General features: G+C 48.3%; 2 protein-coding genes across 2 annotated transcripts; one reads left to right on the top strand and one right to left on the bottom strand.

Annotated features, from left to right (window-relative positions):
- Positions 1 to 41859: 41859 nt before the first annotated feature.
- LOC109740197 (glutamate receptor 3.5) lies at positions 41860 to 46097 on the top strand. Its single transcript, XM_020299235.4, has 4 exons — positions 41860 to 42537; positions 43092 to 44753; positions 44855 to 45258; positions 45352 to 46097. The coding sequence occupies exons 1-4, from the start codon at positions 42291 to 42293 to the stop codon at positions 45817 to 45819; spliced, it is 2781 nt and encodes a 926-aa protein (XP_020154824.1). The 5' UTR covers positions 41860 to 42290; the 3' UTR covers positions 45820 to 46097.
- A 2125-nt stretch (positions 46098 to 48222) lies between these two features.
- Positions 48223 to 50147, bottom strand: LOC141040990 (uncharacterized). The gene is made up of 7 exons (XM_073507100.1): positions 50130 to 50147; positions 50007 to 50039; positions 49084 to 49332; positions 48937 to 49004; positions 48651 to 48704; positions 48393 to 48537; positions 48223 to 48312 (listed from the first exon to the last, which is right to left on the bottom strand). The coding sequence occupies exons 1-7, from the start codon at positions 50145 to 50147 to the stop codon at positions 48223 to 48225; spliced, it is 657 nt and encodes a 218-aa protein (XP_073363201.1).
- Between the last annotated feature and the right edge of the window lie 21942 nt (positions 50148 to 72089).

Below are 72089 nucleotides of genomic sequence, written 5' to 3'. Positions count from 1 at the left end.
CTCGCCAGGCTGGCTCCCGAGGAGCGGAGATATCTATGCAAGGGGCACCTCGCGAGGTTCACATGACGTGAGCCATGACGACCAAGGCCAGGCGGGCGCCAGCGGGCGCAGTATACCAGTTTCCTCTTTGGTGCTTGTTGGAAATATGCCCTAGAGGCAATAATAAATGGTTATTATTATATTTCTTTGTTCATGATAATTGTCTATTGTTCATGCTATAATTGTATTGTCCGGAAATCGTAATACATGTGTGAATACATGGACCACAACGTGTCCCTAGTAAGCCTCTAGTTGACTAGCTCGTTGATCAACAGATAGTCATGGTTTCCTGACTATGGACATGGGATGTCGTTGATAACGGGATCACATCATTAGGAGAATGATGTGATGGACAAGACCCAATCCTAAGCATAGCATAAAAGATCGTGTAGTTTCGTTTGCTAGAGCTTTTCCAATGTCAAGTATCTTTTCCTTAGACCATGAGATCGTGCAACTCCCGGATACCGTAGGAGTGCTTTGGGTGTGCCAAACGTCACAACGTAACTGGGTGACTATAAAGGTGCACTACGGGTATCTCCGAAAGTGTCTGTTGGGTTGGCACGGATCGAGACTGGGATTTGTCACTCCGTGTGAAGGAGAGGTATCTCTGGGCCCACTCGGTGACGCATCATCATAATGAGCTCAATGTGACTAAGGCGTTAGTCACGGGATCATGCATTGCGGTACGAGTAAAGAGACTTGCCAGTAACGAGATTGAACAAGGTATTGGGATACCGACGATCGAATCTCGGGCAAGTAACATACCGATTGACAAAGGGAATTGCATACGGGATTGATTGAATCCTCGACATCGTGGTTCATCCGATGAGATCATCGTGGAACATGTGGGAGCCAACATGGGTATCCAGATCCCGCTGTTGGTTATTGACCGGAGAGGCGTCTCGGTCATGTCTGCATGTCTCCCGAACCCGTAGGGTCTACACACTTAAGGTTCGGTGACGCTAGGGTTGTAGAGATATGTGTATGCGGAAACCCGAAAGTTGTTCGGAGTCCCGGATGAGATCCCGGACGTCACGAGGAGTTCCGTAATGGTTTGGAGGTGAAGAATTATATATAGGAAGTCAAGTTTCGGCCACCGGGAAAGTTTCGGGGGTTACCGGTATTGTACCGGGACCACCGGAAGGGTCCCGGGGGTCCACCGGGTGGGGCCACCTATCCCGGAGGGCCCCATGGGCTGAAGTGGGAGGGTAACCAGCCTCTAGTGGGCTGGGGCGCCCCCATGGGCCTCCCCCTGCGCCTAGGGTTGGAAACCCTAGGGTGGGGGGCGCCCCACTTGCCTTGGGGGGCAAGTCCCCCCCCTTGGCCGCCACCCCTTGCCCTAGATGGGTTGTGGCCGGCGCCCCCCCTCCCAGGGGGCCTATATAAAGGGGGGGAAGGGAGGGCAAGAGGAACACAGCCTTGGGCGCCTCCCTCCTCCCCTGCAACATCTCTCTCTCTCGTATAAGCTCGGCGAAGCCCTGCCGACATCCCGCTGCATCCACCACCACGCCGTCGTGCTGCTGGATCTCCATCAACCTCTCCTTCCCCTTGCTGGATCAAGAAGGAGGAGACGTCGCTGCACCGTACGTGTGTTGAACGCGGAGGTGCCGTCCGTTCGGCACTCGGTCATCGGTGATTTGAATCACGGCGAGTACGACTCCGTCATCCACGTTCATTGGAACGCTTCCGCTCGCGATCTACAAGGGTATGTAGATGCACTCCTTTCCCCTCGTTGCTAGTATACTCCATAGATGCATCTTGGTGAGCGTAGGAAAATTTTAAAATTATGCTACGATTCCCAACAGTGGCATCATGAGCCAGGCCTATGCGTAGTTACTATGCACGAGTAGAACACAAAGAAGTTGTGGGCGTTGATGTTGCCAATTCTTCTTGCCGCTACTAGTCGTTTCTTGTTTCGGCGGCATTGTAGGATGAAGCGGCCCGGACCGACCTTACACGTACGCTTACGTGAGACAGGTTCCACCGATTGACATGCACTAGTTGCATAAGGTGGCTAGCGGGTGTCTGTCTCTCCTACTTTAGTCGGAACGGATTCGATGAAAAGGGTCCTTATGAAGGGTAAATAGAAATTGGCAAATCACGTTGTGGTCATACGTAGGTAAGAAAACGTTCTTGCTAGAAACCTACAAACCACGTAAAAACTTGCAACAACTATTAGAGGACGTCTAACTTGTTTTTGCAGCAAGTGCTATGTGATGTGATATGGCCAGAAGATGTGATGAATGATATATGTGATGTATGAGATTGATCATATTCTTGTAATAGGAATCACGACTTGCATGTCGATGAGTATGACAACCGGCAGGAGCCATAGGAGTTGTCTTTATTACTTTGTATGACATGCGTGTCATTGAATAACGCCATGTAATTTACTTTACTTTGTTGCTAAACGCGTTAGCCATAGAAGTAGAAGTAATCGTTGGCGTGACGACTTCATGAAGACACAATGATGGAGATCATGATGATGGAGATCATGGTGTCATGCCGGTGACGAAGATGATCATGGTGCCCCGAAGATGGAGATCAAAGGAGCATAATGATATTGGCCATATCATGTCACTATTTGATTGCATGTGATGTTTATCATGTTTTTGCATCTTATTTGCTTAGAACGACGGTAGTAAGTAAGATGATCCCTTATAATAATTTCAAGAAAGTGTTCACCCTAACTGTGCACCGTTGCGAAGGTTCGTTGTTTCGAAGCACCACGTGATGATCGGGTGTGATAGATTCTAACGTTCGAATACAACGGGTGTTGACGAGCCTAGCATGTACAGACATGGCCTCGGAACACACGCAATACACTTAGGTTGACTTGACGAGCCTAGCATGTACAGACATGGCCTCGGAACACGGAGGACCGAAAGGTCGAGCATGAGTCGTATAGAAGATACGATCAACATGGAGATGTTCACCGATCTTGACTAGTCCGTCTCACGTGATGATCGGACACGGCCTAGTTAAACTCGGATCATGTTTTCACTTAGATGACTAGAGGGATGTCTATCTGAGTGGGAGTTCATTAAATAATTTGATTAGATGAACTTAATTATCATGAACTTAGTCTAAAATCTTTACACTATGTCTTGTAGATCAAATGGCCAACGTTGTCTCAATTTCAACGCGTTCCTAGAGAAAACCAAGCTGAAAGATGATGGCAGCAACTATACGGACTGGGTCCGGAACCTGAGGATCATCCTCATAGTAGCCAAGAAAGATTATGTCTTAGAAGCACTGCTAGGTGAAGCACCAATCCCAGAGAACCAAGACGTTATGAACGCTTGGCAGCAGCGTGCTGATGATTACTCCCTCGTTCAGTGCGGCATGCTTTACAGCCTAGAACCGGGTCTCCAAAAGCGTTTTGAGAAACATGGAGCATATGAGATGTTCGAGGAGGTGAAACTGGTTTTTCAAGCTCATGCCCGGGTCGAGAGATATGAAGTCTCCGACAAGTTCTTCAGCTGTAAAATGGAGGAGAATAGTTCTGTTAGTGAGCACATACTCAGAATGTCTGGGTTGCATAACCGCTTGTCTCAGCTGGGAGTTAATCTCCCGGATGACGCGGTCATTGACAGAATCCTCCAGTCGCTTCCACCAAGCTACAAGAGCTTTGTGATGAACTTCAATATGCAGGGGATGGAAAAGACCATTCCTGAGGTATATTCAATGCTGAAATCAGCGGAGGTGGAGATCAGAAAAGAACATCAAGTGTTGATGGTGAATAAAACCACTAAGTTCAAGAAGGGCAAGGGTAAGAAGAACTTCAAGAAGGACGGCAAGGGAGTTGCCGCGCCCGGTAAGCCAGTTACTGGGAAGAAGTCAAAGAATGGACCCAAGCCTGAAACTGAGTGCTTTTATTACAAGGGAAGTGGTCACTGGAAGCGGAATTGCCCCAAATACTTAGCGGACAAGAAGGCCGGCAACACCAAAGGTATATGTGATATACATGTAATTGATGTGTACCTTACCAGTACTCGTAGTAGCTCCTGGGTATTTGATACCGGTGCGGTTGCTCATATTTCTAACTCAAAACAGGAACTACGGAATAAACGGAGACTGGCGAAGGATGAGGTGACGATGCACGTCGGGAATGGTTCCAAGGTCGATGTGATCGTCGTCAGCACGCTACCTCTGCATCTACCTACGGGATTAGTTTTAAACCTCAATAATTGTTATTTAGTGCCAGCTTTGAGCATGAACATTGTATCTGGATCTCGTTTAATTCGAGATGGCTACTCATTTAAATCCGAGAATAATGGTTGTTCTATTTATTTGAGAGATATGTTTTATGGTCATGCCCCGCTGGTCAATGGTTTGTTTTTGATGAATCTCGAACGTGATGTTACACATGTTCATAGTGTGAATACCAAAAGATGTAAAGTTGATAACGATAGTCCCACATACTTGTGGCACTGCCGCCTTGGTCACATTGGTGCCAAGCGCATGAAGAAGCTCCATGCAGATGGACTTTTGGAGTCTCTTGATTACGAATCATTTGACACGTGCGAACCATGCCTCATGGGTAAGATGACCAAGACTCCGTTCTCCGGAACAATGGAGCGAGCAACCAACTTATTGGAAATCATACATACCGATGTGTGCGGTCCAATGAGTGTTGAGGCTCGCGGAGGATATCGTTATGTTCTCACTCTCACTGATGACTTAAGTAGATATGGGTATGTCTACCTAATGAAACACAAGTCTGAAACCTTTGAAAAGTTCAAGGAATTTCAGAGTGAGGTTGAGAATCAACGTGACAGAAAAATAAAATTCTTACGATCAGATCGTGGTGGAGAATATTTAAGTCACGAGTTTGGTGCACACTTAAGGAAATGTGGAATAGTTTCACAACTCACGCCGCCTGGAACACCTCAGAGAAACTGTGTGTCCGAACGTCGTAATCGCACTCTATTAGATATGGTGCGATCTATGATGTCTTACCGATTTATCGCTCTCATTTTGGGGCTATGCTTTAGAGACTGCCGCATTCACTTTAAATAGGGCTCCGTCGAAATCCGTTGAGACGACACCGTATGAATTATGGTTTGGGAAGAAACCTAAGCTGTCGTTTCTAAAAGTTTGGGGATGCGATGCTTATGTCAAGAAACTTCAACCTGAAAAGCTCGAACCCAAGTCGGAAAAATGCGTCTTCATAGGATACCCTAAGGAAACAATTTGGTATACCTTCTACCTCAGATCCGAAGGCAAGATCTTCGTTGCCAAGAACGGGTCCTTTCTGGAGAAGGAGTTTCTCTCGAAAGAATTGAGTGGGAGGAAAGTGGAACTTGATGAGGTGATAGTCACCCCTTCCAAACCGGAAAGTAGCGCAGCGCGGGAAAATGTTCCTGTGGTGCCTACACCGACTAGGGAGGAAGTCAATGATGATGATCATGAAGCTTCGGATCAAGTTACTACTGAACTTCGTAGGTCCACAAAGACACGTTCCGCACCAGAGTGGTACGGCAACCCTGTCCTGGAAATCATGTTGTTAGACAACGGTGAACCTTCAAACTATGAAGAAGCGATGGCGGGCCCGGATTCCGACAAATGGCTAGAAGCCATGAAATCCGAGATAGGATCCATGTATGAAAACGAAGTATGGACTTTGACTGACTTGCCCGATGATCGGCGAGCCATAGAAAACAAATGGATCTTTAAGAAGAAGACAGACGCGGATGGTAATGTGACCATCTATAAGGCTCGACTTGTCGCTAAGGGTTATTGACAAGTTCAAGGGGTTGACTACGATGAGACTTTCTCACCCGTAGCAAAGCTGAAGTCCGTCCGAATCATGTTAGCAATTGCCGCATACTATGATTATGAGATATGGCAGATGGACGTCAAAACAGCATTCCTTAATGGCTTCCTTAAGGAAGAGTTGTATATGATGTAGCCGGAAGGTTTTGTCGATCCTAAGAATGCTAACAAAGTATGCAAGCTCCAGCGCTCAATCTATGGGCCGGTGCAAGCATCTCGGAGTTGGAACATTCGCTTTGATGAGATGATCAAAGCGTTTGGGTTTACACAGACTTATGGAGAAGCCTGTGTTTACAAGAAAGTGAGTGGGAGCTCTGTAGCATTTCTCATATTATATGAGGATGACATATTATTGATGGGAAATGATATAGAATTCTTGGAAAGAATAAAGGCCTATTTGAATAAGTGTTTTTCAATGAAGGACCTTGGAGAAGCTGCTTATATATTAGGCATCAAGATCTATAGAGATAGATCGAGACGCCTCATTGGTCTTTCACAGAGTACATACCTTGACAATATATTGAAGAAGTTCAATATGGATCCGTCCAAGAAGGGGTTCTTGCCTGTATTGCAAGGTGTGCAATTGAGCATGGCTCAATGCCCGACCACGGCAGAAGATAGAGAAAAGATGAGTGTCATCCCCTATGCCTCGGCCATAGGGTCTATTATGTATGCCATGCTGTGTACCAGACCTGATGTAAACCTTGCCGTAAGTTTGGTAGGAAGGTACCAAAGTAATCCCAGCATGGAACACTGGACAGCGGTCAAGAATATCCTGAAGTACCTGAAGAGGACTAAGGACATGTTTCTCGTTTATGGAGGTGACGAAGAGCTCGTCGTAAAAGGTTACGTCGATGCTAGCTTCGACACAGATCTGGATGACTCGAAGTCACAAACCGGATACGTGTATATTTTGAATGGAGGAGCAGTAAGCTGGTGCAGTTGCAAACAAAGCGTCGTGGCGGGATCTACATGTGAAGCAAAGTACATGGCAGCCTCGGAGGCAGCACAGGAAGCAGTCTGGATGAAGGAGTTCATTACCGACCTAGGGGTGATTCCCAATGCGTCGGGCCCGATGACTCTCTTCTGTGACAACACTGGAGCTACTGCCCTTGCGAAGGAGCCCAGATTTCACAGGAAGACCAGGCATATCAAGCGTCGCTTCAACTCCATTCATGAAAGTGTTCAAAATGGAGACATAGATATTTGTAAAGTACATACGGACCTGAATGTAGCAGATCCGTTGACTAAACCTCTCCCTAGGGCAAAACATGATCAACACCAGGACGCAATGGGTGTTCGATTCATCACAATGTAACTAGATTATTGACTCTAGTGCAAGTGGGAGACTGTTGGAAATATGCCCTAGAGGCAATAATAAATGGTTATTATTATATTTCTTTGTTCATGATAATTGTCTATTGTTCATGCTATAATTGTATTGTCCGGAAATCGTAATACATGTGTGAATACATAGACCACAACGTGTCCCTAGTAAGCCTCTAGTTGACTAGCTCGTTGATCAACAGATAGTCATGGTTTCCTGACTATGGACATGGGATGTCGTTGATAACGGGATCACATCATTAGGAGAATGATGTGATGGACAAGACCCAATCCTAAGCATAGCATAAAAGATCGTGTAGTTTCGTTTGCTAGAGCTTTTCCAATGTCAAGTATCTTTTCCTTAGACCATGAGATCGTGCAACTCCCGGATACCGTAGGAGTGCTTTAGGTGTGCCAAACGTCACAACGTAACTGGGTGACTATAAAGGTGCACTACGGGTATCTCCGAAAGTGTCTGTTGGGTTGGCACGGATCGAGACTGGGATTTGTCACTCCGTGTGAAGGAGAGGTATCTCTGGGCCCACTCGGTGATGCATCATCATAATGAGCTCAATGTGACTAAGGAGTTAGTCACGGGATCATGCATTGCGGTACGAGTAAAGAGACTTGCCGGTAACGAGATTGAACAAGGTATTGGGATACCGACGATCGAATCTCGGGCAAGTAACATATCGATTGACAAAGGGAATTGCATACGGGATTGATTGAATCCTCGACATCGTGGTTCATCCGATGAGATCATCGTGGAACATGTGGGAGCCAACATGGGTATCCAGATCCCGCTGTTGGTTATTGACCGGAGAGGCGTCTCGGTCATGTCTGCATGTCTCCCGAACCCGTAGGGTCTACACACTTAAGGTTCGGTGACGCTAGGGTTGTAGAGATATGTGTATGCGGAAACCCGAAAGTTGTTCGGAGTCCCGGATGAGATCCCGGACGTCACGAGGAGTTCCGTAATGGTCCGGAGGTGAAGAATTATATATAGGAAGTCAAGTTTCGGCCACCGGGAAAGTTTCGGGGGTTACCGGTATTGTACCGGGACCACCGGAAGGGTCCCGGGGGTCCACCGGGTGGGGCCACCTATCCCGGAGGGCCCCATGGGCTGAAGTGGGAGGGTAACCAGCCTCTAGTGGGCTGGGGCGCCCCCCATGGGCCTCCCCCCTGCGCCTAGGGTTGGAAACCCTAGGGTGGGGGGGCGCCCCACTTGCCTTGGGGGGCAAGTCCCCCCCTGGCCGCCGCCCCTTGCCCTAGATGGGTTGTGGCCGGCGCCCCCCCCCCTCCCAGGGGGCCTATATAAAGGCGGGGGGAAGGGAGGGCAGGAGGAACACAGCCTTGGGCGCCTCCCTCCTCCCCTGCAACATCTCTCTCTCGTATAAGCTCGGCGAAGCCCTGCCGACATCCCGCTGCATCCACCACCACGCCGTCGTGCTGCTGGATCTCCATCAACCTCTCCTTCCCCTTGCTGGATCAAGAAGGAGGAGACGTCGCTGCACCGTACGTGTGTTGAACGCGGAGGTGCCGTCCGTTCGGCACTCGGTCATCGGTGATTTGAATCACGGCGAGTACGACTCCGTCATCCACGTTCATTGGAATGGTTCCGCTCGCGATCTACAAGGGTATGTAGATGCACTCCTTTCCCCTCGTTGCTAGTATACTCCATAGATGCATCTTGGTGAGCGTAGGAAAATTTTAAAATTATGCTACGATTCCCAACAGTGCTAAAGAGGAAAGCGTAGGCGAGGAGCCCCGAGGCATCAGGCAAAGGTTTCCGTATCGGTGCAACAAGACCAAGACCAGCAGGACGGCAGGACGGAGGTCATCACGGAGCCCACAGCAGCATTACCACCAGAGCCTTTGGCAGGCGAAGACTACTTTTGTCAGGATAGCTTGTACTAGTTGTCTCCCTTCAAAATTGGCCGTTGTGGGATCCCTTCCCACCTACATTTGGGAAGAGGAACGGGGCCTCTATAAATAGGACTAGCCACCACCATATGAGGCAACTCATCTTGGACTGGATCCATTCCACTAAGGCCGTCTCACCAGCTCATTGAGCTCAAGAACACCTCTCCTCCTGAGGCCGTTCGTCCACTGTACTAGTTCATCCTTAGCCCTCGAGGCAATCCACCACCACCACACTGGAGTAGGGTATTACACCACAACTGTGGCTCGAACCAGTATAAACCTCTGTGTCTCGTGTTCTTTGGGTTCATCGAGCCAGCCGTGGAATCGTTGGGTAGGCAGGCTGGGGAGAGAGAGAGAGTCCTTCATGTGCACCCCAGAGTTCGAACCTCTCAAGGGTCTGCGGAACCCCGAATCCGACAAAGTCTTCATGCATAAATCGTTTCCCTAAGAGCTAAGTAAGTTTCTGCCGAGGTCAAGGCATAGGTCCCACCCTAACAGCCTTTCAAGCGTGTTGCCTAGCCAGGGGCCCACCATTGATATGTCTAATTGTCACATCCTAGATTTTTCCCAAATCTGTATGTTAAAAATTTCACTAGGAATTAAATTTTTTCTACGAAAAACCCATGAGTGCCTAGGATTTGATTGTGAATGACTTTGATTGTTTGATTGCTTGCCTAGAAGGGATAAAATCCCAATGCAGTTAGCTGAAACCCTAGCTAGTTCTGGTAGAAACCAAACCTTTTGAAAATATTTATTTGGGCATAAGGCCATCCCTAATAAGTCCCAAGTAATATTCAAGCCAAGATAATTCTCCAAGGATTGAATTGGATTTATTTTGGAATCAATTCAAATCAAAGGGAATTATTCAAAAATGGTTTTGCATTTTATTTGGCAGGAACGGCGTGCATAAAAGTGACAATGGTCCATAATGCTCTTCTATATGTTTTTGAGGGGGTTGTAACCTTTCCTCTCTCGCTCCATCTCTTTCTTTGGAACGATGAGCATAAAAGTGACAATGTACAGTCACGAGGATGACATTGATTGGTACTAAATCTGCACATGTGCGGTAGGGCAGCGGCTCGTGTTGAGCAGGCCTGCGACACCTTGGCCCCTCTATTTATCTCGTCGGCTCCCAGCTTTATCAATGAGGCGACGTGGACTTATTCATTTTATATGATGAAATCTGGTTGCCTTCGTAAGATACATCTTCACATGACACGGGGTCCATTGATTATATGTCTCGCTACGTTAGGTTAATCATATACGTCTTGCGCTTCCCTCCCTAAAAATCCCACTTTGCTCGACCCGCTAGCTTTTGACATGATGGATGGCATGTTAAATTTTTTCTTCTAGTGCAACGTACATGCACATTTACTAGTAATACTCAAGCGTCTAAGCTTTGGCATGCCCCGGAAGGCATCTTTTTCCTCAACAATTATCGGTACATCTCGGTTTTTATTTTGTTCACATGATATCCGTAAATTCTTGGAGCGTCATGTGCTTTTCCTTTTTCTTTTAGTGATGCACCATGCTGGTATGAGATAGTCCTTGGTTTATTTATAGAATGCTCTTTGCACTTCACTTATATCTTTTGAGTACGGTTTTATAGAATGCTTCGTGTGCTTCACTTATATTTGTTAGAGCTTGGCTGAGTCTTTTGTAGAAAGAATTGAACTCTCATGCTTCACTTATATCTATTTAGAGAGTTAACATGAATTGGTCCACATGGTTAATCATAAAAACCTGCATAAAACCTATTGATCACTATATATGATAAGTTTGATTCTTTGCAATATTGAGGTGGTAATATGGGGGCATGTTAGTAAAAGAATTAAAGTTGAGTATTAATATTGCTGTTAAGGAATGTGACTCCTCATGCATGTAAAGTGGTGGTCGCTGACATTAGCGGTGAGGTCGGAGCATAATTTATCATTGATTGAATCTTTGTGTTGTCCGGATCGGGGGCGCGCGATGGTTAACTCCTCCCAACCTCCCCCCTAGAGGCATGTGAGTAGTACTTTTCTTAGAGGTCTTCTACGCTTTCACAACAAGTATATGAGTTCTTTATGACTAATGTGAGTTTGTGGACTTAACCACTCCCACCTATCCATATTTTGCTAGCCTCTTCAGTGTCGTGCTTGCATGTTCTCACCTCAAGTCTTGGTGAAAATTTCGCCGGTGCATCCAAATCCAGTGATATGATACGCTTTATCACACATAAGCCTTATTATATCCTTCCTCGAAACAGCCACCATATCTACCTATCATGGCATTTCCATAGCCATTCCAAGATATATTGCCATGCAACTTCCACCGTTACTATTCACATGACTTGAGTTCATTGTCATATTTCTTTGCATGATTATATAGAGCTGACATGATATTTTGTGGCAAATCCACCGTTCATCATTGTTATACATGTTACTCTAAATCATTGCACATCCTGGTGCACTGACAGAGGCATGCATTCATATAGAGTCATATCTTCCAATTTATTGAGTTGTAAGTAAATAAAAGTGTGATGCGTTCTAGAGTGTTGCACCTACCTATGAGGATAAAAAAGAAAGGCCAAAAAGAACCCATAAAAAAGAGAAGACAAAAAATGAGAGAAAAGAGAGAGGGGGCACACTACTATCCTTTTACCACACTTGTGCTTCAAATTAGCACCATGTTCTTCATATAGAGAATCTCCATTATTTGTCACTTTCATATACTAGTGTAGCGACCCGACCCGAATGGATCAAGTCTCTGTGCTTAAGTGTCATCCCTGGATCGGTATGCTGACACACACAGTACTCGAGGATTTATAACAGAGGTAAATCACATGTATAAAGTAACGTAAATACTATTACCTCAATCCAAATAGCGGAAGTAACAAGGTTGTGGATTCCCATCAACACCAACGGCAAAGTTGAGTGTAGAAATCGTAACCCTAACGTATCTCTTACTCGTCGTAAGATATCCTGCAACATGAAACGTTGCAGCCCGAAAAACGGGTCAGCACATGGAATATGCTGGCAAATTCACACCATAGAGAAATGATGAACAAAGGCTATCACTACATGCATATATGGCTGGTGGAAAAGCTCTATGGTTATAATGTTTTTGCGAAAAGCCAATTTTTCCCTACTTCAAAGGAATAAATTTTATTTAACTATCATGGTGGTCGTGAAACATTGAGATGGTTGACAGCATCTCAATCCCAATTAAGTATCATCATTAACCCAACAATATTAATTAAAGTAACATGATGAGATCAACGGGATAATCCAAGAACTAGATACTCAAGATGTCCATAACCGGGGACACGGCTAATCATGATTAGTTTGTACACTCTGTAGAGGTTTGCGCACTTTTCCCCACAAGACTCGATCGCCTCCGTTGGATTTCTCGCACTACAAGGGGTTTGAGAAACGGATGACCGAGACACAGTCTTTCCGAAGAGGTCCCCTTAACCGATAGATAGGCCGGTACACCTACAATCCCCTACATCTGCTAGTCCATCATGGAAAGGTTTCCCACAACTTACTCAACTATGCTAGAGCCCATAATAGCTTGCGGCTGCACACGGAAGTTTCTAGCATGAATAATCTTATGATCCCTTTGAGCCTGGGTGGCGGACCTTATACATACAGGCAACACTGGGTTCTCCAGGTGCCTCAATCCACCCAGATGTGAGTTTTAGTTGCCACCTTAAGTTGAACCATTAATAAATATCTCACATCTGTCATGGATATCACTCAAACCCAAAACCACGTCTACGAGCATAGCATGGCAATAATAAAAGCAACGTAGAAGTAACTCCCAAGGGTTTGATAAGAAAACAGGTAATAGGTACTACCTCAACTACTTCCCAGTACCCACAATTTAATTAGATCCTAGTCATGCAAGTGTTTGAGGAATAGATCTAATGCAATAAAAACTGGGTATGAACGGGGTATGACCAAAGTGTGAACTTGCCTGCAATGTTGATGAAGATGATTCGCACTCAAAACTCTTGATAGATCTACTCGTCACTCTCCGGTCAATCTATCGCAAGCAAGCAATAGTAACCATACATAAGCAATCACTCAAAAGATCGAGAAGAACGAAGAAGACGATTCGGAAACATCAAAACCAAGCAAATAACTCTTGCAACATAAAACAATTTCTAACAGTACCAAAATTATATGAATTTGGCCTTATCAGAAAGTTTAGGTCAAGAGCTTCGATTTGCAAAAAGAATCAACTCAAACGGAGCTACGGAACTCAAGTTATGATCAAAAGAAGATTCAAATTCAAATCTATTTGAAAACAAATTTTAAATTTTCAAAAACATTTTTAAGTTGTTTTACTGGATAGAGGAGATCATAACGAAGACGTGGGCGTTGGTTTCGTTGGATTTGGACAAACGAGTAAAAAGTAGTGATCGTTTGAAAATCAGGGACTAATCTGTAAATAAAATAACTATAACTAAGTCCCTGGCGTAAATAAACAGAAAACGAAAAGACTAATTAACGAACGCTCGTTTATAAGACCTAAACAGTGAACGTTCGTTGTTTAATAAAACCCAAAAAAACAGATCTAGTCTAGTTTTTTTTTGAAAAACCGAACAAAAGAAAAAAAAACCGAGAAAACCGGGCGGCGGTTATACCGGTTCGCGGCGGTCCGGCGGCGGACCGGGTCGGCGGTGGCGGGGTTCGCCGCCGTCGGAGAAGGGCGGCGGCAGCTCGGGCTCGACCGGAGCGGCGGCTCTGGTGGCCCGCGGCGAGGGCGGAGTGGACGGGGAGGGGCGGCGCGTCGCGGCGAGGAGGATGGCGGCATCGGCGGCGGTCGACGGCGACGGGGCGGTGGCTACGGCGTGCGGCGGCGGTGAGATGCGGGAGAGGCGGCGGCGGGGCAGAGAGAGAGAGAGAGAGAGAGAGAGAGAGAGAGAGGGGCCCGGGGCAGCGCTATTTAAGGGGGGAGAGGAGGAGGCGTGGGGAAGGGGGCAGAGGAGGCCGGAGGCGGCACGACGGCCATGGCGGCGCGGCGGCGGACTCGGGGAGAGTCCCGGTCGGGAACGGGGCGACGGGCGAGCTGGGCTGGGCCGCGGCCTGGCCTGGGAGCTGGGCCGGCCCAGTCGGAGGGGTGGGTTTTTTTTTTAAACTCCGACAAACAAAATAAAACAAATAAAAGTAAAATATTATATAGGCATATAATATATCAAAATTTTCAGAAAAATATTTCCTACAAGATGAACATTTTTCTAAAGGCAAATAAAATCCTAAAAAATTCAAATAAATCAAACAGTGCTACTGCCTTAATAAAATCCAATAAAAAATCATTTTAAAAATACCAAAATGATTTCAAATTTATTTTTCTCCAATTTTCTGATGTAGGTAATCATGTTACCCTATTTCTGTATATTTTATTTTTGGAGAAAAATAATTTGAATAAAACTCAAATGACTCCAATATTGAAAAATAATTGCAACGGGACTTTGAATAAATCCTTTGAAACTCCCAACTCATATTTCCTTTGTTTTGAAGAAGTCATTTTATCTTCTCTCGTGAAAATCATTGAGTCGCATAAAGTTTCAGAAATGAAAAATATTTTCAAATAAAATTCAAATATTTTCAACACCCCTCGTCATTTAAATAAATGGAAGAAGTCATGTCATCTTCTCTCCAGGGTTTTTGTGATGAAAAGAATTTGAATTCATGGAGATCATAACAGCAAAATGAAAGTTTGGGAAAGTCCTTTTATTCCCTCTCATTTAACTTTCAAAAGATTTCGAATTCCACTCACTTTCAGTCAATCAATCAAACAATCAATCCAATCTATCTGTTTATTATAACATTCCAAAATTTAGAATTTTGGGATGTTACAACTAGTGGGGTTTTTACATTATAGAACTTGACCTGTATATTCCAATGACGAGCTTCCTCAAATGCTCGAGGTCTTCATGAGTAAGCAAGTTGGATGCACACCCACTTAGTTTCATAGGGAGCTTTCATACACTTATAGCTCTAGTGCATCCGTTGCATGGCAATCCCACTCCTCACATTGATATCGATTGTACGGCCTCTCCATTGCCTAATGATCCGCCTAGTTGATGCAAGACTCTCTCCACTTTTGTCTTCCCTTATAAACCCCAACCATCATTCTCTTTGCCACCCGAAGTGATAAGTCCATGGCTCATGCTCACGCTCATGTGAAGTATGATGCAATTGCTTGGTTTGACATTGGGGTACTCTTGATTTGATATATCTATGCAAGGAAGACCGAGCATGTCATGCTTATCATAACTAAGTGTATAGAGGTTCCTTTCTTTAGCTTCATTATTATGAAAGGCAATGGTGAATTACATGCATGTTTTGTATTATTGTTTCAATATCAAATTGATAGACCATTGCCTTGAATTACTCGAATCCTAATATTCATGCCATGATTATATTATTTGATCAAGCTTGTGCTAGGTAGCATTTCACATCAAAAATTATCTTTGTTTCATCATTTACCTACTCGAGGCCGAGCAGGAATTAAGTTTGGGGATGCTAATACGCCACCGTCATATCTATAAATTTTTATTGTTTCATGCCATTATCCTACAACTTTCACGTACTTTTGGCAACAATTTATACTATTTCTGGAACTAGCATATTGATCTAGTGCCCAGTGCTAGTTCCTGTTTTTATATGTGCATGTTTTTGTATTTCGCAGAAAATCCATATCAAATGAAGTCCAAACGCGATAAAAATTTACGGAGATTTTTTTGGAATATACGTGACTTTTGGTAGAAAGAATCAACGCAAGATGGTGCCCGAGGGCCCCACAAGGCACCAGGGCGTGCCCCTGCCTTATGGGCACCTCATAGGTGCCATCCTATGATGTATGAGTAGATTTCTTTTGTCCTACGGGTTAATTGTGGTATGGTGTGATTGATATGAGTTGTGTGTTAATATGGTGTTGTCCTATGGTGCCCTCCGTGCCACGCGCACATGTGGGACTCCCGTTATAGGGTGTAGCAATATGTTCATGATTTGCTTATTGTCGGTTGCGGTAGTGATAGAAGCCTAAACACGAATAAGCGGGTTGTTGTGTATGGAGTAAAGGGGCTTGTTACTTAATGCTATGGTTGGGTTTACTTTAATGAACTTTAGTAGTTACAGATGTTTGCTAGTTTCAATCATAAGTGCATATGATCCAAATACGAAAAGTATGTTAGCATATGCCTCTCCCTCATTGCATAAGATAAGTATCTATCGTGTTATATTCAATTGCCTATGGACAATCTTTCTCATTGTCTACAAAAGCTCTCACTGAAAATTTAACTTTTATTACCTCATAAAGTACTTCTAATTTTATTCTCGCAAATTATTTTTATACATGTTCTAGGTAAAGCAAACGTTAGTGTGCGTAGAGTTGTATTGGTGGCCGATAGAACTTGAAAAGTATATGAATTCTACCTTTAGCTCCCCATTGGGTTTGACACTCTTATTTATCAGAAAAGCTACAATTGACCCTCTATACTTGTGGGTCATCAAAGAAGCCACCGGTTGCTGTGAAGTTTGGATCTGTGATGGGTCATCAAGCGCTGCCGCACCACGAGCCACTGTCGCAGACGCGTGCCCTTGTTGCGGAACGACAACCACATCGCTGATTTTTATGATCCACTTCTCCAAATCCGGTCGCCAAGCGACCAGGCGACCAGATCATCGAGCCTGGCGGAGTTGGCCCGGATTGCGTTGGTGTTGGTACGTAGCTCGACGCGGGACTCCTCCATGGAGGATGTGATCTTGTCCATAGTCCTTGACGGAACGATCCATCGCCTCGAGTTGGAGACGACATTGCTGCATGTTGAACATGTGTACATGTACGTAGGTCTGGGTTCTGTATGCAGTACCTGTAGTATCTGTCTCCCTCTGTATGTACGTATATCTTAGGAGACAAGATATCGGTCGCACCCCTTGTACCTATATATATGTGCCTAGTGCACGATCAATCAATTGTCGATGCACCAAATCATTCTCTACATGGTATCTATCGCAAGTCGATCTTCCAGCTTCCGCTAACCCTAGCCGCCGCCTCGGGCCGCCGCCGCCCCAAGCCGCCGCCACACCCCTCCTCCCCGCGCGCGCCACCTCTCCACCGCGCGCCTCCACGCCGCGCCGCCCCTTCCCGCCGCGCCGCCTGCCTCCCGCCGCCGCGCCGCCTCTCCTTAGCCGCGCCGCCGCCTCTCTCCCCACAATCTCATCGCCATGTCTTCCAACGCCTCCGCCTACTCCATGCCGGTCCCTCGGGCTCCGGCTCCGGGCATCCTTGGGCCCCGCCCGGCGGGTCACCAGGCCCTCTTCGCCGCGCAGACCGCCGCTCCCTACAGCGGCTATGGTACCGCGCCCCCGCCGGCGCCCGCCTACGGGTCCGCGCCGGCCTATGGCGCCGCCGCCGCGCCGGCCTATGGGACCGCGCCCTCCTACGGCGCCGTCGCCGCTCCGGCCTTCGGGGCTGCTCCCGCGCCGGCCTACGGAGGGTTCTACCCTCCTCAGGCGCCGCCGCCGTGGGACCCGGCCTTGCTCGCTGCACTGTACTCCTGTAACACCCCGAGAATCATGCTACATTAACTCTCTGTGATTAAGCTAATCATGTTGCTAAACAGGGCTTGATCACATTTGAATCACATTTCTTTTCAAACTCCTAATTCAAACTTCAATTAAATTTAAAGTGGAAAATAAAAGTTTTCAAAAATTTAAACAAAAATGTTCGGGCCATGCCAAATAATACACTAGTAATTATAGTGGAGAAAACTCCTTTTTAGAAAATGCCTAAGTATTTTAAAATGGATTAAAAGGTGAAAGAAAATAAATAAAAGAAAATGCAAAACAAAACAAAAAACAAAAAAAAGCAAAAGCCCCCCAACTGGACCTGGCCCAACTGGGCCAACCCCAGGCCCAGCCGGCCAGCACCATCCCCCCCCCCCCGGCCGAAAGGCCCAGCTCCACCCCGGCCCACCTCTCTCCCCTTATCCACTCCCCAGTCCCCCCCACCGACAGCCACCTTCCCCCCACCCCCCGAAATATCTCCTCCTCCTCCCTCCCCCCGATCCAGAACGGGATCGAGAGGAGGCCACCGTCGCCGACCGCCCCGCCGACCTCGCACTCGCCTCGCCGGAGCGCTGCCTCGCCGGCCTGCACCCCGACACCGCATTGCCGTCGTCTCCGTCTCCTCCCCGCGCACCGCTGCCACCTCCCTACGGCCCCAGTGAGCCGCACCTTCCTCCCCCCTTTCTCCTCTGCCCCCGCGCGCACCCCGCCGCAGCCGCCAGCCCCGTGCACCACCGCCGCACGCGCGTACGCGCATCGCCCCCCCCCCCCCCAGCGCCCGTCTGCTCCCGCCTCGCCGCACCCTGTGCGTGCCGCCCGCCCGTGCTGCGCCCCTGTTCGCGGTGCGCGTCCGCGCCCCGAACCGCACGCCCGTCGACCGGCCTCCGTCGCCCGCCCCCCTCTCCTCTCGGTCACCGCCGCCCCGCTCGCGCTCCGGCGCGCCCAGACGCGCTCACCCGCGCGCCCGCGTCGACCTCACGCCGCCCCCCCCCACCTTTTCCCCCGTGCGCCCCGCGCCCGAGCTCCGGACGGGCTCGCGTCCGCCGCGCTCCTCGTCCGAGCCCCGCCTCCCCTGGCCCTGACCGCCGGCGCCGGCGTGCGCCGTGCGCGCCCCGCCCCGTTGCCCGTTCGGGCCGTGCCAGATAACCCGCGCCCGTAGCCGTAGTGCCCCCCTGGGCCACTGCCTAGTGGGCCTCGCCCCTCTGGGCCACTGCCAGGTGGGCCTCGCCCCACCTGAGCCACTGGCCACTGGGCCCGACCCCCTGGCCCAATGACAAACGGGCCCCAACGCCCCAGAACGGTTTTTATAAAAAACAATAAATAAAAATAAAAATAAAATAATAAATAAAATAAATTAGTAATAATAATAATAATAATAAATAAATAAAAATAAATAAAAATAAAAATAAAAATAATTTTAGTAATTAATCCTGTTTAAATTAATTAAATAATAATTATTTAATTAAACACTAATTAACCTAAACATGATGCTGATGTCAGTTTGACTTAGTCAACCCCTGTTGACTGCTGATGTCAGCATGACATCATGCTGATGTCATAAACCCAAATTTCGAATTAAATTAAATAATTAATTAAATTCCAGAAATTAATAAAATCTTTAGAAAATCATATCTTTTAATCCGTAACTCGGATTAAAATATTTTCAACATGAAAGTTGCTCAGAACGACGAGACGAATCCCGATACGCAGTCCGTTCGTCCACCACACCTCCCTAACCTATCGAACTCGCAACTTTCCCCCTCCGATCCATCTGTCCGAAAACGCGAAACATCGGGAATACCTCCCGGATGTTCCCCCCCCTTCGCCGGTACCACCTACTGTCGCGTTAGGACACACCTAGCACCGCTCATTGTCATGTCACGCATCGTCATGCTTATGTTTGCATTGTATTTACTGTTTCTTCCCCCTCTTCTCTCCGGTAGACTACGAGACCGACACTGCTGCTGCCCAGTTCGACTATGGAGTCGACGACCCCTCCTACTTGCCAGAGCAACCAGGCAAGCCCCCCCTTGATCACCAGATATCGCCTATTCTTCTCTATACTGCTTGCATTAGAGTAGTGTAGCATGTTACTGCTTTCCGATATCCTATCCTGATGCATAGCCTATCCTTGCTACTACTGTTGTTACCTTTACCTGTAATCCTACATGCTTATTATAGGATGCTAGTTTTCCATCAGTGGCCCTACATTCTTGTCCGTCTGCTGTGCTTTACTATCGGGCCGTGATCACCTGGGCGGTGATCACGGGTATATACTATATACACTATATACATGACACATGTGATGACTAAAGTCGGGTCGGCTCGTAGGAGTACCCGCGAGTGGATCTTTGTGGCGGAGCGACAGGGCAGGTTGAGACCACCTAGGTGAGAGGTGGGCCTGGCCCTGGTCGGCGTTCGCGGTTACTTAACACGCTTAACGATATCTTGGTATTTGATCTGAGTCTGGCCATTTGGTCTATACGCACTAACCATCTACGTGGGAGTAGTTATGGGTATCCCGACGTCGTGGTATCAGCCGAAGCTCTTTTGATGTCAGCAACTGAGTGGCGCGCGCCGCATTGGACCGTAAGCTCGCGCTTGTATTAAGGGGGCTGGTCTGCTTCCGGCCGCGTACGCAACGTGCAGGTGTGCATAGGGCGATGGGCCCAGACCCCTGCGCGCATAGGATTAGACCGGCGTGCTGACCTCTCTGTTGAGCCTAGGTGGGGCTGCGACGTGTTGATCTTACGAGGCCGGGCATGACCCAGAAAAGTGTGTCCGGCCAAATGGGATCGAGCGTGTTGGGTTATGTGGTGCACCCATGCACGGAAGTTTATCTATTCGAATAGCCGTGTCCCTCGGTAAAAGGACGACCCGGAGTTGTACCTTGACCTTATGACAACTAGAACTGGATACTGAATAAAATACACCCTTCCAAGTGCCAGATACAACCCGGTGATCGCTCTCTAACAGGGCGACGAGGAGGGGATCGCCGGGTAGGATTATGCTATGCGATACTACTTGGAGGACTTCAATCTACTCTCTTCTACATGCTGCAAGATGGAGATGGCCAGAAGCGTAGTCTTCGACAGGACTAGCTATCCCCCTTTTATTTTGGCATTCTGCAGTTCAGTCCACTGATATGCCCCTTTACACATATACCCATGCATATGTAGTATAGCTCCTTGCTTGCGAGTACTTTGGATGAGTACTCACGGTTGCTTCTCTCCCTCTTTTCCCCCTTTCCTTTCTATCTGGTTGTCGCAACCAGATGTTGGAGTCCAGGAGCCAGACGCCACCGTCGACGACGACACCTACGACACTGGAGGTGCCTACTACTACGTGCAGGCCGCTGACGACGACTAGGAGTAGTTAGGAGGATCCCAGGCAGGAGGCCTGCGCCTCGTTCGATCTGTATCCCAGTTTGTGCTAGCCTTCTTAAGGCAAACTTGTTTAACTTATGTCTGTACTCAGATATTGTTGCTTCCGCTGACTCGTCTGTGATCGAGCACTTGTATTCGAGCCCTCGAGGCCCCTGGCTTGTATTATGATGCTTGTATGACTTATTTATGTTGTAGAGTTGTGTTGTGATATCTTCCCGTGAGTCCCTGACCTTGATCGTACACATTTGCGTGCATGATTAGTGTACGGTCAAATCGGGGGCGTCACAAGTTGGTATCAGAGCCGACTGCCTGTAGGAATCCCCCTTTCCACACTCCTTGGCCGAAGTCGAGTCTAGACATTACGAAAACTTTTACTAACATGGCTGTGTGTCTTACGGGCCCACGTCGCCATTGGGTGGTACTAGGATCTTTTACTCCTCGACCTTTACTCTGGGACTCTGAACTCTCTTCTACTCGGGTTAAACGAATTTACTAACTCTAACACTAGGATCCCGTGACCGCGTTCACCCCAAAGTTGGATAAGCCATAGTTGTTTCTTAGAATAGTATTTTGAACAATTCACACACTGTCATTTGACTCCTTTGAAACGTCTTTGCTTTCAGATGGAACCCACGAGGCAGGTCGTTCGCCACACGATGGCCATTGGTGCCTCGGGATCACCTGCGGTGCTAGCTGAGATGATGACCTATCTGGGTTATCGCTGGCACCCTGAGTACACCGTCTACGAGGAGTACCAGGACTTTAACCAGGAGCAGTACCGTGCCATCGTCCACCTCTACTCGCGGGAGTATGACTCCACTACTGTGCTGCACACCGCACATGGTGTTGGGGTGACCATCGATATGGCTGTCCACGATGCTGCCTATGCTGCTCTGACACGTCTTCATGGAGAGTATCGGGAGTTGGACACCTCCCCTTTCAGGCACATTGCTATCGCATCTGATGTTGGTGCGGAGGGATACTATACTGCTGCCTACTCCACTGTCACCCGAGAGCCCTTCTACCATCAGAACCTGGTTCTGCATGCTGATGGGCTGGATCGAGCTAACCGAGCTCTTCGCCACGAGATGTACACCACCCGTCAGCACCTTTACCGTGCTCTGACGCTGCTGCACCCCTTTGTCCGGTCTGGACAGGTACCGCGTACTGCGATCTACCCAGCCAGGACCGCGATGCCCCACGGTGTCGGTTGGCCAGAGGTGGGAGGCTACTCTCCCGCACTTGGTCCTCTTCTGCCACCTGAGCGTCGGGCTCTACACCTGAGTATCCGCGGCCCTCAGTCTGCTGACGTGGAGGGCTATCCGTTGCCTCACTACCAGCTGTCGGGCTACGATTACCTCCACAGTACCTCTTGGGACTGATGTAGGCTTGCTTGTAGTGTTAGATGCATTCGCCGCGAGCCTGTGTGCCGCCTATGATGTTTTAGTCCATGTACTGAACTCTGTGTACTGAACTCTATGCATGCCCCCTTTTGTAAGATATGCCGACTACTATGTAGTAGCTATCGTGCTCCTTTCGTTATGCATGTTTCATCATGAATGATTCTTGTCTTTGCACATATTTCTCAATGCTGAACTACCCCTGTTATATATTAGCAGGATGGTTAGACCAGGTGGTCGTGGTCGTGGTGGCGATGCCCCACCACCACCTGAGTACATGGCTGGTATGATCCAACAGTTTGAACTGAACCGCCAATTCATGGAAAATATGATGGCTCAGTTTCCTCGCCCCAATATGAACCAGCAAGCAAGCCCAAGTGACTCTTCAAGATTTCATACGCCTCAACCCAACCATCTACCGCATCTCAACTCAGCCTCTGGATGCTGATGACTGGCTCCGTGACATCACCTATGAGATGGAGTCTGCTGATGTAGCCCCTGCCAGCTATGTCACTTTTGCTTCCTTCTTCTTGAAGGGACCCGCAGCTCAATGGTGGGACAGCCACAGGCGTACTCTGCCAGCTGGAACAATCATCACATGGCCAGACTTCCAAGCAGCTTTCCGTGCCCGCTTCATTCCTCAGGGAGTCATGGACCGGAAGAAGCGTGAGTTCCGCAACCTCACCCAAGGCAACAAAACTGTTGAAGCTTATCAGCGGGAGTTTCTGGACTTGTCTCGCTATGCTGAAGAGGACATTGCAACTGATGCACGCAGACAGGAGAAGTTCCATGATGGCCTTCAAGCTGACATCAAGCTCGCACTTCTAGTGCATGACTTTGCTGATTTCGCCACCTTGGTGAACAAGGCCATCAATGTTGAAACTGGTCTGCAGGAATACCAGAGCTCTCACAGGCGCAACCGTGACACGGGCTCATCTTCGGGCTCGCCCGCACAGAAGCGTAAGATATGGATCCCGAACAGCATGTACCGTCCAAATGCATCTGCGCCAAGGCAGACCTATGCTGCACCTCGTCTGCCTCCACCACCATCTAGGCAGTCAAGACTTCCAGCTCCACCATCCCAAGCTCCTGTTCCCACTCCCAATAATGGTCTGTGCTACAAGTGTGGACAACCAGGTCACCGTGCCAGGGACTGCCATCAGAATCAGAATCAACTTGCCCTTCCAGCGACGGGCCGTGGTAACAATCAGCCCCGCAACAACAATGCTAAGTCTTATGGTCGTGCTCATGCCAACCACGTTGATCTCAACGAAGCTCAAGACCAACCTGCTACTGTGATGGGTACACTCCTCGTAAATTCAGTACCAGCATCCGTTTTATTTGATACAGGTGCATCGCATTCATTCATGTCAGAAGATTTTGCATACAAGCACAACGTTAAATGTGAGGAGATGAACACCTCTGTATTGGTCAAAACCCCCGTGGGACAGTGTCAAACCTCCTTGGTCGGCATCGATGTCCCCGTGGAAATCGAAGGGCTGGAATTCTATGCCTCTCCCATTATCCTGAAGTCGTCTAACATCGACCTCATTTTGGGTATGGATTGGTTGAAAGCACATACTGCTTCTATAGTTTGCGCCACTAAAACCGTCCATCTGCTACACCCTTCAGATGAAATAGTTGCTTACCAAGCTAATCTGGTGCAAAATGCCGAGGCAAGGCTCTATGCATCGAATGCATTGAATGCTGGACCACTTGAGGGCATTGAAAACATTCCCGTTGTGCGTGAATTCCTCGACGTCTTTCCTGAAGAACTTCCAGGGATTCCCCTGCTAGAGCTGTCGAATTCATCATCGACTTGAAACCAGGCACCACTCCTATAGCCAAGCGACCCTACAAAATGCCGCCGCATGAACTCCTTGAGCTTAAGGAGGAAATCGACAAATCTCTTCGCAAAGGATTCATTCGCCCAAGTTGCTCTCCTTGGGGAGCACCTTCTCTCTTTGTCAAGAAGAAGGATGGGACAAACCGGTTAGTTCAAGACTACCGTCCTATAAACCAAGCTACCATTCAGAATAAATACCCTCTTCCTCGGATCAATGATCTGTATGATCAACTGGCGGGTTCGTCAGTGTTCTCTAAGCTCGACTTGAGGTTGGGTTACCACCAGATCCGTGTTCGTGAAGAGGATATCCCAAAGACCGCCTTCGTGACTCGCTATGGTTCATACGAGTACACCATCATGTCTTTCGGTTTAACCAATGCTCCAGCCACCTTCTCTCGTCTGATGAACTATATATTCATGGATTACCTCGACAAGTTCGTCGTGGTTTATCTGGATGATATCCTGGTATTTTCAAAGAACGAAGAAGAACATGCTGAACATCTTCGACTTGTGCTGGAGAAGCTACGAGAGCATCAACTATATGCCAAGTTCTCCAAATGTGAATTCTGGCTACCGGAAGTAACCTATCTTGGGCATGTCATCTCTAAGGATGGTATTGCCGTCAACCCTGAACGAGTTCAGGTTATTCTTGATTGGTCTCCTCCCAAGAACGTTAAGCAAGTCAGAAGTTTTCTCGGTCTCGCCAGCTATTGCCGTCGATTCGTCGAGAACTTCTCTAAGATCGCCAGGCCTCTGACTAACCTGTTGTATAAGGGTGTCAAGTTCCAATGGACAGACAAATGTCAGGAAAGTTTCCAGGCACTCAAAGACAAGTTGACTTCTGCCTCAGTTCTAGCTCCACCTGATACTAAGAAGGACTTCGTCATTTACTGCGACGCTTCCCGTCAAGGATTAGGCTGTGTCCTAATGCAAGACCGCAAAGTGATTGCTTATGCCTCTCGGTAGTTGCGCCCTCACGAAGAGAACTACCCAGTTCACGACCTCGAACTTGCTGCTGTCATTCATGCGCTGAAGCAGTGGCGACATTACCTTCTCGGTAATCGTTGCGAGATCTTCACCGACCACGAAAGTCTGAAGTATCTGTTTACTCAGCCAGACCTGAACCTCCGTCAGCAGAGATGGATGGAGCTTGTTGCAGACTTTGACTTGGGTATTTCCTATATGCCAGGCAAGGCTAATGTAATGGCTGATGCCTTGAGCCGCAAGTCTTACTGCAACCACCTCCAGGTTCACAAAGTTCAGCCCTCGCTTGTTGAAGAATTCAGGAAGCTGAACCTCCATATTGTTCCTCCGGGTGCACTCGCTCCCCCTCCTAAGGAGTTTGGCAAGGTGAACCTCCACGTTGTTACCCAGGGTTCCCTCAATACCCTAGTTGCTAAACCAGATCTCAAGGACAGCATCAAAAGGCTACAGAAGTATGACTCTGAAGCCCACACGATTAAGCGCTACCTCGCAGAAGGAAAGCCCTCTTTCTTCACCATTGCTGAAGATGGCACCTTATACTTCAAGGGCCGCCTAGTGGTGCCATGTGCAGAGAAAAACCTGGATATGACACAGGAAGTTATGAAAGAAGCTCATGATACGCCTCTATGTATCCATCCTGGTAGTACAAAGATGTACCAAGACATCCGTCAGAGATTCTGGTGGTCTAATATGAAGCAAGCCATTGCTCGTTATGTTGCTGAGTGTGACGTTTGCCGTCGTATCAAAGCAGAACATCAAAGGCCTGCTGGAACTCTGCAACCTATCTCTATTCCTGAATGGAAATGGGACCATGTTGAGATGGACTTCGTCACTGGATTTCCCAAATCACAGAAAGGTAATGATGCTATTCTTGTCGTCATTGACCGGCTTTCCAAAGTTGCACATTTCCTGGCGGTCAAAGAAACGATCACTGCTAGCCAGTTGGCAACGCTCTATATGTCCAGGATTGTTTCACTCCACGGTATTCCATTGGTTATCAGCTCAGACCGTGGCAGCTTATTCACTTCAAGATTCTGGGCAAGTTTCCAGGAAGCTATGGGAACTCATCTGTCATTCAGTACTGCGTTTCATCCTCAATCGCAAGGGCAAGTTGAACGCGTCAACCAAGTCCTCGAAGATATGCTTCGAGCTTGTGTTATTTCCTTCGGCAAGAAATGGGAGGAATCTCTCCCGTATGCTGAGTTCTCTTATAATAATAGCTATCAAGCTAGTCTGAAGATGGCCCCCTTCGAAGTGTTATATGGACGAAAGTGCCGAACCCCTCTGAACTGGTCAGAAACTGGGGAACGTCCACTCTTCGGTCCGGATATTATCCAAGATGCCTAAGAACAAGTCCGCATTATTCGTGAGAATCTCAAGACTGCTCAGTGACGTCAGAAGAGTCAGTATGACCGTCATCATAAAGACATGGTCTATCAACCTGGCGAAAAGGCTTATCTTCGAGTCACACCTATGAAGGGTGCTCACCGCTTCGGAATCAAGGGCAAATTAGCTCCTCGATATATTGGCCCATTCCTTATTCTCGAAAGGCATGGAAAAGTGGCATACCAACTGGAGCTACCGCCGAACCTTTCTCAGGTTCACGATATGTTCCATGTGTCACAGCTCCGCCGTTGCTTCAAGGACCCAATCCGAGCTGTGGATCATGAAGTGATCGAATTGCAGCAAGACCTCTCCTATAAGGAGCATCCGGTCCGCATTCTCGACCAAGCTGAACGCCGCACACGTCAGAAGGCGATCAAGTTTCTCAAAGTCCAGTGGTCGCACCATTCTGAAGATGAGGCCACTTGGGAACGAGAGGATCGTCTGCGCGAAGAATACCCGCACTGTTTCCTTCTACCTCCTAAATCTCGGGACGAGATTTCTTGTAGTGGAGGAGATTTGTAACACCCCGAGAATCATGCTACATTAACTCTCTGTGATTAAGCTAATCATGTTGCTAAACAGGGCTTGATCACATTTGAATCACATTTCTTTTCAAACTCCTAATTCAAACTTCAATTAAATTTAAAGTGGAAAATAAAAGTTTTCAAAAATTTAAACAAAAATGTTCGGGCCATGCCAAATAATACACTGGTAATTATAGTGGAGAAAACTCCTTTTTAGAAAATGCCTAAGTATTTTAAAATGGATTAAAAGGTGAAAGAAAATAAATAAAAGAAAATGCAAAACAAAACAAAAAACAAAAAAAAGCAAAAGCCCCCCCCCACTGGACCTGGCCCAACTGGGCCAACCCCAGGCCCAGCCGGCCAGCACCATCCCCCCTCCCCCCCGGCCGAAAGGCCCAGCTCCACCCCGGCCCACCTCTCTCCCCTTATCCACTCCCCAGTCCCCCCCCACCGACAGCCACCTTCCCCCCCACCCCCCGAAATATCTCCTCCTCCTCCCTCCCCCCGATCCAGAACGGGATCGAGAGGAGGCCACCGTCGCCGACCGCCCCGCCGGCCTCGCACTCGCCTCGCCGGAGCGCTGCCTCGCCGGCCTGCACCCTGACACCGCATCGCTGTCGTCTCCGTCTCCTCCCCGCGCACCGCTGCCACCTTCCTACGGCCCCAGTGAGCCGCACCTTCCTCACCCCTTTCTCCTCTGCCCCCGCGCGCACCCCGCTGCAGCCGCCAGCCCCGTGCACCACCGCCGCACGTGCGTACACGCATCCCCCCCCAGCGCCCGTCTGCTCCCGCCTCGCCGCACCATGTGCATGCCGCCCGCCCGTGCTGCGCCCCTGTTCGCGGTGCGCGCCCGCGCCCCGAACCGCACGCCCGTCGACCGGCCTCCGTCGCCCGCCCCCCTCTCCTCTCGGTCACCGCCGCCCTGCTCGCACTCCGGCGCGCCCAGACGCGCTCACCCGCGCGCCCGCGTCGACCTCGCGCCGCGCCCCCCTTTTCCCCCGTGCGCCCCGCGCCCGAGCTCCGGACGGGCTCGCGTCCGCCGCGCTCCTCGTCGAAGCCCCGCCTCCCCTGGCCCTGGCCGCCGGCGCCGGCGTGCGCCGTGCGCGCCCCGCCCCGTTGCCCGTTCGGGCCGTGCCCGATAACCCGCGCCCGTAGCCGCAGTGCCCCCCTGGGCCACTGCCTAGTGGACCTCGCCCCTCTGGGCCACTGCCAGGTGGGCCTCGCCCCACCTAAGCCACTGGCCACTGGGCCCGACCCCCTGGCCCAATGACAAACGGGCCCCAACGCCCGAGAACGGTTTTTATAAAAATAATAAATAAAAATAAAAATAAAAATAAAAATAAAAATAAAATAATAAATAAAATAAATTAGTAATAATAATAATAATAATAATAAATTAATAAAAATAAATAAAGAAAGAAAGAAAGAAAATAAAAATAATTTTAATTTTAATTAATTAATTAACTAAATAAATTAAGTTAATTAATCCTGTTTAAATTAATTAAATAATAATTATTTAATTAAACACTAATTAACCTAAACAGTGAATGACAGGTGGGTCCCACTGGACCCACATGTCAGTTTGACTTAGTCAACCCCTGTTGACTGCTGATGTCAGCATGACATCATGCATATGTCATAAACCCAAATTTCGAATTAAATTAAATAATTAATTAAATTCCAGAAATTAATAAAATCTTTAGAAAATCATATCTTTTAATCCGTAACTCGGATTAAAATATTTTCAACATGAAAGTTGCTCAGAACGACGAGACGAATCCGGATACGCAGTCCGTTCGTCCACCACACCTCCCTAACCTATCGAACTCGCAACTTTCCCCCTCCGGTCCATCTGTCCGAAAACGCGAAACATCGGGAATACCTCCCGGATGTTCCCGCCCCTTCGCCGGTACCACCTACTGTCGCGTTAGGACACACCTAGCACCGCTCATTGTCATGTCACGCATCGTCATGCTTATGTTTGCATTGTATTTACTGTTTCTTCCCCCTCTTCTCTCCGGTAGACTACGAGACCGACACTGCTGCTGCCCAGTTCGACTACGGAGTCGACGACCCCTCCTACTTGCCAGAGCAACCAGGCAAGCCCCCCCCTTGATCACCAGATATCGCCTATTCTTCTCTATACTGCTTGCATTAGAGTAGTGTAGCATGTTACTGCTTTCCGATATCCTATCCTGATGCATAGCCTATCCTTGCTACTACTGTTGTTACCTTTACCTGTAATCCTACATGCTTAGTATAGGATACTAGTTTTCCATCAGTGGCCCTACATTCTTGTCCGTCTGCTGTGCTTTACTATCGGGCCGTGATCACCTGGGCGGTGATCACGGGTATATACTATATACACTATATACATGACACATGTGATGACTAAAGTCGGGTCGGCTCGTAGGAGTACCCGCGAGTGGATCTTTGTGGCGGAGCGACAGGGCAGGTTGAGACCGCCTAGGTGAGAGGTGGGCCTGGCCCTGGTCGGCGTTCGCGGTTACTTAACACGCTTAACGATATCTTGGTATTTGATCTGAGTCTGGCCATTTGGTCTATACGCACTAACCATCTACGTGGGAGTAGTTATGGGTATCCCGACGTCGTGGTATCAGCCGAAGCTCTTTTGATGTCAGCAACTGAGTGGCGCGCGCCGCATTGGACCGTAAGCTCGCGCTTGTATTAAGGGGGCTAGGTCTGCTTCCGGCCGCGTACGCAACGTGCAGGTGTGCATAGGGCGATGGGCCCAGACCCCTGCGCGCATAGGATTAGACCGGCGTGCTGACCTCTCTGTTGAGCCTAGGTGGGGCTGCGACGTGTTGATCTTACGAGGCCGGGCATGACCTAGAAAAGTGTGTCCGGCCAAATGGGATCGAGCGTGTTGGGTTATGTGGTGCACCCCTGCAGGGAAGTTTATCTATTCGAATAGCCGTGTCCCTCGGTAAAAGGACGACCCGGAGTTGTACCTTGACCTTATGACAACTAGAACTGGATGTAACGCCCACGATGCGGCTATATCTCCCACGTGTCGAGGCACGACTTAGAGGCATAACCGCATAGTGGTTTTGTCGCAAGAAGGGTCATCTTCACACAATCCCATGTAATGAACAAGAATGGGATAAGAGTTGGCTTACAATCGCCACTTCACACAATACATAAATATCATCATACATCATCCAAAATACAAACATATAGACCGTCTACGATCAAAATCCAGATGAAAATAAGACAACCCCAAATGCTAGATCCCCGATCGTCCCAACTGGGCTCCACTACTGATCATCAGGAAAAGACACATAGTAACGACCACGTTCCTCGTCGAACTCCCACTTGAGATCGACGCCATCGTCTGCACTGGCATCGTCGGCACCTGCAACTGTTTTGAAGTATCTGTGAGTCACGGGGACTCGGCAATCTCACACCCGCGAGATCAAGACTATTTAAGCTGATAGGACAAAGAGGTGCAAAGAGGTGGAGCTGCAGCGGCAAAAGCATATATGGTGGCGAACTTGCGCAAATGAGAGCGAGAAGAGAAGCAACGGAACGGACGTCATCTAGCAATGATCAAGAAGTGATCCTGCACACCTACTTACGTCATTCATAACACAGACCGTGTTCACTTCCCGGACTCCGCCGAGAAGAGACCATCACGGCTACACACGTAGTTGATGAGTTTTAATTGGGTCAAGTGACAAGTTATCTACAACCGAACATTAACAAATTCCCATCTGCCTCATAACCGCGGGCACGGCTTTCGAAAGATAATACCCTGCAGGGGTGTCCCAACTTAGCCCATCATAAGCTCTCACGGTCAACGAAGGATAAACCTTCTCCCAAAAAAACCCGATCAGTCTCGGAATCCCGGTTTACAAGACATCTCGACAATGGTAAAACAAGACCAGCAAAGCCACCCGAATGTGCCGACAAATCCCGATAGGAGCTGCACATATCTTGTTCTCAGGGCACACCAGATGAGACATCCTACGAGTAAAACCAGACCTCGAGTTTCCAGGAGGGGGCCCCGCAGTCTGCTCAGTTCGGACCAACACTCGAAGGAGCACTGGCCCGGGGGGGTTAAAATAAGATGACCCTCGGGCTCGCGAAAACCCGGGGAAAAAGGCTTAGGTAGCAAATAGTAAAACCAAGGTTGGGCCTTGCTGGAGAAGTTTTATTCAAGGCGAACTGTCAAGGGGGTCCCATAAATCACCCGACCGCGTAAGGAACGCAAACTCAAGGAACATAATCCCGGTATAACAGTAACTAGGGCGGCAAGAGTGGAACAAAACACCAGGCATAAGGCCGAGCCTTCCACCCTTTACCAAAATATATAGATGCATTAATTAAATAAGAGATATTGTGATATCCCAACATATCCATGTTCCGATATGGAACAAACTTCAACTTCACCTGCAACTAGCAACGCTATAAGAGGGGCTGAGCAAAAGCGGTAACATAGCCAAACAACGGTTTGCTAGGAAAGGATGGTTAGGGCTGACATGGCTAAAATAGGAGACATGATATAGCAAGTGATAGGTAGCGGAGCATGGCAATAGAGCGAACAACTAGCATAGCAAAGATAGAAGTGATTTCGAGGGGTGGTCATCTTGCCTGCAAGATTCTCAGAGTTGTCGAAAGCTTGATCCTCGTAAGCGTACTCGATAGGTTCCTCGTTCACGAACTCGTCTCCCGGCTCTACCCAAGACAAGAACACAAGCAAACGGAACCACAATCAACAACGAGAAATGCGCAAGCAATATGATGCAAAACATGTATGATATGCGAGATATGATATGCGATGCATATGCGTGCTCCGGAAGGAAAATGATGAACATGGCAGTAACTTGGCAAACCAAGCATGCCACTGGAAAGATGAGATGATTTCGGTCGAAATCGATATAAAGATCACCGGAATCGGATGCACGGTTTGCGAATGGCAAGCAAAACAAGAATGACACAAATCTGCGATAAACAGCAAGATAGCACTTAAAATGCAAAAAGTAACAATGCTACAGCACCCCAACATAGAAACAAAGCACATGGCAGTAATATACAGGAGATGCTTGACAAAAGATGAACACTGAGCTATGGCTAGTTCACAACATATCGAGCTCAAACAAGCATGGCAAAAGTGCAAAAGATTACAGGTTCACAGACTTAGTGAAAAACTGGACATGGCAGAAATCAGCATTAGGTAGCAATGTTCAGAGCACGAAATCAACATGCTACAGGAACTTAACATAGAAAAACAAGGCATAGTAGTGTTCTACTAAATGCACATGAAAAAAGTCCCTTACTGACCATAAGCCAAAAAGGATCAGAAGATATGATGGCAAGCATGTAAACATAGCAAGTTTCGTTATCAGGTTTCAGACTTTGCAGAAAACAGAGCATGGCAGAAATATTAATATGTAGGCCTATTTGTGAGCTTGATGCACTCACTACAGAGCAATGCATGACAAACCAAGCATACCTACAGTAAGATGGCATGTTTATGAGGCTATCCATGGCAAGAACAATTACATAGCATGTATGGATCAACTACAATAAGCTTGGCAAGATTGCAAATCTTGTCAAGAATCTGCTAGAAATATTTTATAGCGAAAGTAGAGCAAGATTGAGTCATGCTATGGCACTCTAAAATTGTAAACAATTGCAGGAATGGATCAATTACAATTATAGCTACAAAAAATCCTTACTGAACATCTCCAAAATATGCATGTATCTCTCTGTAGCATCAAGTTTACATCGCAACAAAATTACAGCAGACGAGGACTTAGAGAAATCACTAAGTCCCTGAAATCAGAAATATTACGGGGCCTACTTTGCATGCTTGTGCTAGTCACCTCAAAGATCACAAAAATACATTGACTACACCACTGGAAAGATGGCATGGCATACTTCAAAACACATGTAGAGCTCATACTCAAAAGATGCACAGATTAAATGATACAAAAATGACAAATCTCCAAGTTCTGCTAAGAACCAGAGAATAACAGCAACTAGCCCTCTTCCAACGAAGATTTGGGCATCAAAATGACCTCTAATGAAGATGGTGCAATTGAACAAAATGAAGAGCATCACGAGACGAACAATTTGACATATTACACGCGCGAATCGGAGCTACATGCACAAAGTTATAGCATCGGGAACAAGTGCATATGCTGATAAATTTTAGGGACTTAGAAGAATTAGAGGGGGATTTCGAGAAAAAGTCAACGGACTCATACCAGATCGGATCGAACCCGAGCTACAGGAGATCGGGCCGGCGACCGAAGGGGCGAGGGAGATGGCCGGCGGGGGAAGCGGCCGGAGGAGGTGGCGGCGGCGCCGGCGGAGGAGGAGGGCACCGGAGGGCGGGGCACGGCGGGGCCGGGCCGGTGGCGGCGGCGCCCGGCGGTGATGGCGTGGCGGCGCCCGGCGGTGATGGCGGCGGCAGCGCCCGGCGGCGCGGGTGGCGAGGCGCGCGGGCCCGGTGCGGCCCGGGGCGGGCCGGCCGTGGGCTCGCGGGCCGCGGCGGCGGGGCGCGGGCGAGACGGCGGCGGAGGACATGTGGCAGCGTCTGATTCGCGGAGGGGTGCGGTTGGACGTTGTCCGGCGCGGGCGGACGCGTCCGGCGCGGCGCGGAGGGAGGAGCTAGGGTTCGTCTGTAGTTGTATTTTGGGATGCCCACTTATAAATAGGTAGAGGGAGCTAGGAGGCTTCAAATGAGGTGCGGTTTTCGCCCACACGATCGTGATCGAACAACCTAGAGCATGGAAGAGAGTTTGGTGGGTTTTGGGCTGGTTATGGAGGGGGTTTTTGCTGGACACTCAAATGGACTTTGCGAATACCCGGTTCACCGTTGGAGTACCAAACGACCTCCGAATGGAACGAAACTTGACCGGTAGTCTCCGGGTGGTATAATAAGACCACATGACAAGCCTCGGTCCATTCCGAGAAAGTTTGACACACGCACACGAAAGAAAACAAGAGGGGTGCACCGGAGGAGATAGGAACGCCGGATTGCAAAACGGACAACGGGGAAAATGCTCGGATGCATGAGACGAACACGTATGCGAATGCAATGCACATGATGACATGATATGAAAATGCATGACATGACAAAATACAAAACGAAAAACAAAACCCGACAACGGAGGGAAAAACATAACACATAGCCGAAAATGGCAAGAGTCGGAGTTACAAATATGGCAAGTTACATGCGGGGTGTTACACTGGATACTGAATAAAATACACCCTTCTCTAACTGGGCGACGAGGAGGGGATCGCCGGGTAGGATTATGCTATGCGATACTACTTGGAGGACTTCAATCTACTCTCTTCTACATGCTGCAAGATTGAGATGGCCAGAAGCGTAGTCTTCGACAGGACTAGCTATCCCCCTTTTATTCTGGCATTCTGCAGTTCAGTCCACTGATATGCCCCTTTACACATATACCCATGCATATGTAGTATAGCTCCTTGCTTGCGAGTACTTTGGATGAGTACTCACGGTTGCTTCTCTCCCTCTTCTCCCCTTTCCTTTCTATCTGGTTGTCGCAACCAGATGTTGGAGTCCAGGAGCCAGACGCCACCGTCGACGACGACACCTACGACACTGGAAGTGCCTACTACTACGTGCAGGCCGCTGACGACGACTAGGAGTAGTTAGGAGGATCCCAGGCAGGAGGCCTGCGCCTCGTTCGATCTGTATCCCAGTTTGTGCTAGCCTTCTTAAGGCAAACTTGTTTAACTTATGTCTGTACTCAGATATTGTTGCTTCCGCTGACTAATCTGTGATCGAGCACTTGTATTCGAGCCCTCGAGGCCCCTGGCTTGTATTATGATGCTTGTATGACTTATTTATGTTGTAGAGTTGTGTTGTGATATCTTCCCGTGAGTCCCTGACCTTGATCGTACACATTTGCGTGCATGATTAGTGTACGGTCAAATCGGGGCGTCACAACTCCGCCCCGTCACCGAGCTCCTATGGTGGCGGTGGTGACTGGTACATGGACTTGGGCGCCACTGCTCACATGACTGCTCATCCCGGTAACCTCACATCTGCCACCCCCGTTCATACTCCCACCCGTATCACCGTTGGTAACGGTTCCTCCCTACCCATTACTCATGTCGGTCATATGTCTTTTCCTTCTACTTCCACTCCTGTGCATATGTCTAATGTTCTTGTGTCTCCTGACTTAGTCACTAATCTTGTTTCCGTTCGTCGCCTTACTCGTGAGAATCCTATAACTGTTGAATTTGACGATATCGGTTTTTCTATGAAGGACGCCCGTACACGGATGGTGCTCCACCGATGTGATAGCCCGGACGAGCTTTATCCAGTGCATCCCTCCGGCGCCACCACCACCCATCGCCCCGCCGCCTTCGCCGCCAGTGTCGATCTTTGGCATGCCCGTCTCGGTCATCCCAACTCCACCGTTATGCGTCAGATTCTTCAAAGTTTTTCTTTCTCATGTAATAAAGTCGACGATCACTCTTGCGAGGCTTGCCGTCTTGGCAAGCACGTTCGTCTTCCCTTTAGCGAGTCTACAAACATTTCCACCTTTCCGTTTCAGTTGTTGCATAGTGATGTTTGGACGTCCCCGGTTGCTAGCAACACGGGCTATTTATACTATCTGGTGATATTGGATGATTTTACTCATTATGTGTGGACCTTCCCTCTCCGTCGCAAGTCCGACGCTCTTGCCACACTCACCGCTTTTTATTCATATGTCACCACACAGTTCGGTCGTCCTATTCTCGCCTTGCAAACTGACAACGGCAAGGAGTTTGACAACGTCGCCGTCCGCAATTTACTTGCGTCCCACGGCACCATCTTTCGCCTCACCTGCCCCTACACGTCTCAGCAGAATGGTCGCGCCGAGCGCGTCCTTCGCACGCTTAATGACTGTGTCCGCACGTTGCTCTTCCACTCCTACGTGCCTCCTCGGTTCTGGCCGGACGCGCTCGCGACCGCCAGCCTCCTCATTAACATTCGCCCTTGTCGTTCCCGCTGGAACTACACCCCTCACCAGCTCCTCTTTGGTGCGGTTCCATCTTATGATGGTCTTCGCATTTTCGGGTGTCTCTGTTATCCTAGCACTGCATCCACTGCTCCTCACAAACTCGCGCCCCGGTCCCTTCCTTGCATCTTCCTTGGCTATCCTCCCAACACCAAAGGTTACCGGTGCTATGATCCAGTCTCCCACCGCGTTTTCACTTCGCGGCATGTGTACTTTGATGAGCTCGTGTTCCCGTTTCAGCAGGTACCGTCCCCTTCGGAGTCTCCTGTGGCGCGGTTCGTCCCTGCCTCCCACTCTGGCGGACCGCCCAGCCGCGCCCCGGGTCCGGCTCTGCCCGCGCTCCCCGTGCCGGCGGCCCCTGGCGCTGCGGCCCCTGCCGCGGCCCCCGACGCAGCGGCCTCCTCGGCCGCCCCCGCGGCCCCCGTTGCGGCCCCCGACGCCGCGGCCCCCGTCGCCGTGGCCCCCTCGGCCGGCCCCGCCGCGGCCCCCGCCGTGGCCCCCCGTCGCCGTGGCCCCCTCGGCCGGCCCCGCCGTGGCCCCCGTCGCCGCGGCTCCCTTGGCGGCTCCCGTCGCCATGGCCGCACCCCTCACCGGTGTGGTCACTCGGGCTCGGACTGGGACCCTGCGTCCCAGCACGCGCTACTCGTCGGACGAGTACGCCTGCGCGGCTTCTACCTCGACGCCGTCACCGCTCCCCACCTCCGCTCGCGCAGCCCTTCGGGATCCGAACTGGCTAGCTGCGATGCGTGAGGAGTTTGACGCCCTGCAGCGCAACCGTACGTGGCAGCTTGTCCCGCGGCCACCCCGTGCCAATGTCATCACTGGCAAGTGGGTCTTCCGCCACAAGACTCGCCCCGACGGTTCTCTCGAGCGCTATAAGGCGCGCTGGGTGGTGCGCGGCTTTCGCCAGCGCGCCGGCGTGGACTTCACCGACACCTTCGCCCCGGTTGTTAAACCGGGCACTATTCGCGCTGTTCTCCAGCTTGCTGTTTCTCGCGCTTGGCCTGTCCACCAGCTCGATGTGTCTAATGCTTTCTTGCATGGCCATCTCGACGAGCAGGTGTTCTGTCAGCAGCCGACTGGTTTCGTCGACACCGACTATCCGGACCACGTGTGCTTGCTCTCCCGTTCTCTCTATGGGTTGAAGCAGGCACCTCGGGCCTGGTACCAGCGGATCGCGGCCTTCCTCCAGCAATATGGGTTCCGGTCCACACGGTCCGATGCCTCCCTGTTTGTCTACCACCAGGGCCACGCCACCGCGTACCTCCTCCTATACGTCGACGACATCATCCTGACTGCGTCCTCGCCAGCGCTTCTTCAGCAGATCACAGCTCGCCTCGGCACCGAGTTCGCCCTCAAGGACTTGGGGGCTCTCCACTACTTCCTCGGCATCGAGGTCGTGCGCCGGGCTACTGGCTTCTTTCTGCACCAGCAGAAGTACGCCTACGAGCTTCTGGAGCGAGCGGGCATGCTTAATTGCAAGCCTGCTTCCACGCCTGTCGATACGAAGGCTAAGGTGTCCGCCGTAGAGGGCTCTCCGGCGTCCGACGCTCCCTTCTACCGCTCCATCGTCGGTGCGCTTCAGTACCTCACACTGACGCGTCCGGACATTCAGTATGTTGTCCAGCAGGTGTGCCTTCACATGCATGCTCCTCGTGACACCCATTGGGCTCTCGTGAAACGTATACTTCGGTACATACGTGGCACCACAGCCATGGGTCTCACCCTGACGGCCTCGCCAGACACCAGCCTTGTCGCCTACTCCGACGCCGACTGGGCTGGGTGTCCCGACACTCGACGCTCCACTTTCGGCTACTGCGTCTACCTCGGGCCCTCTATGATTTCGTGGTCGTCTAAACGACAACCCACGGTCTCACGATCGAGCGCCGAGGCCGAGTATCGGGCCGTGGCCAACGCCGTTGCGGAGTGTTCCTGGTTACGACAGCTCCTCCAGGAGTTGCTATGTGAGGTCACCAAGGCGACGCTCGTCTACTGTGATAACGTCTCCGCGGTGTACCTCGCTGCCAACCCTGTCCATCACCGACGGACGAAGCACATCGAGCTCGACATCCACTTCGTCCGGGAGCACGTCGCACTTGGTCGTGTTCGTGTTCTTTATGTGCCCACCGATCAGCAGTTCGCCGATGTGATGACGAAGGGACTACCCACCTTGACTTTCGAGGGCTTTCGGTCCAGTCTTTGCGTCACCGGCGACGCTTCGACTGCGGGGGGGTGTTGAACATGTGTACATGTATGTAGGTCTGGGTTCTGTATGCAGTACCTGTAGTATCTGTCTCCCTCTGTATATACGTGTATCTTAGGAGACAAGATACCGGTCGCACCCCTTGTACCTATATATATGTGCCTAGTGCACGATCAATCAATTATCGATGCACCAAATCATTCTCTACACTGCAGGCTACGCGTCTCCGTGAATTACACTAGATCGATCTAGAAAAGGTTGGTGTATAGCCTTTGATACCAAATGTGAGGTACCAGATGGAGTACTCTCGATCTATTACACTTGCTTACAAAATTTGTGATCGAATATCTCATGTGGAATCGGAGTAGGTGAGAGGGGAGCAGCCGAACCGTTGCCGTCTGACTCGCTCGATTCCTTTACCATCTTGTCTTTTTAGGCAATCCTTTACCATCTTGTGTGGGAGGGGGTAAGTAGGGGCAACCGATGGGCCGAGCCTCGCCTACACCCAGTCTGGCCCAACCACTGTCGTGTTGGGCTTGCGGAGACGTGTTGGATGTGGCGCTGGTGGTGAGCTGGGAGGGTCACCATCAAGTGAGGCCGCCATGTCAGGGATGCTTAAATTAATTTGTGCTCCCACTGTAAAGAATAAGCTCGTTTAGATCGCTAATAAAGAAACATAAGATTGTTTAGATACAGAGGGAGTAGCTTAAAAAAATCCACCTGGCATACTCCGTCTTTGTTGATGGAGAGACTGAGACTGGGTGCCCTACAAATTAATCACGATACAGCGATATGCTGCGTCTGAATTTATTTTTGACAGGCATACCATATCCGACTGAAGAAATAAATATCCCATGCATTCTTGTCTCTAGGTATTCAGGCAACAGACGTACCAACCAACCACTGCCTGCTTTCATAACCCATCTATCCAATCCACACTTGCCGGTAGGCAGCTATTGATCCAGTTGACTTGTCATTTCTTGTAATTAGGATGGGTGTACCATCTGTGACCTAGCACTACTTAATCATCACTAATTGGTTAACTTCAAATTGACCAAGTTGATGATTGTCTTTGTACCAAACCTACAGCCTACCTAATAATCTTTTAACAAGATGACAAGTCCGGCATATGTGTTGTCAGTACTAAATGGTTTTGCATGAGTGCATCGAAACAGCAGCCATTGGGTAGCAAAAACAACCAGCTGCCTGCACGATTTGAGCCATTGGGGGCAGCAAACAGGACGTGCATCTTTCCCTCCATGTGTACTTGTATGAGCATAGTATCTTGCTTGTGCATTCAACAAAGTGGCGTGGGCAGCTTTATTCTCCCAAGCGAAAGAAAAATCACCAGAAAAGCCAAAGCGCTAATCACTAGCATCTGTTCCCTGATGAGAAAGAAGATGGCCTGCTTGCTTCCATGCCAAGCCACAGCCACAGCCACAGCCACAGCCACGGTGGATGAGAATACGTTGCTGAGCACCGCTCGACAAGTCGATACTGTTCTGTTAGTAGTAGTTACTGTTGTGAACTCAAGCAAAAACTTTCTTATTCCAAAGGAGGAGTAGGTTAATTAGCTGCTGTGCTGCGCTGTGCTGTAACAGTTGTATGAATGCACTGGAGGTAAATACACCCGAAGTCATAGAACTTGCACCCGATGGTCAGTTTGATGCACAAACTTGTAAAATACTTGTTTCTGGTCATCAAACTTGCACGAGCGTTCATATACGATCACATCTCATGTACACGGACATATCCATGGCCTATGTGGCATTCCAGTGTGGCCAGGGCCCACTGTCATCCGTTGTAGCATGTAGATCTGCAAGAAGCCTTTGGCTTTTTTATTTTCGTATTAAGCCCCTAAAAATAAAATGAAAAAACAAACGATGTGGGGTTTTGAAGCTGCAACGTGCCCTAGTAGTCTCACGTGGACAACCACTAGTCTGCTGATCATTCATGTCTATATAGCACGACTAATTTCTGTATCATTTAAACATTGGCTGAAAATAAATTTTACAAGAGATGTAACACGGAAAAAGTGAGCACCGTGGCTCGACCATGTGACATTGTGGTCAAGGTTAACTAACATTACCACCGACAACACAACACGTCCAGATGTAAGAAAACAATTTATATTCTTGTGTTTATGACATTCAAAATATATTTATGTGTTACAAAAAAAGGTACGCGGCATTTTAAAAAGTTTTAAAAACTTGTATTTGAAAAAATGTTAATCAACACAACACGTCCGGATTAACATTTTTTTTCAAATACAAGTTTTGAAACTTATGTGTATTGAAACATATACTCCATATGATACACATATGTTTTGATGTTTTAAATACTCCAGTATACATCTATGTTTTGATACACATATATTTTAAATACTCCAGTATACATCTATGTTTGGAGTATTTAAAAAATATGCTTAATACTTTTTAAACATATGATTAACATTTTTTTCAAATACAAGTTTTGAAACTTTTTTCAACTATATTTTTAACATTTTCGGATGGTACGAAACATTTTAAAGCTACACAAACAGTTTTATACATTGTATAGGCATTTAAAAAATGTCATGACCAGTTTTTTTGGAATGCATGAACATTTTTAAAATGCAACGTATCTTTTTTAGTTACACAAATCTGGTTTACAATGTTTAAACATTTTTTTAAATGTCACACACCGTTTTTTGTAACACATAAACATTTATTAAATATCACAAACACAGAATATAATTTTTTTTCTTACATAGAACAAGAAGGAATAACAACATGAAAAATATTTATCCCATTTGGATATGTTGTGTTGTCTAAGCCCGGTGGTAATCTTAGGTAACGTTGACCATGAGGTCACATAGTCGATCCACAGTGCTCCCTTTTTTGGGGTTACATTTCTTGTAAAATTGATTTTTCGGCCGTGTTTATATGATATAAAAATTATTCGTGCTACCTATACATGAATGGTCATTGGTTTGGTGGTTGTTAACCTGAGCCTAGTAGGGGCACGTCCCTAGTTTGTAACCGAACCCCTTGTTTTTCCATTTTATTTTAGGGGCTTTATACGTAAATAAAAAATCATTTTATTTTAGGGGCTTAATAAGTTAAAAAAATAGGTGCATAATACGTAAATAAAGAAAAAGCATGCAGATCTACCATGCGTCGCGGGCTTACAGTGGGCCCTGGCCATGCTGGCATGCCACATAGGCCACAGATATGTCTGCGTACATGGAATGTGACCGTATATGAACGTTTGTGCAAGTTTGATGACCAGAAACACGTATTTTACAAGTTTGTGCACCAAACTGACCGTCACGTGCAAGTTCTATGACTCCTGGTGTATTTACCTCAATGCACTGCATGGGTGACGTGAAACCCTGAACCGAATGCCATTTGCAGTAGTGGAGACGTAGTCGATAATAGATTCGCCCAACCGCATCTCTGCTTGCTTCATCTGACGAGCATCCACGTTTTGCTCGAGATTATTGTGAGGGAGCAGAGCAGAGCAGTCAACAGAGGACTGGTGCCGGCCGACGTCTCCATCGGTATCTCTCTCTGTCGTCTCCGTCCAACTCGCATTTCCCAGTAGTACTTGTAAGCAGCGCCAGTAGTATTGTACGTACGAATCAATCAGAGCCGAGCGAGGCCGCCCCGCCCCCCTGCGCCTTCCCACGCCACTGCTTTTTCCTCGCCGTCGAATCTTTTTCCTGCTCTTCACCGGTCAGGATCACGCCGTTTTTGTCACCTTGCTCCCCCCGATCCTCCCTGCCTCCGCTCTGGTTTCTCCTCTGGAATTCTTCTCTCCATCCGTTCGATCGTATGGCTGGCCGATGGGGTGGAGTTCCTGCCCTCCTCCCTTGATATATCTCCCACTCTCAGGCGATAGCCGTACGCGTAGCTCCACAAGAGGCGAGGCGAGGTGAGATGGGCTCGGCTCTGCTCCGCGTCCTCTGCCTCTGCAGCCTTGTGGCGCTCGCCCGCCCGGCCAGGCCGGCCAACGTCTCCATAGGCGCCCTCTTCACCTTCGACTCCGTCATCGGGAGGTCCGCCAGGGCTGCCATCGACCTCGCCGTCGCCGACGTCAACCGCGACGCCAGAGTCCTCAGGGGGACGCACCTCAGCCTCGTCGCACAGGACACCAAGTGCAGCGGCTTCGTCGGCACCATCCAAGGTAGTAGCTACTCTCTTCTTCTTCTTCTTCTTCTTCTTCTTCTTCTTCTTCTTCTTGCCAAAACAAAAAGAATCCTCCTACAGTTCTAATACCCCCAAAATATTTGCTGCGATCAGATTAGCGAATACTAGTCCTCATCACGAACTTTGATTCCACAATTAGATTTGTGTTTAGAGATTCCTAATCTCCCTCCGCGAGTTGTTGTTGGCCTGTATGCATCCACTTTCTTTTGCTTCTCTCTCTCTCTCTCTCTCTCTCTCTCTCTCTCTCTCCCTCATTCAGTTGACTCTCGTGGAGGTGGAGGTGGAGGTGGAGCCTGCCTACTGCCTTGGATCTCTCCACATGAACTTTGCATGACGATTTTTTTAAAATAATAAACATGTTTTTTCTTGACAACGGATTAGTCAGAAAATACCCTGTTCCGTGCCATCGCCATTGAACATTTTTCTTGACAACGTGCAGTAGTAATTAATCAAGCATGGTAGAAGAGCATAGCCACTTTGTGAGGATCGCAGTTGAGTTGACACTGACCTGTGTTGGTGTTGCTGCTGCAGCGCTGCAGCTAATGGAGAAGAAGGTGGTGGCGGTGGTGGGACCGCAGTCGTCGGGGATCGCCCACGTGGTGTCGCACGTAGTCAACGAGCTCCACGTCCCGCTGCTCTCCTTCGCCGCCACCGATCCGGCGCTCGCCTCCGCGCAGTACCCCTACTTCGTCCGCGCAGCCCGCGGCGACGACTCCTCCCAGATGGCCGCCGTCGCCGACATCGTCACCTACTATGGCTGGAGGGAGGTCACCGTCATCTACGTCGACAACGACTACGGCCGCGGCGGCGTCGACGCCCTCGGTGACGCGCTCGAGGCCAAGCGCGCCAAGGTCTCCTTCAAGGCGCCCTTCCCTCCGGACGCCGACCAAGCCGCCATCGCCGACCTGCTCGTGCGGGTCACCATGATGGAGTCCCGCGTCTGCGTCGTCCACGTCAACCCGGACTCCGGGCTCGCCGTCTTCGCCGCCGCGCGGTCGCTCGGCATGATGGCCTCCGGCTACGTCTGGATCGCTACCGACTGGCTCGCCGCCGCCCTGGACTCAACGCGGCCGCCCAATCCCAGGGCGATGAGCCTCGTACAGGGCGTGGTCACGCTCCGCCAGTACACCCCGGACTCCGGCGCCAAGAGGTCGCTCACCTCCAGATTCGCCACAGCCCAGCTGAACCGGACCGCCACCCTGAACGCGTTCGGGCTCGCCGCGTACGACGCCGTGTGGATGGCGGCCCGCGCCATCGACGAGTTCCTGGAAGACGGCGGGAACGTCACCTTCTCGGCCGACCCGAGGTTGCAGCAGGAGGTGAACGGGACCAGCACGCTGCGGCTGGACACGCTCAGAGTGTTCGACCAGGGGGAGCAGCTGCTGCACAAGGTGATGCTCGCCAACTTCACCGGCGTCACCGGCGGCGTGCGGTTCTCAGCGGACGGCAGGAGCCTGGCCGACCCCGCCTACGAGGTCCTCAACGTCGGCGGCACGGGCGTCCGGCGGGTCGGCTACTGGTCAAACCACTCGCATCTGTCCGTCGCCGCGCCCACTCCACTCCGAATCAAAACTAACAGCAGCCAGCAGCAGGAGCAGCGGCTGTACAGCGTGATCTGGCCTGGGGAGACGACATCGCCGCCGCGCGGGTGGGTGTTCCCGAACAACGGCCGGCCGCTGAGGATCGGCGTGCCGTACAGGACGACGCAGAAGCAGTTCGTGTCCAAGGACAGCGGCCCCGACGGCGCGAGCGGGTACTGCATCGACGTGTTCAAGGCCGCCGTGGCACTGCTCCCGTACCCTGTCCCCGTGTCCTTCATCCTCTTCGGCGACGGCGTCAAGAACCCCGACTACAGCGACCTCGTGAACAAGGTGGCGAACAATGTGTTCGACGCGGCGGTGGGCGACGTGTCCATCGTGACGAACCGGACGCGGGTGGTGGACTTCACGCAGCCGTACGTGGAGTCCGGGCTGGTGATCGTGTCGCCGGTGAAGGAGAAGAGCTCCAACGCGTGGGCCTTCCTCAAGCCCTTCACGCTGGGCATGTGGGCCGTCACCGGCGCCTTCTTCCTCTTCGTCGGCGCCGTCGTCTGGATTCTCGAGCACCGCTTCAACCCGGAGTTCCGCGGATCCCCACGCGAGCAGCTCGTCACCATTTTCTGGTTCAGCTTCTCAACAATGTTCTTCGCGCACAGTAAGCTATATACTATCTGGCTTCTGCTTCCGTCGCTCTGCGTTCCTTCCCAAGAGATGAAGCTCCGACTGATAAATCAATGGTGGTTCAATCATTTGCAGGGGAGAACACTGTGAGCTCGCTGGGTCGTTTCGTGCTCATCATCTGGCTGTTCGTGGTGCTCATCATCAACTCGAGCTACACGGCGAGCCTGACGTCCATCCTGACGGTGCAGCAGCTGTCGACGGGGATCCAGGGGCTGGACGGCCTCCTCGCCAGCGCCGACCCCATCGGCTACCAGGTTGGATCCTTCGCCAAGAGCTACATGATGCAGGAGCTCAACGTGCCGGAGTCCCGACTCAAGGAACTTGCCATCGACGACTACGCCACCAGCCTCCAGCTCGGCCCGCGCAACGGGGGCGTCGCTGCCATCGTGGACGAGCTGCCCTACGTCGACCTCTTCCTCTCCACCAACTGCCAGTTCAAGACCGTCGGACAAGAATTCACCAAGAGCGGATGGGGATTCGTAAGATCCAAACTAAAACTCTGCATCTCTTCCCATCAATGGCTCTGTTTTGTTGCTGAATGGATTGATTGATCGATCAATGCATCATATCAGGCGTTCCAGCGGGACTCACCTCTGGCGGTGGACCTGTCGACGGCGATCCTAACGCTGTCGGAGAACGGCGACCTGCAGCGGATCCACGACAAGTGGCTCAACCCGGGGCAGTGCGACTCGTCACAGGGCGGCGACGTGGCGGCCGACAGGCTCAACCTCAGCAGCTTCTGGGGACTCTTCCTCATCTCCGGCGTCGCCTGCTTCATTGCATTGGTCATCTTCTTCACCAGGATACTGTGCCAGTACGGCAAGTACAACCAGGGCGATGGCGAAGGTGGAACGCCGCCGGAGGAGTTCCCGGTGCGGCGGCCGGAGCGGCTGAGGAGCATCAGGGATCTGATAACGTTCGTGGACATGAAGGAGGAGGAGGCCAAGAGGGCCATCAAAAGGAAGTCGAGCGACGACCGCCGGGACAGGTCCATCGCCAGCTCCGCCGGGGCATCCTCCTTCTCAGCATCCACGGTGTAGCCAGCTTCTTTCTTCTCTGCTCGGATGCATGGATGGATTTCTAACACCATAGATCGATTGACGATGATGTCGATTTGACAAGCTGCACTCCACAGTAAGCTAAGCTAGGTTCAGCTGCTGAGATGACACTGTAATAGTGTAATTAGGCCATGATGATATACATACAACAGTACTACCAAGTTGGATATGGCATAGGTAGATTAGATTAACTCCTACTACTCAAGTTGGATATGGTCGTGTTGTGTATGACCCAACAACGAGCGATTTTCTTTCGTCAATTCGTTGTTTCCGTTTTCTACTGTTTTCTTTTGGTCTATTTAGGAACTAGAGTTTTTTCACCGTTTTTTTCTAATTTCATTTGCCTTTTTTTCTTTTTCCTTTGTGTTGTTTCTTTTTACATAATATAAACTCATTTTTTTAAAACTTATTTATTTTTTCTTTTCTACTTTATTTCCTGTTCATCACTTATATGATATATTTCTATTCTTAACATATGCATGGTTCTATCTTTGTGTTTGTTGTGTTTAAAAAATGTTCATCGTGTATTTAAAAATATGTTTTGGGGATATTAAAAAATAGTCTATCATTCATTTTCAACAATGTTCATTGTGTGTACAAAAAATGTTCATTATGTATTAAAAAAAGATTCATCATACATAAAAATGTTCACTGTCAATTTAAAAATATTCATCTGGTATTTAAGAATTTTCACCGTGTATTTAAAAACAACTCTAGCGAGCCAGACTCATTGTTACTTTGAGATTCATTCGGGTCAGGAATCAGATGTGGCCCAGACAACTAAATAGGCCAATTTTTTTGGGGTAACCAGGCCCAACTCCATCGTTTCAATAGCCTTCTAGGTTTTAAAATACTCACGATTGAGTTGAAACGATGGATTTGGGACACACCGAGGACTGTTACCGCTAAAAAAAACCTAAGGACTGTTCTTGAGGCACATGATGAAGTTGAATAAGTACACAATGAAAAATAACTATGCTTAATTTTTAGGGACATATGCATTTTTTTATGATTGGTCAAAGTTTTTTAGGGTAATATCATTCGTCAATTTTTTTTTGAGAAGAATATCATTCGTCAATTGTGTCGTGTGTGCATACTGGTGGGCCGACTCGCGGTAAATTTGACAATTTTGACCTATGGACGCAATGAATTCACAAAATGAAGTGCCTGTAAGACTATTTCACGTAGCTGACCTTTTTGAGTGGCGCCCGACACGCAGGCGCCACACCCTACGGTGCAGCGCCTAGCTCTCGGGCGTTGCACCTCTGTCCACCGTGGCAGCCCCTGGGCCACACCCAGCAGTGCAGCGCCTCCGAGCTAGGCGCCACACATGTAATGTGCAGCGTTTAGCCCTTAGGCGTTGCACTGTTTGTTACTAGTTGGCTCCCCCACTCCCCCCACACACACCCCAACCCCCATAGCATCCGACCCGAGATTTCCCCCCTCTCTCCCTCTCTCCCCCTCTCAAATCCTTCCCCAAATCTTCCAAATTTGAAGATTTTGTCCGTAGATTTCGAACTCAAACCCTCCCTCAAGGTAATCTTCTCCGATCCCCTTGTTTTGATCCAAGTAATGTGGACAAATTGCTCATTTGTTGCTAGTTTGGGGAAACCCTAGTTTTGTATGGATCTAGAGATTTGCATGGAGATGTGAGATGTTTGTTTGCCAATTTCCTATGATTAGGCTTGTTAGTATGTTAGGGTTATTCTTATGGGTGTTCATATGTTGGTGCTAGGGTTAGGGTTAGGGTTGTTGTTTCATATATATGTTAGGGTTTGTATTCCTTGGTAATCCTTGGATTAGTACTCATGGAAGAAATGTTACGTTGTGTTCTTTGAATGCTTATAGGGATGGGAAGAACATGTGTATTTGTTGATTCCCTTCGCGAGGTCATCCACATAGTCATCCAAAGCCGCCATGCACGAGGTGCCGACCGTCCTTTTGCCTCTTTGGGTGAAGTCTTCAGGTGTGTATTTGTTGATTCCCTTCCTAGGCTTTAACTCGTATGCTGACCGAACTTGATAGGTCCCAAGGTCATGTCATCAGCAACCTATTACAAAAACAAAAGATATGGAAAAGACCGAGTGTGAGGATAAAGTTAGCAATGCATCAATAATTGAATATATGCTATTGCCATACCTCTTGGGTGACCACACCCACATCCTCATCCTCCAAAGGATCACCATGGCCAGAAGTGGGATATGATGGTGTCGCCGACCTAGACCGTTGAGGTGATGCATACTCGGGGTCACGACAACCGACAAGGTTCGATAGCCGCCTTAACCTTTGGCCCTGGCGTTGCAACATGTACAAGTGAATGAGATATCGAATGTAGCAACACATGTTACATGGACAATTGAAGGAGATGTGAACCTTAATGAATGCTCAAAGTGCACCTTCCCCATCGCTTTTCCCAACCGGGGTTGTCTCTAGAGTAGTCTCGGTCTCATCAGCTGCTTTCTTGATCTGGGCACGCTATGAACAGAAACGACATTAACATGTTAGGCAAGCGAAGACGTGAATAGTGCGAATGGGAAAGCAAAAAGGGGAAATACCACAAAGTTCATCATTGGAGCTGAAGGGACAGGGGTGCCTTCCCTAACTAATTTGTTGTACTGGTGCTGGGTTAGCTCATCGAAGACGGTGGGATCTTCCAAAATCTCTTCAGCATACGCCGGCTTCCATACCTCCACACGGGTACTTGCAAGAAACCATGTGAGATAGTTGTTGAACGCAATCGGCAGTGCTCACAAAGCTGGGCTCGTTTTCCAGCCTTAGCTTGCTCCACACTAAGCGCGAACTGTACGACATACTTCCTGTGATGCTTGGCCCAATCCTTGACCTTCCGCTGCCTTCTCCTATCCAACCTGCAAGTTAGGAACGGAATATTAGCACCATTGAAACCGGCGAGAAACTGCTACGTGCTCAAGGTTAATTATATCTTATGCGTGTAGCAACTTGTCCGTATCCTCCCACTCCGGCGGGTGTGGCTGGAACAAACCAAACTGGCGATACACCCGATGTGGGAGGTGAAGCTCAACCGCCCAGTTGCATATGAGTGGGCACCGCATAAGCCGAAGATCCCTATCCCTAGTGCACATCGGGTTCAGCCTGAACTCTCTAGGGTTACCAAAACTATCCCCTCTTCCATACGGCTCCCATTCCACCTGCAACATAGCATAGGTTGCAAAATTGATTTCGAGTTACGATACAAGCATGAGAATCACTTATGCAATGTCGAGTCACCTGCTCAGCCGTGATCGTGTCCAGCTCGCTCCTGTACAACTTCATGACCGAGGGATCATCCGTCGTCTCATTTAACACATCCCACTTGTAAGCCCAAGTGGGGAGCCGTAGTGGGTCGTCTTTGTCGTCCCAATCCTCGCACTTCACGGTCTTTGGTCGTCCAACCGGCAATCGCTCCCAGCTCCATATGGAAAGTGCGAGCATACAACCACCAATACCTCCAGATGGCCTACAACAGGCGTCATCCAACTGCACATAAAAGAGAACATGGTTGAATTAACAGGAAGATCGCATTGATAATGTAGCAATGAAGTGAAAAAGAAACAACTTTATACCTGTCTATACAAGTAAGCCAGTGTCGCCGAACCCCAACTCCATTTGCTATCGAAGACGGTCAACGCCTTCAGCCACATCCATGGAGCATTCTTGCCTGTGCCATTAGCAAACATAGTCCTGGATATAACGTACCACATGTAGACACGAGCATATGTCTTGACCTCATCCTCATTAGCTTCCTCGGGGCAAGTACCAAAGTGCCATGTAATCCACATGAAAGGAGCACCGGTTGCGACTCTTTCCTTCTTCTTGTCTTCCGCTTCTGGTTCCCGAGGCTCTGGAGGAACCATACCGATAAGGGCATGCATCTTCTCGCGCCACCCATCAGAATCGGTGTTCATACATAGAGGATTCCCCTCGATAGGAAGACCGGCGATCATAGCAATATCCTAGAGCGTCACGGTCATCTCCCCGGTCCGAAGATGGAAACTGTGTGTCTCCGGCCTCCAACGATCAATAAGCGCGGTGATTGCTGCAGCATTGAGGGGTGGCGTCGACCGGCTGACCAACTGAATGAAAGGGAGAAGTCCTCTCTCCCTTACATACGGTGTGTATCACTCATCATAGCGCATCCCCCCAAGGTTGACCCTGTGAGACCGAAGCTTCAGAGGTGCAAGCTCCTACAAACAAGCAAATCAGAAAATTACATATGGGGCATTTGTGTTTGAAATAAACACGAAATTCATAACACCGGCCACTTTCATTATTACCCGTTGCTCCACCGACATAGCGTACGACCGGTGTTGATGGTCCTAGTGATTATCGAGAAGCCAAACCATCCTAACAATTTCAAACAAAGCTTTCTTGTCAACACGATTATCTTTTGAATACAAATAAACTAAAGTACGCCTACTATATGCAAAATTCAAAGCATATGTATCCAAAGCATTCTTGTCAATACGAATATAATTTCAATACAAATAAACTAAACTAGGCCCACTTCATGCAAGATTCAATACAAATATCTTTTCCATAGAAATAACATGTCAACCTATGTATCCAAACCATATCTTTTCAATAAAATCAACTAAACTAGGGTTGCAAATTAGGTATCTAATACATGCAACATTCTAATCTAATCAAATCAAAAAAGGGTTCCCCAAAATCTTCAAAATAGCATACATTCTATGGATAGAAAGAAGGGGATCGGAGGAGAGTACCTTCTAGGATGGATTGGTGAAGGAATCCACAGACCAAATTGTTAGATCTAAAGGATTTGGGAGAGGGGATTGAGAGGGGGAGAGGATGTTGGGGAACGTAGTATTTCAAAAAATTTGCCTATGATCACGCAAGATCTATCTAGGAGAAGCATAGAAACGAGCGGGGAGAGTGTGTCCACGTACCCTCATAGACCGAAAGCGGAAGCGTTTAGTAACGCGGTTGATGTAGTCGAACGTCTTCGCGATCCAAGCGATCCAAGTACCGAATGTACGGCACCTCCGCGATCTGCACACGTTCAGCTCGGTGATGTCCCTCGAACTCTTGATCCAGTTGAGGCCGAGGGAGAGTTCCGTCAGCACGACGGCGTGGTGACGGTGATGATGAAGTTACCGGCGCAGGGCTTCGCCTAAGCACTACGACAATATGACCGAGGTGTGTAACTGTGGAGGGGGGCACCGCACACGGCTAAAAGATCAACTTGTGTGTCTTTGGGGTGCCCCTGCCTCCGTATATAAAGGAGGAAGAGGGATAGGCAGCCGACCCTAAGGGGGCGCGCCAAGGTGTGGAGTCCTACTAGGACTCCCTAGTCCTAGTAGGATTCCACCTCCCACACGGAGTAGGAAAGGGGGAAGGGAGAAGGAGAAGGAAAGGGGGGCGGCCCCCTTCTCCTAGTCCTAATCGGCCTCCTGCCCAAGGGGGGCGCACCAGCCCCTTGTGGGCTGGTGTGCTTCCCTCTTATGGCCCATAAGGACCATAACTTCTCCTGGGGGGGGGGGGGTTCCGGTAACCTCCCGGTACTTCGGAAAAATGCCCGAATGGGCTGGTGTGCTTCCCTCTTATGGCCCATAAGGCCCATAACTTCTCCCGGGGGGTTCCGGTAACCTCCCGGTACTCCGGAAAAATGCCCGAATCACTCGAAACCATTCTGATGTCTAAATGCAACCTTCCAATATATGAATCTTTACCTCTCGACCATTTCGAGACTCCTCGTCATGTCCGTGATCTCATTTGGGACTCCGAACAAACTTTGGTACATCAAATCACATAACTAATAATACAAATCGTCATCGAACGTTAAGCGTGCAGACCCTAGAGGTTCGAGAACTATGTAGACATGACCGAGACACATCTCCGGTCAATAACCAATACCGGAACCTGGATGCTCATATTGGCTCCTACATATTCTACTAAGATCTTTATCGATCAAACTGCATAACGACATACGTTGTTTCCTTTGTCATCGGTATGTTACTTGCCCGAGATTCGATCGTCGGTATCATCATACCTAGTTCAATCTCGTTACCGGCAAGTCTCTTTACTCGTTCCGTAATGCATCATCCCGCAACTAACTCATTAGTCACATTGCTTGCAAGGCTTATAGTGATGTGCATTACCGAGAGGGCCCAGAGATACCTCTCCGATACTTGAGTGACAAATCCTAATCTCGATCTATGCCAACCCAACAAACACCTTCGGAGACACCTGAAGAGCATCTTTATAATCACCTAGTTACGTTGTGACGTTTGATAGCACACAAGGTGTTCCTCCGGTATTCGGGAGTTGCATAATCTCATAGTCAGAGGAACATGTATAAGTCATGAAGAAACCAATAGCAATAAAACTCAACGATCATAATGCTAAGCTAATGGATGGGTCTTGTCCATCACATCAAACGACAACACTTGTCTATGGCTAGGAAACTTAACCATCTTTGATTAACGAGCTAGTCTAGTAGAGGCATACTAGGGACACTCTGTTTGTCTATGTATCCACACATGTACTAAGTTTCCGGTTAATACAATTCTAGCATGAATAATAAACATTTATCATGATATAAGGAAATATAAATAACAACTTTATTATTGCCTCTAGGGCATATTTCCTTCAGTCTCCCACTTGCACTAGAGTCAATAATCTAGTTCACATCGCCATGTGATTTAACACCAATAGTTCACATCGTCATGTGATTTAACACTCTAAAGTTCACATCGCCATGTGACCAATACCCAAAGTGTTTACTAGAGTCAATAATCTAATTCACATTGCCATGTGATTAACACCCGAAGAGTTCTAAGGTGTGATCATATTTTGCTTGTGAGAGAGGTTTACTCAATGGGTCTGCCACATTTAGATCCGTATGTATTTTACAAATTTCTATGTCTACAATGCTCTGCACGGAGCTACTCTAGCTAAATGCTCCCACTTTCAATATGTATCCAGATCGAGACTCAGAGTCATCCAGATCGGTGTCAAAGCGTGCATCGACGTAACTCTTTACGATGAACTCTTTATCACCTCCATAACCGAGAAATATTTCCTTATTCCACTAAGGATGATTTTGACCGCTATCCAGTGATCTACTCCTGGATCACTATTGTACCCTCTTGCCAAACTCATGGTGAGGTTCACAATAGGTCTGGTACACAACATAGCATACTTCATAGAACCTATGACTGAGGCATAGGGAATAAATTTTCATTCTCTTTCTATTTTCTGCCATGGTCGGGTTTTGAGTCTTTACTCAACTTCACACCTTGTAACACAGGCAAGAACTCCTTATTTGACTGTTCCATGTTGAACTACTTCAAAATCTTGTCAAGGTATGTACTCATTGAAAAAACTTATCAAGCGTCTTGTTCTATCTCTATAGATCTTGATGCTCAATATGTAAGCAGCATCACCGAGGTCTTTCTTTGAAAAACTCCTTTCAAACACTCCTTTATGCTTTCCAGAAAAAATTCTACATTATTTCCGATCAACAATATGTCATTCACATATACTTATCAGAAATGTTGTAGTGCTCCCACTCACCGCAAGTCTGTATAAAACCATATGCTTTGATCACCTTATCAAAGCATATATTCCAACTCCGAGATGCTTGCACCAGTCCATAGATGGATTGCTGGAGCTTGCACACTTGTTAGCACCTTTAGGATTGACAAACCTTCTTGTTGCATCATATACAACTCTTCTTTAAGAAATCCATTAAGGAATGTAGTTTTTAACATCCATTTGCCAGATTTCATGAAATGTGGCAACTGCTAACATGATTCAGACAATCTTTAAGCATCGATACGAGTAAGAAAATCTCATCATAGTCAACATCTTGAACTTGTCAAAAACCCTTTTAGAAATGTCGAGCTTGGTAACACTACTATCATCGTCCGTATTCCTATTGAAGATCCATTTTATTCTCTGTGGCTTGCCGATCATCGGGTAAGTCAACCGAAGTCCATACTTTGTTCTCATACATGGATCCTATCTCAGATTTCATGGCCTCAAGCCATTTTGCAGAATCTGGGCTCATCATCGCTTCCTCATAGTTCGTAGGTTCGTCATGGTCAAGTAACATGACCTCCAGAACAGGATTGTCGTACCACTCTGGTGCGGACCTTACTCTGGTTGACCTACGAGGTTCGGTAGTAACTTGATCTGAAGTTTCATGATCATCATCATTAGCTTCCTCACTAATTGGTGTAGGCATCACCGAAACTGATTTCTGTGATGAACTACTTTCCAACTCGAGAGAAGGTACAATTACCTCATCAAGTTCTACTTTCCTCCCACTGACTTCTTTCGAGAGAAACTCCTTCTCTAGAAAGGATCCATTCTAAGCAACGAATATCTTGCTTTCGGATATGTGATAGAAGGTGTACCCAATAGTATCCTTTGGGTATCCTATGAAGATGCATTTCTCCGATTTGGGTTCGAGCTTATCAGGTTGAAGCTTTTTCACATAAGCATCGTAGCCCCAAACTTTAAGAAACGACATCTTAGGTTTCTTGCCAAACCACAGTTCATATGGTGTCGTCTTGTGACGCCCGGATAATTACGCTACAGTAATTCTCTGCTAATGGTGCCACGTCACTAAGATTACTGTTGCTAATCTCGCGTTGGTTCGAAACCGATTCAAATTCTAATTCAAAATCAAGCAAACAATAAAATTTTCAAATATTAAAACTAAATGTTCAGAGTGAACCAAATGTTGCATAGGTAATTATGGTGGAGAAACCACACCTTTATAAAATGCTTAAATACTATAAGATGAATAAAACAACAGTAAAAAAATAATTTAAATACCTTTTGTAATGAATAAAATGTCAAATTAATTTATTTGAGGAATGGACTTTTTGCGACTATGGACTAAGTTCAAATACTAATTTAGGTGCTACGTGCATATTTTACTAAAACTAAAATTAATAAGAAACAAAACTAAAACACAAAAAGTAATAAAAAGAAAAAAGAAAAAGGCAAAACAGAAAATAAAACAAGAGAAAAAGAAAACCCCCTCCCCTGGGCCAAGGCCCAGCTGGCCAGGCCAGGCCGGCCCACTCCCCACGTCGCCTCCTCCTCTGTTCACAGAGGGGGTCGTGGGCAGAGCCGATGCCCGCCACGGCACCGTCCGACGCCGTGGTGGCCATCCGGCCGGCGACCCCGGCCTACAAGACCCCGGTGCCCCTCTCTAAACCTAGCCGGACCCCCACCCCCCTCCTTGCGCCCCCATCTCCCTCCCCTCGTCTTCCCCGCAGCGACCCGACGCCGTTGCCCGAAGCTGCTCTCGCCATCGTTGCCGTACACGTGGCCATCGGCCACTGTTAGTCGTCCGTTGGCATCCGGGAGGTTCGCCGTTGTCCCCTACGTCGTCTACGCACCAACGCCCCATGCCACTACATCGAGCGGATCGAACTCTCCTTCAACCTCGGCCACCGGCGCGCCTCCGTCGACTCCGTCGTTGTCCTGCGCTCCGGGCCCTCACCGAGCCTTTCGTGCGCTCCCCGGTGAGCTCTTGCTCGAAAGCCCTCTCCCTAGTTCTCGAATCCGTGTCCGTAGCCGCCGTTCCCGTCGTGGCCAAAGCTCGTCGCCGCCGGCCATGTCGTCGCAAAGCTCACAGCTGCTGTCGCTCGCACCCGTGCTTGGTCTCGAGCTCCTAGAGCTCCCACGAGGACAACACACTCACTTTGCAGCTCCAGCCGTGCTCCATGCCGTTGAAACCAAGCTCGCCCGAAACCGCCGCCCCTTGTCGTCGTCGGAGTGCTCAACTCTGGCCACTCCAGCTGTTGTAACTACCACCGTTAGATGCGGCTCCCGCGTAAATTCTAACGCGACCAGGCGCGCGTCAAATGGGCGCCTGTGGCGCAACCCCGACGACCCCCGTACACGGGCGCCGTGACCGGAGCTCCGCTCCCGCCGCACGCGCTCGCCCGCGAGCCCCTGTCGTGCCCGGGCCACACCCTGACATCCCCGGCCGCGCGCGCCCCCACGCCGCCCGCGCCCGCCTCGTCCGCTCGTACGCTGTCGCTGCTCTCTGCTGCTACTGCGCTGCTGCTCCCGTTGCCGCCTGAAGCTGCTGCCTGCCGCTGCTACGCTGCTGTTTTGGTGCTGCTGCTGCTCCTAAGCGCTGCTCCTGGCTGCTAGATACTGCTGCTTGCCGCTGCTGATTCCTCCTACTGCCGCTGCTAGTTGTTGCTCCTGCCAATGCTTTGCTCTGCTTGCTAGCAAGTAGCGCCTGCTGCTACTCTTTCCGCTACCGTTGCTTAGGTGCTGTCGCTGCCGTTTTTGCTGCTCTGAATAGCTGCTGCTGACCATGGCCGTGTTGTGGTGTGTGTTGAGTGCGTAAGTGTGTATGGAGCCGGCCCTATGTAGTTGGATTACCTTGGTTTATTTGTTGACTTAGTCAAATGTGTAGATGACACGTGGCGCCCCAATTAACGAAGTTAGTTTCTAATTGAGTGATTAGGTCTAGTCAGTGACATGCGGGGCCCAGTGGTCCTTTGACCAGTCAATAGTCCACTGTTGACTACTGACTAGGCAGTCAACAGGCCCCACCTGTCATCCCCTATAGCGCCCTGCTGTGTACACCTCAATGTGTGCACATAGCATTTTGCTATTGTTTTTTTATTAGTATTAATTCCAGAAATTACAGAATATTAATAAAACATTGAAAATTAATAGACCATAACTCGGATTAAAATGTTTTATACATGAAAATTGCTCAGAACGACGAGACGAATCCGAATACGCAGCCCGTTCGTCCGCCACACATCCCTAGCATAGCAAACTCGCAACTTTTCCCCTCCGATTCATCTGTCCGAAAACGCGAAACACCGGGAATACTTTCCCGGATGTTTCCCCCCTTCGCCGGTACCACCTCCTACCGCGTTAGGGCACACCTAGCACCGCGCATTGTCATGTCTTCCATCGTCATGCTTATGTTTGCATTATATTCATTGTTTCTTCCCCCTCTTCTCTCTGGTAGACTACGAGACCGACGCCGCTGCTGGTGCCCCGACCGACTACGGTGTTGACGACCCCTCCTTCTCGGCTGACCTTCCAGGCAAGCCCCCCGCTTGATCACCAGATATCCGCTATTCCTTCTCTCTACTGCTTGCATTAGAGTAGTGTAGCATGTTACTGCTTTCGGTTACTCCTATTCTGCTGCATAGCCTGTCATTGTTGCTACAGTTGTTACCCTTACCTGCAATCCTAAATGCTTAGTATAGGATGCTAGTGTTCCATCAGTGGCCCTACACTCTTGTCCGTCTGCCATGCTATACTACTGGGCCGTGATCACTCGGGAGGTGATCACGGGCATATGCTATATACTTTATACTGTTACATTACTTATGATACTGTTCGGAGATGGGGGCTGAAGGGGCTGGTGGCTCCATCCCGGTAGAGGTGGGCCTGGGTTCCCGACGGCCCCCGACTGTTACTTTGAGGCGGAGCGACAGGGCAGGTTGAGACCACCTAGGAGAGAGGTGGGCCTGGCCCTGGTCGGCGTCCGTGGTTACTTCAAATAACACGCTTAACGAGTTCTTGGTATTTGATCTGAGTCTGGCCATTTGGTCTATACGCACTAACCAACTACGCGGGAACAGTTATGGGCACTCGACGTCGTGGTATCAGCCGAAGCCTACGTGACGTCAGTGACTGAGCGGCGCGCGCCGGATTGGACTGGAACGCCTGCTAGGCTAGGTCTACTTCCGGCCGCCCACGCAACATGCAGGTGTGCAATGGGCGATGGGCCCAGACCCCTGCGCGCATAGGATTTAGACCGGCGTGTTGACCTCTCTGTTGTGCCTAGGTGGGGCTGCGACGTGTTGATCTTCCGCGGCCGGGCATGACCCAGAAAAGTGTGTCCGGCCAAATGGGATCGAGCGTGTTGGGTTATGTGGTGCACCCCTGCAGGGAAGTTTATCTATTCGAATAGCCGTGTCCCTCGGTAAAAGGACGACCCGGAGTTGTACCTTCACCTTATGACAACTAGAACCGGATACTTAATAAAACACACCCTTCCAAGTGCCAGATATAACCCGGTGGTCGCTCTCACACAGGGCGACGAGGGGAGGATCGCCGGGTAGGATTATGCTATACGATGCTACTTGGTGAACTTACCATCTACTCTCTTCTACATGCTGCAAGATGGAGGTGGCCAGAAGCGTAGTCTTCGACAGGATTAGCTATCCCCCTCTTATTCTGGCAGTCTGCAGTTCAGTCCACCGATATGGCCCTTTACACATATACCCATGCATATGTAGTGTAGCTCCTTGCTTGCGAGTACTTTGGATGAGTACTCACGGTTGCTTTTCTCCCTCTTTCCCCCTTACCATTCTACCTGGTTGTCGCAACCAGATGCTGGAGCCCAGGAGCTAGACGCCACCGTCGACGACGACTCCTACTACACCGGAGGTGCCTACTACTACGTGCAGGCCGCTGACGACGACCAGGAGTAGTTTAGGAGGATCCCAGGCAGGAGGCCTGCGCCTCTTTCGATCTGTATCCCAGTTTGTGCTAGCCTTCCTAAGGCAAACTTGTTTACTTATGTCTGTACTCAGATATGGTTGCTTCCGCTGACTCGTCTATGATCGAGCACTTGTATTCGAGCCCTCAAGGCCCCTGGCTTGTATTATGATGCTTGTATGACTTATTTATTTTTTAGAGTTATGTTGTGATATCTTCCCGTGAGTCCCTGATCTTGATCGTACATGTTTGCGTGCATGATTAGTGTACGATTGAATCAGGGGCGTCACAAGTTGGTATCAGAGCCGACTGCCTGTAGGAATCCCCCTTCCACACTCCTTGGCCGAAGTCGAGTCTAGACTTTCTAAAACTTTTACTAACATGGCTGTGCGGCCCATGGGCCCACGTCGCCATTGGGTGGTATTAGGATCTTTTATTCCTCGTCTATATATACTCTGGTATTCTGATCTCTCTTATTCAGGTTAAATGATTTTACTAACTCTAACTCTAGGATCTCGTGATCGCTTCCACCCGGAGAGCCCCTAAATATAGATGACCGCCCTGCTACACCAGAAAATTCTGAAGATACTCTCTGATGTTCTTTCGAGACTTTGTGACCACCGCTTTTGTTATTCCCGACCACCGATAGATCCTTAAGGATAACTACTTACACTTGTCGTTCATACCTTCGTACCCAGATGCCCTTGTTATTACTTGATACCCTGAAAAATTCTCCGATATTCTGAGAATCCTTTGTGTCTACTACTTTGTAGATCTTTTCCGCATTAATACCCATACGGGTAATTCCTCGCACTTACTGAAATTCATGTGTTTCACAAAAGACTTTGAAATACCATTCGATCTTCCGAAACACCTGAGTAGCCTATTGTTCTTGAAATTCTTCCTTGCTTGCATCATGGTTAATCCCATAAGTCTAGTAATCATTATTGGCATCCCTTGTCATTATCATTTTGAGTCCATTGATTCAATAAGTTGCGAATGCTCGCAATCCTCAATCATATCCTATAATTCATCCTTTCGGCTGAGACATCAGTTTGAACATGAGCTGGTTCTCAACCAATTAAATTGCTGTCAATTGTACCCCTAAGTCTATTCAACTTATCCATCCTTAATCAGAGTGTTTGCTTCTGGTCCCGTGAATTTGAAATCATAATTCCTTTACCTTTGAGCTTTGAATTAGTCAGTTGTTTCTATAATCCAATGCCCTTGCATTGTTTCTTCCTCTGATCGTGCGTCGATGCTCACATCAGCTCCGTTATGGACCATAGGATCCTTTGTTGAATTATCATCCGACAGTGTCCTTTGTATACGAAAATCTCGAGAAGTTCTTTCCCTGATACATAATGCCATTGGTAAATCCTATCCTCGGATTTGGCCAACCATGCTCTGTTTTCGAGTTGGTGATATTTACTATTGAAGCTTGTGGTATATGTTTCCACAATGCCCCGGTGGGTCGAACCTATGCCTTCCTTTATATGTGTGAACTCGAAAGTTTCACGAGCCGTACTCTTCTGGTATTTTGCCAGATAAAATTTCAACACTACAACTTCATCGAACGTGAGAAGTGAATGAAAGGTTGTGCATTGGAGAAGTGGGAGTCGACCTTGAACTTTGTGTTCATGCCCACGGACACGATGTACATCTTCTCATCGAAGCTTCTTTTAAAATTAATTATTCCCTTGGTATAAGTTCATCTTATATCTGGGATCTGGCCTTTTGCAATCGTGGTTCCGACCATGTTCTCCTTTAAATACCATTTCCGGTGCAAGTGTAAGCACTTGTCTGCTATAGAGCAATACCCCAGTCCAACCTCTACTTTGATCTGTCGTCGAGTATTACCCCTTGGTATCTCGAGATTATCATGGAACTGCATAACTTCTTATGAGCTCTTCATCAAGTACTACATTCTCATTGATTCCAATTTTTCACGGGCTCTGAGTTATTAAACACTCAAAGACATCGATAACTGAACCGAGTCCGCACTATGGTTCAACAACTCTTAGTAATCTTCTTTACATACGAGTTTGTACCCGATCACGTCATTCCTAGCCTGTTTGGCTATGTCATTGTCGTGGTGATTTTAACTGTGCTACCTGGTCTTTATTCCCGGAGCACAATTTTCGATGATGAGCTAAGCTTACGTCGATCTTCCTTGTCATATCGTATTGCCTTGAACAACAAACTTGATTTCGAGTTTCTGACGTACCCATGGTTGCAATAACCTTTTGCTTCATCATTCTTTTGACTTGATGTCATCACCAATCGATTACATCTTCTTGAAACCTCTCGACAAATTTGTCATGATAATTGTCAACAATTTGACTTCTTCCAAGTTGTGTGCCGAATTCTGGATGAGTAATACCACCCTTGCCCCCTAGATGATTTGTATTAACATCGACAACATTCTCGCATTCCTTGCGACACAAACTTGGCCATGTTTTGTGTAGTTTCCTTTCTATCCAACTTATATTATGATTCTATCTTGGAGTATTACCATCTGTTATGTCAAGAATGTTGAGGGAATTACCTCAACTATTATATCTTGATATAGTAATACTTCTCACCATCACCATTCTTTTCTTGGTCCCCGTGTTGGTTCTAACCGGGATACCAACAGGTGAACGGTGTTGTTTGGATTCTGCCCTTCTAGCAACCCTATTGCTTTGAAGTTAATGGTCGACCGTTCACTCTTAGACTATTGATTATTGAATCACCATTCTAACATTGATCATGCTACCTAATGCCATATTTCGGGCGCACCTTTCAACCAATGTTTAATTGCGTATGTTTTCCTCGAGCATACCTCATTATATCATTTGATCTGACAAATGTTATCTCCTTGATCGCATAATTGTGGAAATTTATCTGTTGGAAGTCTCGATGAATTGTCGCTGAGTTCATCAGCCACCTCCTCATTCTCTCCTTGGTTTAATGATCAACTTTTGTTTCGGAACTCGCTTCCATAGTTCATTTCCCGATAATCTTACAATGTCATCTCGTCAATTTGTGTCGCACCTTTTTCTTCTCAGGCATCCTGACTCTGAGGTATCCTGACACCAATGATCTGAATCTCGGTCAGATATGACGGTTGGAACATATTTCCATGAGATATAACATTGGTCTTTATATCTCCCGATAAGGTGATGTCATGCCTAGCAAACCTAGTCGGAGGACGTATTGTAATAGTTTCCTTTTTAGCAAGGTTAGCCATTCTTCCATGAGGAAAGTGTAAGACTTATTTTATAAGTTGTTCCTGATGGATCCTTTGTGTATCCAAAATCTGACCCTTACTTGATGACCATGTCAGTGCTATCTCGAAGCATGTCTGTGGTACTCCGATCATCAATAAGAACATTTGAAGCACAATGCTAAATTTTCTTTATCAATTTATTCAAACACCGTTGTATGGATAATGCCATGAAAATTCCTCTCCCATTACCTAAATGGTTTTCTACTTTCTATCCTGTCATGGATATCGTGCCTTGCTTGTCCTTGGGAAGGATATACCCCTGGAATATGTGATTTAACACATTTTCCTTTCCATTGTTCTGTTTAATCTGATAATCATATTTTCCTTTCCATTGTTTGGTTTAACCTTTCTTGTGATCTATATGATCTAAGCAGTAATATTCTCCTGCTTATGTAAACCCCTCATTGTACAATTCTGTCAGCAAGACCCTGTTACTATTGTTGATGACATTCCGGTAGCCACCGATGGACGAGAACTTTGCCTATTGGTCCGCCTCGTTTCAACGAGCAGGAAAATGGTTCTCTTCGTCCCTCACCCTTGGTACCGACGTTGTTGCCGACATAATCGATAGGCTACCCTCTGACCTGCCTTTCTATCATGACCATGCAAGATGTCACCGCTCCTCCTACTTTTAACCCACATGGTGGGCCCATAACCCACAGTTCCATAGGATCGAAACCTGACTCTTCTGTACACCCCCTATTTCCCTAGTTATTCCTCGTGCGTGGCCTCGTATGTAATTCACGAGCCACCTTCCGAGAGATCATCAATTCTGGTATTAGACACAATACTTATTCCCGTTGCTTTGAGCCCATTTCACGCCCTGTTTCAGGCATCGAAATGTTGCCTGCCCGCTCGAAACTTCGCATGATACCTCATTACTTTACTCTCGATAATTTCTTAAGTTTCGATATGAGAGTTACTTTGTGCCACCTTCCCCGATGTTATCGACCAGATAGTCAACCTTGCGGAGGTCCGTTCTCTCGGAATACTCCCCCTTTATTCTTTCGTAAGTACGATGGAGTTTCTGAAGAAAGGACGATAACTTCATCATGATGCATTGATGCATAGGAATGAAGACATCAACGCTATGTATTGACCTCTTTGAGAAGAGCAACCAAGACTGATAAGATTCGTTAGAATTTCGTAACCAGGCCTTTCTCCCTTATACCGCCTCTTAAATCTCGGGACGAGATTTCTTGTAGTGGAGGAGAATTGTGACGCCCGGATAATTACGCTACAGTAATTCTCTGCTAATGGTGCCACGTCACTAAGATTACTGTTGCTAATCTCGCGTTGGTTCGAAACCGATTCAAATTCTAATTCAAAATCAAGCAAACAATAAAATTTTCAAATATTAAAACTAAATGTTCAGAGTGAACCAAATATTGCATAGGTAATTATGGTGGAGAAACCACACCTTTATAAAATGCTTAAATACTATAAGATGAATAAAACAGCAGTAAAAAAATAATTTAAATACCTTTTGTAATTAATAAAATGTCAAATTAATTCTTTTTGTGACTATGGACTAAGTTGAAATAGTAATTTAGGTGCTACGTGCATATTTTACTAAAACTAAAATTAATAAGAAACAAAACTAAAACAGAAAAAGTAATATAAATAAAAAAGAAAAAGGCAAAACAGAAAATAAAACAAGAGAAAAAGAAAACCCCCTCCCCTGGGCCAAGGCCCAGCTGGCCAGGCCAGGCCGGCCTACTCCCCACGTCGCGTCCTCCTCTGTTCACAGAGAGGGTCGTGGGCAGAGCCGATGCCCGCCACGGCACCGGCCGACGCCGTGGCGGCCATCCGGCCGGCGACCCCGGCCTACAAGACCCCGGTGCCCCTCTCTAAACCTAGCTGGACCCCCACCCCCCCTCCTTGTGCCCCCATCTCCCTCCCCTCGTCTTCCCCGCGGCAACCCGACGCTGTTGCCCGAAGCTGCTCTCGCCATCGTTGCCGTACACGTGGCCACCGGCCACTGTTCGTCGTCCGTTGGCATCCGGGAGGTTCGCCGTCGTCCCCTACGTCGTCTACACACCACTGTTCGAGCCCGAGGCCACTACATCGAGCGGATCGAACTCTCCTTCAACCTCGGCCACCGGTGCGCCTCCGTCGACTCCGTCGTCGTCCTGCGCTCTGGGCCCTCACCGAGCCTTTCGTGCGCTCCCCGGTGACTCCCGCTCGAAAGCCCTCTCCCTAGTTCTCGAATCCGTGTCCGTAGCCGCCGTTCCCGTCGCGGCCAAAGCTCGTCGCCGCCGGCCATGTCGTCGCAAAGCTCACAGCTGCTGTCGCTCGCACCCGTGCTTGGTATCGAGCTCCTGGAACTCCCACGAGGACAACGCGCTCAGTTGCAGCTCTGGCCGTGCTCCATGCCGTTGAAACCAAGCTCGCCCGAAACCGCCGCCCCTTGTCGTCGTCGGAGTGCTCAACTCTGGCCACTTCAGCTATTGTAAACCACCACCGTTAGACGCGGCTCCCGCGTAAATTCGAACGTGACCAGGCGCGCGTCAAATGGGCGCCTGTGGCGCAACCCCGACGACCCCCGTACACGGGTGCCTTGACCGGACCTCTGCTCCCGCTGCACGCGCTCGCCCGCGAGCCCCTGTCGTGCCCGGGCCACGCCCTGACATCCCCGGCCGCGCGCGCCCCCACGCCGCCCGCGCCCGCCTCGTCCGCTCATACGCTGCCGCTGCTCTCTGCTGCTACTGCGCTGCTGCTCTCGTTGCCGCCTGAAGCTGCTGCCTGCCGCTGCTACGCTGCTGTTTTGGTGTTGCTGCTGCTCCTAAGCGCTGCTCCTGGCTGCTAGATACTGTTGATTGCCGCTGCTGATTCCTCCTATTGCCGCTGCTAGTTGTTGCTCCTGCCAATGCTTTGCTTTGCTTGCTAGCAAGCTGCGCCTGCTGCTACTCTTTCTGCTACTGTTGCTTAGGTGTTGTCGCTGCCATTTTTGCTGCTCTGAATAGCTGCTGCTGACCATGGCCGTGTTGTGGTGTGTGTTGAGTGCGTAGGTGTGTATGGAGCCGGCCCTATGTAGTTGGATTAGCTTCGTTTTTTTGTTGACTTAGTCAAATGTGTAGATGACACGTGGCCCCCCAATTAACGAAGTTAGTTTCTTATTAATTGTTTAGGTATAGTCAGTGACATGAGGGGCCCGGTGGTCCTTTGACTAGTCAACAGTCCACTGTTGACTGCTGACTAGGCAGTCAACAGGCCCCACCTGTCATCCCCTATAGCGCCCTGCTGTGTACTCCTCAATGTGTTCACATAGCATTTTGCTATTGTTTTTTATTAGTATTAATTCCAAAAATTACAGAATATTAATAAAACTTTGAAAATTAATAGACCATAACTTGGATTAAAATGTTTTATACATGAAAGTTGCTCAGAACGATGAGACGAATCCGAATACGCAGCCCGTTCGTCCGCCACACATCCCTAGCATAGCAAACTCACAACTTTTCCCCTCCGATTCATCTGTCCGAAAACGCAAAACACCGGGAATACTTTCCCGGATGTTTCCCCCCTTCGCCGGTACCACCTCCTACCGCGTTAGGGCACACCTAGCACCGCGCATTGTCATGTCTTCCATCGTCATGCTTATGTTTGCATTATATTCATTGTTTCTTCCCCCTCTTCTCTCTGGTAGACTACGAGACCGACGCCGCTGCTGGTGCCCCGACCGACTACGGTGTTGACGACCCCTCCTTCTCAGCTGAGCTTCCAGGCAAGCCCCCCCCCTTGATCACCAGATATCGCCTATTCCTTCTCTCTACTGCTCGCATTAGAGTAGTGTAGCATGTTACTGCTTTCGGTTACTCCTATTCTGCTGCATAGCCTGTCATTGTTGCTACAGTTGTTACCCTTACCTGCAATCCTAAATGCTTAGTATAGGATACTAGTGTTCCATCAGTGGCCCTACACTCTTGTCCGTCTGCCATGCTATACTACTGGGCCGTGATCACTCGGGAGGTGATCACGGGCATATGCTATATACTTTATACTGTTACATTACTTATGATACTGTTCGGAGATGGGGCTGAAGGGGCAGGTGGCTCCATCCCGGTAGAGGTGGGCCTGGGTTCCCGACGGCCCCCGACTGTTACTTTGAGGCGGAGCGACAAGGCAGGTTGAGACCACCTAGGAGAGAGGTGGGCCTGGCCCTGGTCGGCGTCCGCGGTTACTTCAAAATAACACGCTTAACGAGTTCTTGGTATTTGATCTGAGTCTGGCCATTTGGTCTATACGCACTAACCAACTACGCGGGAACAGTTATGGGCACTCGACGTCGTGGTATCAGCCGAAGCCTACGTGACGTCAGCATCTGAGCGGCGCGCGCCGGATTGGACTGGAACGCCTGCTAGGCTAGGTCTGCTTCCGGCCGCCCATGCAACGTGCAGGTGTGCAATGGGCCCAGACCCCCGCGCGCATAGGATTTAGACCGGCGTGCTGACCTCTCTGTTGTGCCTAGGTGGGGCTGCGACGTGTTGATCTTCCGCGGCCGGGCATGACCCAGAAAAGTGTGTCCGGCCAAATGAGATCGAGCGTGTTGGGTTATGTGGTGCACCCCTGCAGGGAAGTTTATCTATTCGAATAGCCGTGTCCCTCGGTAAAAGGACGACCCGGAGTTGTACCTTCACCTTATGACAACTAGAACCGGACACTTAATAAAACACACCCTTCCAAGTGCCAGATATAACCCGGTGGTCGCTCTCGCACAGGGCGATGAGGGGAGGATCGCCGGGTAGGATTATGCTATACGATGCTACTTGGTGAACTTCCCATCTACTCTCTTCTACATGCTGCAAGATGGAGGTGGCCAGAAGCGTAGTCTTCGACAGGATTAGCTACCCCCCTCTTATTCTGGCATTCTGCAGTTCAGTCCACCGATATGGCCCTTTACACATATACCCATGCATATGTAGTGTAGCTCCTTGCTTGCGAGTACTTTGGATGAGTACTCACGGTTGCTTTTCTCCCTCTTTCCCCCATTCCATTCTACCTGGTTGTCGCAACCAGATGGTGGAGCCCAGGAGCCAGACGCCACCATCGACGATGACTCCTACTACACCGGAGGTGCCTACTACTACGTGCAGGCCGCTGACGACGACCAGGAGTAGTTTAGGAGGATCCCAGGCAGGAGGCCTGCGCCTCTTTCGATCTGTATCCCAGTTTGTGCTAGCCTTCCTAAGGCAAACTTGTTTACTTATGTCTGTACTCAGATATGGTTGCTTCCGCTGACTCGTCTATGATCGAGCACTTGTATTCGAGCCCTCGAGGGCCCTGGCTTGTATTATGACGCTTGTATGACTTATTTATTTTTTAGAGTTGTGTTGTGATATCTTCCCGTGAGTCCCTGATCTTGATCGTACACGTTTGCGTGCATGATTAGTGTACGATTGAATCGGGGGCGTCACACGTCTCAATGGATTTAGATGGTTCCCTATTTAACGTGAATGCAGCTGTCTCTAATGCATAACCCCAAAATGATAGTGATAAATCGGTAAGAGATATCATAGATTGCACCATATCTAATAAAGTACGGTTATGACGTTCGGACACACCATTACGCTGTGGTGTTCCAGGTGGCGTGAGTTGTGAAACTATTCCACATCGTTTCAAATGAAGACCAAACTCGTAACTCAAATATTCGTCTCCGCGATCAGATTGTAGAAAGTTTATTTTCTTGTTACGATGATTTTCCACTTCACTCTGAAATTCTTTGAACTTTTCAAATGTTTCAGACTTATGTTTCATGAAGTAGATATATCCATATCTGCTCAAATCATCTGTGAAGGTCAGAAAATAACGATACCCGCCGCGAGCCTCAATACTCATCGGATCGCATACATGAGTATGTATTATTTCCAATAAGTCAGTTGCTCGCTCCATTGTTCCGGAGAACGGACTCTTAGTCATCTTGCCCATGAGGCATGGTTCGCAAGCATCAAGTGATTCATAATCAAGTGATTCCAAAAGCCCATCAGCATGGAGTATCTTCATGCGCTTTACACCAATATGACCTAAACGACAGTGCCTCAAATATGTTGCACTATCATTATCATCTTTGCATCTTTTGGGATCAATATTATGAATATGTGTATCACTACGATCGAGATTCAATAAACCATTCACCTTGGCTGTATGACCACAGAAGGTTTTATTCATGTAAACAGAATAACCATTATTATTTTAAATGAATAACTGTATTGCAATAAACATGATCCAATCATATTATGCTCAACGCAAACACCAAATAACATTTATTTTAGGTTCAACACTAATCTCGAAGGTAAAGGGAGTGTGCGATGGTGATCTTATCAACCTTGGAATTACTTCCAACACACATCGTCACCTTGCCCTCAACTAGTCTTTGTTCATTCCGTAACTCCTGTTTCGAGTTACTAATCATAGCAACTGAACCAGTATCAAATACCCAGGGGCTACTATGAACACTAGTAAAGTACACATCAATAACATGTATATCATATATACTTTTGTTCACTTTGCCATCCTTCTTATCCGCCAAGTATTTGGGGCAGTTCCGCTTCCAGTGACCATTTCCTCCGCAGCAGAAGCACTCAGTTTCAGGTTTGGGTCTAGCTTTGGGCTTCTTCATCGGAGTGGCAACTTGCTTGCCATTCTTTTTGAAGTTCCCTTTCTTTCCCTTGCCCTTTTACTTGAAACTACTGGTTTTGTCAACCATCAACATTTGATGTTTTTCTTGATTTCTACCTTCGTCGATTTCAGCATCACGAAGAGCTCGGGAATCGTTTTCGTCACCCCTTGCATATTATAGTTCATCACGAAGTTCCAGTAACTTGGTGATAGTGACTAGAGAACTCTTTCAATCACTATTTTATCTGGAAGATTAACTCCCACTTGATTCAAGCGATTGTAGTACTCAGACAATCTGAGCACATGCTCACTGGTTGAGCTATTGTCCTCCATCTTGTAGGCAAAGTACTTGTCAGAAGTCTCGTACCTCTTGACTCGGGCATGAGTCTGAAATACCAATTTCAGCTCTTGGAACATCTTATATGCTCCATGGCATTCAAAACGTTTTTGAAGTCCTGATTCTAAGCCGTAAAGCATGGCGCACTAAACTATCAAGTAGTTATCATACCGAGTTTGCCAAATGTTCATAATGTCTGCATCTGCTCCTGCAATAGGTCCGTCACCTAGCAGTGCATCAAGGACATAATTCTTCTGTGCAGCAATGAGGATAATCCTCAGATCACGGACCTAGTCCGCATCATTGCTACTATCATCTTTCAACATAATTTTTCTCTAGGAACATATCAAAAATAAAGAGGAGCTACATCGCGAGCTATTGATCTACAACATAGTTATGCAAATACTATCAGGACTAAGTTCATGATAAATTAAAGTTCAATTAATCATATTACTTAAGAACTCCCACTTAGATAGACATCCCTCTAATCATCTAAGTAATCACGTGATCCATATCAACTAAATCATATCCTTGACCATATCACATCACAACAAGCCCTGCAAAAACAAGTTAGACGTCCTCTACTTTGTTGTTTGCAAGTTTTACGTGGCTGCTACGGGCTTGGCAAGAACCGTTCTTACCTACGCATCAAAACCACAATGATTTTTTGTCAAGTGTGCTGTTTTAACATTCAACAAGGATCGGGCGTAGTCACACTCGATTCAACTAAAGTTGGAGAAACAGACACCCACTAGCCACCTGTGTGCGAAGCACGGCGGTAGAACCATGTTGAGGAACATAGTAATTTCAAAAAAATTCCTATGATCACGCAAGATCTATCTAGATGATGCATAGCAACGAGAGGGGAGAGTGTAATCTACGTACCCTCATAGACCGAAAGCGGAAGCGTTATGACAACGCGGTTGATGTAGTCGTACGTCTTCACGATCCGACCGATCCTAGCACCGAACGTACGACACCTCCGCGATCTGCACACGTTCAGCTCGGTGACGTCCCACGAACTCTAGATCCAGCTGAGGTCGAGGGAGAGTTTCGTCAGCACGACGGCGTGATGACGGTGTTGAAGTTACCGACGCAGGGCTTCGCCAAAGCACTACAATGATATGACCGAGGTGGAAATCCGTGGAGGGGGGCACCGCACACGGCTAAGACAACTGTCAACTTGTGTGTTCTAGGGTGCCCCCTGCCCCCATATATAAAGGAGCAAGGGGGAGGCCGGCCGGCCCTCATGGGGCGCGCCCCAAGTAGGATTCCTACTAGGAATCCTATTCCTAGTAGGTTTCCACCAAGGGAAGAGAGGGAGAAGGAAGAAGAGGGAGAGAGGGAGAAAGAAAGGGGGGCGCCGCCCCCCTTCCCTTGTCCTATTCGGACTCCAAGGGGGGGCAACGCCTACCCTCCTCTCTCTCCACTAAGGCCCATGATGGCCCATTAGTTCCCCCGGGGGTTCCGATAACCTCCCGGCACTCCGATATTTATCCGGTGACCCCCGGAACTCATCCAGTGTCCGAATAACATCGTCCAATATATCAATCTTTATGTCTCGACCATTTCAAGACTCCTCGTCATGTCCGTGATCACATCCGGGACTCCGAACAACCGTCGGTACATCAAAACACATAAACTCATAATACTGATCATCATCGAATGTTAAGCGTGCGGACCCTACGGGTTCGAGAACTATGTAGACATGACCGAGACTGATCTCCGGTCAATAACTAATAGCGGAACCTGGATGCTCATATTGGTTCCTACATATTCTACGAAGATCTTTATCGGTCAAACCGCATAACAACATACATTGTTCCTTTTGTCATTGGTATGTTACTTGCCCGAGGTTCGATCGTCGCTATCTCAATACCTAGTTCAGTCTCGTTACTGGCAAGTCTCTTTACTCGTTCCGTAATGCATCATCCCGCAACTAACTCATTAGTCATATTGCTTGCAAGGCTTATAGTGATGTGCATTACCGAGAGGGCCCAGAGATACCTCTCCGAAACACGGAGTGGCAAATCCTAATCTCGATCTATTCCAACCCAACAAACACCATCGGAGACACCTGTAGAGCATCTTTATAATCACCCAGTTACGTTGTGACGTTTGATAGCACACTAAGTGTTCCTCCGGTATTCGGGAGTTGCATAATCTCATAGTCATAGGAACATGTATAAGTCATGAAGAAAGCAATAGCAATAAAACTCAACGATCATAGTGCTAAGCTAACGGATGGGTCAAGTCAATCACATCATTCTCGAATGATGTGATCTCGTTCATCAAATGACAACACATGTCTATGGCTAGGAAACTTAACCATCTTTGATTAACGAGCTAGTCAAAGTAGAGGCATACTAGTGACACTCTGTTTGTCTATGTATTCACACATGTATCAAGTTTCCGTTTAATACAATTCTAGCATGAACAATAAACATTTATCATGATATAAGGAAATATAACTAACAACTTTATTATTGCCTCTAGGGCATATTTCCTTCAGTCTCCCACCTGCACTAGATTTAATAATCTAGATTACATTGTAATGATTCTAACACCCATGGAGTCTTGGTGCTGATTATGTTTTGCTCGTGAGAGAGGCTTAGTCAACGGGTCTGCAACATTCAGATCCGTATGTATCTTGCAAATCTCTATGTCTCCATCCGACACTTGACGACGGATGGAATTGAAGCGTCTCTTGATGTGCTTGGTTCTCTTGTGAAATCTGGATTCCTTCGCCAAGGCAATTCCTCCAGTATTGTCACAAAAGATTTTCATTGGTACCGATGCACTAGGTATGACACCTAGATCGGATATGAACTCCTTCGTCCAGACTCCTTCATTTGCTGCTTCCGAAGCAGCTATGTATTCCGCTTCACACGTAGATCTCGCCACGTCGCTCTGCTTAGAACTGCACCAACTGACAGCTCCACCATTCAATATAAACACGTATCCGGTTTGCGACTTAGAGTCATCCGGATCAGTGTCAAAGCTTGGATTGACGTAACCATTTACGATGAGCTCTTTGTCACCTCCATAAACGAGAACATATCCTTAGTCCTTTTCAGGTATTTCAGGATGTTCTTGACCGTTGTCAAGTGATCCACTCCTGGATTACTTTGGTACCTCCCTACTACTTATACCAAGGCACACATCAGGTCTGGTACACAGCATGGCATACATGATAGAAACTATGGCTGAAGCATAGGGAATGACTTTCATTTTCTCTCTATCTTCTGCAGTGGTCGGGCATTGAGTCTCACTCAACTTCCCACCTTGTAACACAGGCAAGAACCCTTTCTTTGACTGGTCCATTTTTAACTTCTTCAAAGTCTTATAAAGGTATGTGCTTTGTGAAAGTCCAATTAAGCGTCTTGATCTATCTCTATAGATCTTGATGCCCAATATATAAGCAGCTTCACCGAGGTCTTTCATTGAAAAACTTTTATTCAAGTATCCTTTTATGCTATCCAGAAATTCTATATCATTTCCAATCAATAATATGTCATCCACATATAATATTAGAATGCTACA

Source organism: Aegilops tauschii, chromosome 2 (assembly GCF_002575655.3).
Source record: "Aegilops tauschii subsp. strangulata cultivar AL8/78 chromosome 2, Aet v6.0, whole genome shotgun sequence".
Classification (NCBI taxonomy): Eukaryota; Viridiplantae; Streptophyta; class Magnoliopsida; order Poales; family Poaceae; genus Aegilops; species Aegilops tauschii.
Note: the sequence above shows the minus strand (reverse complement) of the source record. Positions and strands in the feature narration are given on the sequence as shown.

Excerpts from the sequence above, each read along its gene's own strand:
- LOC109740197 (XM_020299235.4), top strand. The coding sequence starts at position 42,291 with ATGGGCTCGGCTCTGCTCCGCGTCCTCTGCCTCTGCAGCCTTGTGGCG. Across the intron at positions 42,538-43,091 it reads CTTCGTCGGCACCATCCAAG|CGCTGCAGCTAATGGAGAAG; the intron begins GTAGTAGCTACT and ends TTGCTGCTGCAG. Across the intron at positions 44,754-44,854 it reads AACAATGTTCTTCGCGCACA|GGGAGAACACTGTGAGCTCG; the intron begins GTAAGCTATATA and ends AATCATTTGCAG.
- LOC141040990 (XM_073507100.1), bottom strand. Across the intron at positions 48,538-48,650 it reads TGGGCCAAGCATCACAGGAA|TACCCGTGTGGAGGTATGGA; the intron begins GTATGTCGTACA and ends GTTTCTTGCAAG. Across the intron at positions 48,313-48,392 it reads CTCCAATGATGAACTTTGTG|CGTGCCCAGATCAAGAAAGC; the intron begins GTATTTCCCCTT and ends TTCTGTTCATAG.